At 42.5% G+C, this 57,681-nt stretch overlaps 2 protein-coding genes across 4 annotated transcripts in view; both read right to left on the reverse strand.

Annotated features, from left to right (window-relative positions):
- Nucleotides 1-2,799, reverse strand: part of ZNF16 (zinc finger protein 16) — a 14,401-nt gene extending 11,602 nt beyond the window's left edge. Inside the window, exons 1-2 of one of the 3 annotated variants that reach the window (XM_023188264.2) lie at nt 2,703-2,794; nt 787-871 (exon numbers count right to left, since the gene is read on the reverse strand). Coding sequence is in view for 1 of the 3 variants with exons in the window: in XM_023188262.1 (XP_023044030.1) it covers nt 2,117-2,221 (105 nt within the window). In the remaining 2 variants the exon portion in view is untranslated. Of the gene's footprint in view, nt 1-786; nt 872-2,116; nt 2,490-2,702 lie in introns of those variants that run through there. The other 2 variants (XM_023188263.1, XM_023188262.1) reach the window with 2 other exon arrangements.
- A 19,052-nt stretch (nt 2,800-21,851) lies between these two features.
- On the reverse strand, nt 21,852-35,354 carry LOC111523556 (zinc finger protein 252-like). Its single transcript, XM_026449704.2, has 5 exons — nt 35,330-35,354; nt 30,646-32,574; nt 29,118-29,197; nt 26,146-26,182; nt 21,852-24,134 (listed from the first exon to the last, which is right to left on the reverse strand). Exons 1-5 carry the CDS (start codon nt 35,352-35,354, stop codon nt 23,947-23,949), a joined length of 2,259 nt encoding a protein of 752 aa, XP_026305489.2. The 3' UTR covers nt 21,852-23,946.
- Nucleotides 35,355-57,681: the final 22,327 nt, after the last annotated feature.

Genomic DNA, 57,681 nt, shown 5'->3' on the forward strand with positions numbered 1-57,681 from the left:
TCCTGCTGTGGGCCTGTGTCCTGCTGTGGGCCGTACCCTGCTATGGGCCTGTGTCCTGCTGTGGGCCGTACTCTGCTATGGGCCTGTGTCCTGCTGTGGGCCGTACTCTGCTATGGGCCTGTGTCCTGCTGTGGGCCGTACCCTGCTATGGGTCTGTGTCCTGCTGTGGGCCTGTGTCCTGCTATGGGCCTGTGTCCTGCTGTGGGCCGTACCCTGCTGTGGGCCTGTGTCCTTCTGTGGCCACTCTTATCACTCCTTGTTGCTGACATTCAAAATGCTCTGAAGCTGGGCACGCTAGACCCACCTAGAGTGGGAGAACAGCAGCTCCAAAGGTTGAGCAGCCAGGGGCAGCCTGTGCTGCAGCCCCACATGTCACCATTATGTGTCAACGCCTACCAATCCTAGTGGTCAATTCTGTCTGAGTTGCACCATCCTGGAAGCATCCACACCAGGTGTTCCCATCTTTACTTGCCTGGGATGTTCTCCCACTGCACCACCTACTCCCTTCTAGTCTCTCATTCCCCATTTCATGTTGGAACCCCAGTGTGCACTTCTGCACTGACACCAACTTCCCTGGTGATTACGTCCAGTTTTGAGGCATCAACATCCCTGTTAATAACGACTCACAAACTTGGGCTCATCTCCAGTCCTAACTACTCTCCGTGAGCAGAAGATAGGACACTCCCATGTGGAGGCATGATGGGCTCCTCACATGGACCAGGTTACTGAATCTCCCTACCCCCTCACCATACCCTGCCCGGGTGCCCACTGGGAGCACTGACATACCTCAGCCCTTCACTCACAAGTACTGACACTGACTCCTCTGTTCTTTATGAGCACCAGCTGAGAGTGAGGGTGTCATCAAGGGGATCTGCAAAGGGGATGTGAAGAAAGGAGGCAGAAGGATGGTGCAGGGAGTCGAGGTGATGGTAGGTGTCACCCATAAGCTATGTGGGGAAGAAAGAAGGGCTGGGTGATGCTCCTGGACTCAGATCACCATCAAGGAGGAATGCACAACTAGCAGTCTGGGTGAAAAGGTCAGAGGATAAGTGTAGGGAAAAACTTGAGGGAGAAGGCAAGGAGATACGAACAGAGCTCACAGGGATGGTCACTATGGACAGACGATAAGGGAGCTTGGCTGCCAGATGAAGGTGAAGCACTGGCCACATTTCCATGTCGGGAGAGACAAAACTAACACCTCAAGATTAACTTGGCAGGGTGCTCAGAGGAATGGTGGGAGATGAGATTCAAAGCAGTTACAGCACTAAGGTGCCTACCATGTGGCAGCAGAAACAGAGGAGACACAGGCGATGGGGGTGACGAGGCCCTCAGCGACGGCATCTGCCTGCCCTTACAGTGCCTATGCCCAGTTTTCTCGAGGGAAACCTCTCCCAATCCAAAGGGAGATGTAATAATCTGCAATATTTATTTAGTTCATTTTATTTAAAAATACTTTAAAGTCTCATTTTTTTCTGAATAGGGGCATAGTCACCTCAAAATTTGAAAGGTAAAAAGAATTTATAGTGAAAAATCCCCCAAAGATCCACTCAGTTTCCCTCGTTTCTAGTGTACCGTTTCAGATTAATCTAGGTTTACACAGCAAATATATAAACATACGTTTGCCTTTTAATGATAAACTACACCCAACTATGCTATTGCTTCACCTTATTTTTCTCACTTCATTATGCGTGGGATCTTGCTTACCCGGACGCAGAATAAACGCCCCCCTCTCCCCCAGGTCCATATTCTAATCCCTGGAACTTGTGCTTACGTTACACTACATACCAAAAGGGACTTTGCAGAGGGAATTAAGGTTATGGACATGAATTACCCTGGTGGACCCAATCTAATCAAATGAACCCTTAAAAGCCTGAGAAGGATCTGAGGGCCACGTGGAAGGACCTCGGAGAGCTAAGGGCCACTCAGGCCGGCAGCCAGCACTTCTGAGGACCAACCCCAAGAAACACAGATTCGGCCAACAGCCTGAACAAGCTTGGAAGTGGAGTCTCCTGGCTAAAGGCTAAGACCGCTCGAGCAGTCAGACAACTGGAAGAGCCAGCGGCCACCCTCCCACAGCAAGCGGCCACGGGATGGGCCCTGGCCGAGCCCTCAGCACCTTGCCCCTTGGGGGAGAACTGGCCCAAACTCTCCTCCCTTGCCAGAGTATCTCCTCCACACGCAGAGCGACTCCACTACTGACTGGGCCTCCCAGGCAGGACATCTGAGGCCGAAACCCCGTTTTTCCCCCAGCTCTGCTCTGTGCATCTCCGACTTCGCATCGAACACCAGGAACCGCGAGCCCACGATGTCTCCCACGCGCAGGGAACCACCGTATCGCACGGCTGCCCCGTCGCTCCGCCCGAGCTCGAACGGCGGCATCGATACGCAGGAACGCTATCAGCCTGCGGGCAGAGTCCTAGCTCGGCCCCCCCGCCGCGACCTTACCGCGGGCTTTCCCTGAAGACCCCCCTCCCGGAGGCCGCCCCAAGAGGCTCCGACCTCCAGCCGAGGCCAAGCGGCCCCCGCCCCGCCCTCCCCGGCGCTCCCACAACCCCCCGCGCCGCTCCGCCCCCGCCCGGGGGTCCCCGTCTCGCCCCCCGCCCCGTCTGAGCCCTGAGAGGCCCCTGGGCCCCCCAACCACTGGGGCATCAGGGACAACCGGTGCGGGGTCCGACGCGTGGAGCTTCGCGGAACTAACTCACCTCAACAGGTCGCGCTTGGAAGGGAGGCAGCACCGCGGCACGAACGCCTCTCAGTCAACGCCGGCTGACCCCCGGAAGTCCCGCCCCGATTTCCGGCCCGCCGCTCGTTTTGTCTCGGACAGCGTAGCCACTCTAGACGGCGGGAGGCCGGGGCGACTCTGTGGTTCAGCCCCGTTCCTGGTCCCGCTAACTCTGAGCCAGGGACCCGTCTGTTCCCCCTTTTTTCAGGGTGAACCCGTGCACTGAACAAGGCGGCAACTGAAGAAAAGGGGACACTATTAGAAATGCAGAGATAATGAGATATACTGTTTAGTGGGAGATTTTAATACACAGGCCCCCAGAATCGAAACAGATTGTAGTTTGAGAAAAACCTAAGGATACATTTTTTGGAAGAAATGAATCATTCAATTAGTAAGTGATTAGAAAGATAAATGGAAGAATTCAAATTCCTTCAGTAGATAATGTTTTCGTGAGATTGTGCATGGATTATTTATAATACGGAAATCAATTGTACACTTGGACATAAAGAATACAAATAAGGCTGGGTGTGGTGGCCCACGCCTGTAATTCCAGCACTTGGGAGGCCGAGGCGGGCAGATGGCTTGAGGCCAGGAGTTTGAGACCAGCCTGGGCAATATAGGGAGACTCCATCTCTACAAAAAAATACAAAAGTTAGCCAGGTGTGATGGTGTGCGCCTGTAGTCCCAGCTACTCAGGAGGCTGAGGTGGGCGGATTGCTTGAGCCGGGGACTGTGCAGCTGCAGTGAGCAGGGATCACACCATTGCACTGGTGAGACAGTGAGACCCTGTCTCAAGAAAAAAAAAAAAAAAGAAAAGCAACAACCAAAAAACCCCACAAATATTTTAACTTTCATTTTGCAGGCAAATTAAACTATTAAAATCAAGAATACATAATAAAAAATACACGACAAACTCTATTGGAATTTAAGAAACACTGTGTAGATAACCTTTTTTTTTTTTAAAGTTCAGGCGGAGGTGCTCTCAGTTGGAGAGGAAGAACTTATTGGAAGCTGGATAAAGGTCATTCTTGCTATGATTTAGCAAAGAGATTGGTGGCATTTTGGCCCTGCCCTAAAGATCTGTGGAACTTTGAGCTTGAGAGAGATGATTTAGGGCATCTGGCAGAAGAAATTTCTAAGCAGCAAAGCATTCAAGATGTGACATACCTTTTTCTGAAACTGTACAGTCATATGCATTCACAAAGAGATGGCCTGAAATGGGAACTTATGTTTATTTTTATTTTTTATTTCCATAGGTTTTTACATTTTTTATTTCCATAGGTGGTGGTGGTTGGTTACATGAGTAAGTTCTTCAGTGGTGATTTGTGAGTGGTGATTTGGTGCACCCATCACCTGGGCAGTATACATTGAACCCAATTTGTAGTCTTTTGTCCCTCACGCCCTTCCCACCCTTTCCCCCGCGAGTTCCCAAAGTCCACTGTATCCTTCTTGTGCCTTTGCATCCTCATAGCTTAGCGACCTCTCATAAGTGAGGACATACGATGTTTGGTTTTCCATTCCTGAGTTACTTCACTTAGAATAATAGTCTCCAATCCTATCCAGGTTGCTGTGAATGCCATTAATTTACTCCTTTTTATAACTGAGTAGTATTCCATCATCATATATATGATATATTCCATCACACCTATGTCATATATATGATGGAATACTACTCTCTCTCTCTCTCTCTCTATATATATATATATGCCACAATTTGTTTATCCACTCGTTGATTGATGGGCATTTGGGCTGCTTCCATATTTTTGCAATTGTGAATTGTGCTGCCATAAACATGCATATACAAGTATCTTTTTCGTATGATGACTTCTTTTCCTCTGGGTAGATACCCAGGAGTGGGATTGCTGGATGAAATGGTAGTTCTTGGTAGTTCTACTTTTAGTTCTTCAAGGATTCTCCGTACTGTTTTCCGTAGTGGTTGTACTAGTTTACATTCCCACCAGCAGCGTGGAAGGGTTCCCTTTTCACTGCATCCATGCCAACATCTATTATTTTTTGATTTTTGATTGTGGCCATTCTTGCGGGAGTAAGGTGGTATTATTTTGTGGTTTTGGTTTGCATTTCCCTGATCATTAGTGATGTTGAGCATTTTTTCATACGTTTGTTGGCCATTTGTATATCTTGTTTTGAGAATTGTCTGTTCATGTCCATAGTCCTCTTTTTGATGTGATTATTTTTTTCTTGCTAATTTGTTTGAGTTCCTTGTAGATTCTGCATATTAGTCCTTTGTTGGATGTATAGATTGTGAAGATTTTCTCCCACTCTGTGGGTTGTCTGTTTACTCTGCTGACTGTTCTTTTTGCCGTGCAAAAGGTCTTTAGTTAAATTAAGTCCCACCTATTTATCTTTGTTTTTGTTGCATTTGCTTTTGGGTTCTTGGTCATGAAATCTTTGCCTAGGCCAATGTCTAGAAGGGTTTTTTCTGATGTTATCTTGTAGAATCTTTATGTTTTCAGGTCTTAGATTTAAGTCCTTGATCCATCTTGAGTTTATTTTTTTAAGGTGAAAGATGAGGATCTAGGTTTATTCTCCTATATGTGGCTTGCCAACTATCCCAGCACTATTTGTGAATAGGTTGTTTTTTCCCCACTTTATGTTTTTGTCTGCTTTGTTGAAGGTCAGTTGGCTGTAAGTATTTGAGTTTATTTCTGGGTTCTCTAGTCTATTCCATTGGTCTATATGCCTATCTTTTTTTTTTTTAGCAGTACCATGCTGTTCTGGTGACTATGGCCTTATAGTATAGTTTGAAATCAGCTACCGTGATGCCTCCAGGTTTGTTCTTTTTGCTTAGTTTTGTTTTGGCTATGCATGCTCATTTTTGGTTCCATATGAATTTTAGGATTGTTTTTTCTAGTTCTGTGAAGAATGATAGTGGTATTTTTATGGGAATTGTATTGAATTTGTAGACTGCTTTTGGCAGTATGGTATTTTCTCAATATTAATTCTACCCATCCATGAGCATGGGATGTGTTTCAATATGTTTGTGTTGTCTATGATTTCTTTTAGCAGTGTTTTGTAGTTTTCCTTGTAGAGGTCTTTCACCTCCTTGGTTAGGAATATTCTGAAGTATTTCATTTTTTTGCAACTATTTTAAAAGGGGTTGAGTTCTTGATTTGATTCTCAGCTTGATTGCTGTTAGTGTATAGCAGAGCTACTGATTTGTGTACTTTAATTTTGTATCCTGAAACTTTGCTAATCATTTATCATTTCTAGGAGCTTTTTGGAGGCATCTTTGGGGTTTTCTAGGTATATGATCCTATCATCAGCAAACAGCAACAGTTTGACTTCCTCTTTACCAGTTTGGATGCTGTTTATGTTTTTCTCTTTTCTAATTGTTCTGGCTAGGACTTCCAGTACTATGTTGAATAGAAGTGGTGAGAATGGGCATCTTTGTCTTGTTCCAGTTCTCAGAGGGAATGCTTTCAACTTTTACTCATTCAGTATTATGTTGGCTGTGCGTTTATCATAGATGGCTTTTGTTACATTGAGGTATGTCCCTTGTATGCTGATTTTGCTGAAGGTTTTAATCATAAAGGGATACTGGATTTTGTAGGGTGCAGCCCTTCGGGGCTTAGCTGGTGTTCTCCCCATGTGCGGAGATGAGAGATTGTAATAAATACACAAGACAGAGAGATAAAGAGAAAGCAACTGGGCCCGGGGGGCCACTACCATCAAGATGTGGAGACTGGTAGTGGCCCCGAATGGCTGGGTGCGCTGATATTTATTGCATACAAGACAACGGGGCAGGGTAGGGAGGGTGAATCTTCTAAGTGATTGATAAGGTGAAGCAAGTCAGTGATCATAGGACAGGGGGCCCTGCCCTCTTAGGTAGCCCAAGCAGAGAGAGAAGACAGCATACGTCAGCGTTTTCTTCTATGCACTTATAAGGAAGATCAAAGACTTTAAGACTTTCACTATTTCTTCTACTGCTATCTGCTATGAATTTCAAAGAGGAACCAGGAGTACGGGAGGAACATGAAAGTGGACGAGGAGAGTAACCACTGAAGCACAGCAGCAGGGAGGGGTTTAGGCCTCCGGATGACTGCACGCGGGCCTGGATGATATCCAGCCTCCCACAAGAAGCTGGTGGAGCAGAGTGTTCCCTGACTCCTCCAAGGAAAGGAGACTCCCTTTTGCAGTCTGCTAAGTGTTGGGTGTCTTCCCAGACACTGGCATTATTGCTTGATGAAGGAGCCCTCAAGTGGCCCTTATGTGGGCATGACAGAAGATTCACCTCTTGCCTTCTAGGTCACTTCTCATAATGTCCCTTCAGCACCTGACCCTATACCCGCCGGTTATTCCTAGGTTATATTAGTAATGCAACAAAGAGTAATATTAAAAGCTAATGATTAAATAATGTTTATAATGATTGATAATTGTCCATGATCATCTCTATATCTAGTTTGTATTATGACTATTCTTATTCTATTTTCTTTATTATACTGAAACAGTTTGTGCCTTCAGTCTCTTGCCTCGGCACCTAGGTAATCTTTCACCCACAGGATTTTGCCCAATGCTTTTTCTGTGTCTGTTGAGATGATCATGTGATTTTTGTTTTTAATTCTGTTTATGTGGTGTGTCACATTTATTGACTTGCATACGGTAAACCATCCCTGCATCCCTGGTATGAAACCCAATTGATCATGGTGGATTATATTTTTGATATGTGTTGGATTCAGTTAGCTAGCATTTTGTTAAGGATTTTTGCGTCTATGTTCATCAGGGATATTGATCTGTAGTTTTTTTGTTATGTTCTTTACTGGTTTTGGTATTAGGGTGATACTGGCTTCATAGAGTGATTTAGGGAAGATTTCCTCTTTCTCTATCTTGTGGAATAGTGTCAATAGGATTGGTACCAATTCTTCTTTGTTTTTTTTTTTTTTGAGACGGAGTCTCGCTCTGTCGCCCAGGCTGGAGTGCAGTGGCCCGATCTCGGCTCACTGCAAGCTCCGCCTCCCGGGTTCACGCCATTCTCCTGCCTCAGCCTCCCGAGTAGCTGGGACTACAGGCGCCCGCCATCTCGCCCGGCTAGTTTTTTTTTTGTATTTTTAGTAGAGACGGGGTTTCACCGTGTAGACCAGGATGGTCTCGATCTCCTGACCTCGTGATCCACCCGTCTCGGCCTCCCAAAGTGCTGGGATTACAGGCTTGAGCCACCGCGCCCGGCCACCAATTCTTCTTTGAATGTTTGGTAGAATTCAGCTGTGAATCTGTCTGGTCCTGGACTTTTTTTTTGTTGGTAATTTTTAAAATTACCATTTCAATCTTGCTGCTTATTATTGGTCTGCTTAGGGTTTCTAATTCTTCCCGATTTAAGCTAGGAGGGTTGCATCTTTCCAGGAATTTATCCATCTCCTCTAGGTTTTCTACTTTATGCACATGAAGGTGTTCACAGTAGCCTTGAATGATCTTTTGTATTTCTGTGGTGTTAGTTGTAATATCTCCTGTTTCTTTTCTAATTCAGCTTATTTGGAGCTTCTTTTTTTTCTTTTCTTTTCTGAAACGGAGTTTCACTCTTTTTTGCTCAGGCTGGAGTGCAATGGTGTGATCTCGGCTTACTGCAACCTCCGCCTCCTGGGTTCAAGCAATTCTCCTGCCTCAGCCTCCCAAATAGCTGGGATTACAGGCACCTGCCACCAAACCTGGCTACTTTTTTTGTATTTTTAGTAGAGATGGGATTTCACCATGTTGGCCAGAATGGTCTCAATCTCTTGACCTTGTGATCTGCCCTCCTCAGCCTCCCAAAGTGCTGGGATTACTGGAGCTTCTTTCTTGTTTTCTTGGTTTATCTTCCTAATGGTCTATCAATTTTATTTATCTTTTCAAAGAGGCAGCTTTTTGTTTCATTTATCTTTTGTATTTTTTTGTTGTTGTTTCAATTTCATTTCTGCTCTGATCTTGGTTATTTCCTTTCTTCTGCTGGACTTGGGTTTGGTTTGTTCTTGTTTCTCTAGTTCCTTGAGTGTGACCTTAGATTGTCTATTTGTGCTCTTTCAGACTTTTTGATGTAGATATTTAAGGCTATGAACTTTCCTCTTAACTACCTTTGTTATGTCCCAGAGGTTTTGATAGGTTGTGTCACTATTGTCACTCAGTTCAAAGAATTTTTCAATTTCCATCTTGATTTGTTGACCCAGTGATAATTTAGGAGCAGGTTATTTAATTTCTGTATATTTGCATGGTTTTGAAGGTTTCTTTTGGAGTTGATTTGCAGTTTATTCCACTGTGGTCTAAGAGAGTACTTGATATAATTTCAATTTTCTTAAATTTATTGAGACTTGTTTTGTGACCTATTGTATGTTCTATCTTGGAGAAAGTTCCATGCATTGATGAATAGAATGTATACTCTGCAGTTGTTGGATAGAATGTTCAGTAAATATCTATTAAGTCTATTTATTCCAGAGTATAGTGTAAATCCATTGTTTCTTTATTAACTTTCTGTCTTGATGACCTATCTAGTGCTGTTGGTGGAGTATTGAAGTCCCCCACTGTTGTTGTGTTACTGTCTATCTCACTACTTAGGTCTAGTGGTAATTGTTTTATAAGTTTGGGAGCTCCAGTGTTAGGTGCATATATATTTAGGACTGTGATATTTTCCTGTTGGACAAGGCCCTTTATCATTATATGTTTCTCTTTGTCTTTTTAAACTGCTGCTGTTGCTTTAAGTCTGTTTTGTCTGATATAAGAATAGCTACTCCTGCTTGCTTTTGGTGTCCATTTGCATGGAATGTCTTTTTCCTTAAGATGTTAAGTTTATGTGAGTCCTTATGTGTTTACCTTAAGTTTATGTGAGTCCTTATGGGTTAAGTGAGTCTCTTGAAGGCAGCAGATACTTGGTTGGTGAATTCTTACCCTTTCTGCAATTCTGTATCTTTAAAGTGGAACATTTAGGCCATTTACATCCAATATTAGTATTGAGATGTGAGGTACTCTTCCATTCATCATGGTATTTGTTGCATATATACTTTTTTTTTTTTCTTGAGACAGAGTCTTGCTTTGTTGCCCCGCCTGGAGTGCAGTGGTGTGATCTCAGCTCACTGCAACCTCTGCCTCCTGGGTTCACACCATTCTCCTGCCTCAGCCTCCTGAGTAGCTGGGACTACAGGCACCCGCCACCCTGCCCAATTTTTTTTGTGTTTTTAGTAGAGATGGGGTTTCACTGTGTTAGCCAGGATGGTCTTGATCTCCTGACCTTGTGATCTGCCCACCTTGGCCTCCCAAAGTGCTGGGATTACAGGTGTGAGCGACCACGCCTGGCCACCTTGGTTTTTTTAAACTGTATTTTTGTTTTATAGGTACTGTGAGATTTATGCGTTAAGGAGGTTCTGGTTTGATGTGTTTCCAGGATTTGTTTCAAGATTTAGAGCTCTTTTAGCAGTTTTGTAGTGCTGGCTTGGTAGTGGTGAATTATCTCAGCATTTGTTTGTCTGAAAAAGACTGTGTCTTTCCTTCATTTATGAAGCTTAGTTTCACTGGATACAAAATTTTTGGCTGATAATTGTTTTGTTAAAGGAGGCTGAAAATAGTACCCTAATCCCTTCTAGCTTGTAGGATTTCTGGTGAGAAATCTGTTGTTAATCTGATAGGTTTATCTTTATAGATTACCTGATGCTTTTGCCTCACAGCTCTTAAGATTCTTTCCTTCAACTTGACTTTAGATAACCTGATGACAATGTGCCTAGGTGGTGATGTATTTGTGATGAATTTCCCAGGTGTTTTTTCAGCTTCTTGTGTTTGGATGTCTAGGTCTCTAGCAAGGCTGGGCAAGTTTTCCTTGATTATTCCCCCAGATATGTTTCCCAAACTTTTAGATTTCTCTTCTTCCTCAGGAATGCCAATTATTCTTAGGTTTGGTTGTTTAATATAATTCCAAACTTCTTGGAGGTTATGTTCATTTTGTTAATTCTTTTTTCTTTGTTGGTTTGGGTTAATTCAAAAACCTTGTCTTCGAGCTCTGAAGTTCTTTCTTCTGTTTGTTTGATTCTGTTGCTGAGACTTTCCAGGAAATTTTGCATTTCTCTAAGTGTGTCCATTATTTCTTGAAGTTGTGATTGTTTTTAATTTATGCTCTCTATTTTACTGAAGATTCCCCTCATTTCTTGTATCATTTTTTGAATTTCCTTAAATTGGACTTCACTTTTTTTGGGTGCCTCCTTAATTAGCTTAATAAATGACCTTCTGAATTCTTTATCAGGTAAGTCAGGGATTTCTTCTTGGTTTGGATCCATTGCTGGTGCACTAGTGTGATTTTTGGGGGGTGTTAAATAACCTCATTTTGTCATGTTACTGGAATTGTTTTTCTGGTTCCTTCTCATTTGGGTGGGCTATATCAGGGGGAAGATCTGCTGCTCAAGGCTGCCATCCAGACTCTTTTGTCCCATGTGGTATTCTTTTGATGTAGTACTCTCCCCACTTTCCTAGGGATGTGGCTTCCTGGGATCCAAGCTGTAGTGATTGTTATTTTTCTCCTGGATCTAACCACCCAGCAGGGCTACCAGGCTCTGGGCTGGTATTGGGGGTTGTCTGCACAGACTCATGTGATGTGGATCATCTTTAGGTCTCACAGCCATGGATACCAGCACCAGCTCCAGTGGAGGTGGCAGGGGAGTGAAATGGACTCTGTGAAGGTCCTTAGTTGTGGTTGTTTAATGCACTGTTTTTGTGCTGGTTGGCCTCCTACCATGAGGTGGTGCTTCCAAGAGAGCATCAGCTTTGGTAGTATAGGAAGGATCAGGCAGTGGGCAGGGCCCTAGAACTCCCAAGAGAATATGACTTTTGTCTTTGGCTACCAGGGTGGGTAGGGAAGGACCATCATGTGGGGGGAGGGTTAGGTGTGTCTGAGCTCAGACTCTCCTTGGGCAGGGCTTGCTGCTGCTGCTGTGGGGTTGGGAGTATGGTTCCCAGGTCAATGGAGTTGTTCCCAGGAGGATTATGGCTGTTTCTGCTGCCTCATGCAGGTTGTCAGGGAAGTGGGGGAAAGCTGGCAATTACAGGCCTCACCCAGCTCCCATGCAACCCTAAAGGCCAGTCTCACTTTCACTGTGTACCCCACCCCCCAAGAGCACTGAGTTTGTTTCTAAGCAGTGGGTGAGCAGGGCTGGCAACTTTCCGCAGGCTCCCAACCTCCCAGCTAAGCAAGCAAGGAGGGCGTTTGTGCCTCCCCACCTGCCAAATCTGCACACTGAAATCATACACTCCTGTGAGTTCTGGCCAGGAGACTTCATATTTGGTTGGAATTGTTACAAAGTTCAGCTGGAGGTTTCCTTCTCCCTTTGGTCTTTTCCCAGTTCCTCTGGCAGCCCTCCCCGAGGACTCCTGTGAGACAAGGTAGAAATGGCTTCCCAGGGCTTTTCCCACTGCTTCCTCTAACCATGTATTTTGCTTGGCAGTCAAATTTGATGCAGCTCCAGGTAAGGCCAGATCCTTCTCCTGTGATCTAGACCTTCAGGTTCCTCAGTGGGGATGTGTGTTTGGGGGCAAATGATCCCCATTTCCCATGTTCACAGCTTGGGCACTCACAGTATTTTAGGTGTCTCCTGGGCCCTGCAGGAGCAATCCACTCCCTCTGCTTTTTGTATGAGAAAAAAATCTGTATGGTGAATTTTGTCTTAAAGTAATAGTCCCAGCCAGCTACGAAGGAAGCTGAGGCGAGAGAATGGCATGAATCCGGGAGGCAGAGCTTACAGTGAGCCGAGATGGCGCCACTGCACTCCAGCCTGGATGACAGAGTGAGACTCTGTCTCAGAAAAAGAAAAAAAGGAATATCACTGGTTGGGCTGGGCATGGTGGCTCAGGCCTGTAATCCCAGCACTTTGGGGGGCTGAGGCGGGCAGATCATGAGGTCAGGAGATTGGACCATCCTGGCCAACATGGTGAAACCCTGTCTCTACTAAAAATACAAAAAAGTAGCTGGGTGTGGTGGCGGGTGCCTGTAGTCCCAGCTACTCTGGAGGCTGAGGAAGGAGAATGGCGTGAACCCGGGAGGCAGAGTTTGCAGTGAGCTGGGATTGCACCACTGCACTCCAGCCTAGGCAATAGAGCTAAGGGAGGAGACCACCCCTCATATTGTCTTATGCCCAATTTCTGCTTCCAAAGAAAGAAGAAGTAAAAACTAAAAGGCAGAAATGAAATTCACAGGCAGACAGCCCGGTGCCACACCCTGGACCTGGTTAAAGATTGACCCCTGACCTAACCAGTTATCTATAGATTTCAGACATTGTATGGAAAAGCATTGTGAAAATCCCTGTCCTATTCTGTTCCATTCTGATCGTTGGTGCATGCAGCCCCCAGTCACATACCCCCTGCTTGCTCAATCGACCACAACCCTCTCACATAGACCCCCTTAGAGTTGTGAGCCCTTAAAAGGGACAGGAATTGCTCACTTGGGGAGGTCGGTTTTTGGAGACATGAGTCTTGCTGAAGCTCCTGGCCAAATAAAGCCCTTCCTTCTTTAACTCGGTGTCTGAGGGGTTTTGTCTGTGGCTTGTCCTGATACAGAGTGAGACTCTGTCTCAAAAAACAAAACAAAACAATGACAACAAAAAAACCCCGCAGACTTGAGAGAAAAAAAATTCAGAAAAAAACTATAGTATACCTGTTATGGGATTCTACCCCAACCACTGTTTTTGAGCTCTTATTATTTTCCTACAACTTGGACTAAATCCTAAATCATGTCCTTGCTACAAGTCTCTAAAAATAGACTGGGTTTTAATTTTCATGTTTTTAGTTGACCTCTCAATGGAATAGAGTTTTAAAAAAATTCTGTCACATAAATTTTTTAAAATTTTAATTTAAAAAATGTACATTAAATTTAAATTTTAATGTACATTATATTTCTACTACATATCTCTCATTGTTATACTTCTTCTGAGAAAACTAATTCCATGGTACTCCAAAGGCTAGAGATGATTCCACAAATAATAACAGCTACAGATCAATGTCTTCAACAGGACTATTGGAAATGAACCTTCCCAGTGACAAGGGACACCTTGACACTTATATTTTGATCATCAAAGCTTTCTAGAAGAAAGACTTTTTAACAAGATGGGGAGATGAGAGAAAACTTTTATCTGAGAAATGTGAGGTTTTTATTAGGCCCAGAGCAGCATTAAAATAAGACAGTAATCACATGCTACTCCCCGACTTTTTAGCTATGTATTTGTCTCCTGAAACTGCTTGTTATCACCATAAGTAGCTACAAATTAACCTAAAAGTGCCATGCTGAGCACTAAAACCCACACCCCATAGTTTAACAACATAAAGCCAATCAATAGCTTATTTTAATGTAAATTCTTGGTAAATAATTCAGGAACAGCCTCTTTTTTCCCTTTAAAAATCAATTTACAGGCTGGAAATGGTGGCTTATGCCTGTACTCCCAGTGCTTTGGGAGGCTGAGGTGGGAGGATCCCTTGAGGCCAGGAGTTTGAGACCAGCCTAAGCAACATAGCAAGACCCTGTCTCTACAAGACTTTTAAAAAATGAGCTGTGCATGGTATGTCTGTAGTCCTAGCTACTGAGGGGTCCAAGGTGGGAGGATTGCTTGAGCCCAGGAATTCAAGGTTACAGAGAGCTATGATTGTGCCACTGCACTCCAGCCTGGACAACAGAGCAAGACCTTGTCTCTATTAAAAAATGAAAAAACAATCCACTATAACTGCTGATAACTGGAATGTATTTTCAGGGCAAATTAAATGTTTGATCTTGGGTTACAATCGTTAAGTTTGGCCTAAACTGTCTACTTACATTAATTTTGACCCAGCTTCTTCCTTTTAGGTCATGTGGAATAAGGACAGTGAGAAATGGGTCTGATATCTCTTTCCTTGATTGTCTTTCTCTTTCAGCTGAATGCCAAGGCAGGAAGAAATGAAGAGTGGGAGCTTTTGAGGGTAAGGCTTTGCTATTCAAGCCTGGGCTGTCACGGGTGTAAATGTCACCTCTCCTGCCCACAGGTCTTGCGTGCACAACCATTGAGGTCCTTGGTTCCTAGAGCCAGGTCTTCTCAGAAATGGGGTTCTGAGAAAGAACTTGTGTGAGGGAATGAAAATGTGGACCCTCCTTCTCATTCTGCTCTGCTCTCTGGGGGATGACCCATGGATGGAGCTGGGTAGGGGTTATAAGCCAAAATTAAAATTCTAAGCCCACTACAACCAATGGACCCCTCCTCTCAGACAAGGGCATTCCAAAGTTAACCTGAAAAACTAGTTCAGGCCATAACAGGAAGAGGGGGCCAGGCATGCTTCATTGTACTCCCCTCCCTTTGGAACTCAGGTACAAATGACCAGCATTAACATTAAAACACAGATCTTAAGACTTTTTATAACAATAAGATACCAAATTCCAGCCTGACTCGAATATAGCATTGTATGTCAGCGTGCAGGCCCTGAATGAATTCAAAGCATTTTATCCTAAAATGTATTTCTTTGACATATTTTGAAATGGCCCTGCAAAGCTGTTGTGGAGAAAATCTGCATTCTGCAGAGAATCCCTTTTCCTTTTCAGGTCTTTTCCCTGATCCAGGAGAGAATTACCTGAGTCTGGCACCTTTTAAAGTCAGATAAGAAACGTTTACAATCTGTTTTCTCTGAAGCCTGCTACCTGGAGGCTTCATCTACATAAGAAGAACTTTTGTCTCAACAACCCTTTATCTTAACCCATACAATCCCTTCTACTGACTCCAGGTCTTTAGATAAACTCTTTAAACCAAATACCAATCAGAAAATCTTTGAATCTGCCTAAAAACTGGAAACCCCTGCTTCCAGTTTTCCCGTCCTTCTGGATCAAACCAATGTACATCTTATATGTCTTATGTCTCCCTAAAATGTGTAAAACCAAGCTGTAGCCTGACCACCTTGGGCTCATGTTCTCACAATCTTCTGGGGCTTGTCATGGGCCATTGGTCACTTGTATTTGGCCCAGAATAAATCTCTTAAGATATTTTACAGTTTCACTCTTTGTCGACAAGGTCCTACTCACTTATGATAGAGACATGATGGGAGAATCACTGGATCTTGGAGGAAAAATGTTGAGGTCCTGACTTTGGACACACTGCTATCATCTCTAAATATCAGGCCCCTCCTGTGGGAGCGTATGTGGCCTCCCAGCAGGACCTGGTGCTATGACAGCCACCTGGACAGGTACAACAGCTCTGTGTAAAGGACACAGCACTGCACATGTTCAGCTTTGCTGTTATGGTCACTGACCTCACAGCTTGAAAATGAATTCCTGGAACTCTAAGGATCAATTTTAAAGTAGTCAGTGCCCAAAGAAAGATTCAACTCAGCCTCCAACCAGGACCCTTTGCTCCTACCTTCAACTACTATATGCCAGGCTCTTGTTCCCAGCTCACAGAATCACCTGAGAGGCCTCACAGTGATAACGGGCCAACTCTTACCTGAGGAAAGTGGTTCATCTCTTCCCTTATTCCAGATACCCCTTCCTCATTTCCCATGGAATTTCAGGGCCCCAGGGAGCATGGGATTGAGTTGGGAAGGAGAAACTTAGGGAATGAATCGACAGGACGTGTTGGTAAGAGGGATGAAAGCAGCATCAGAACCCAGGATTGGGGTCCTTGTCAGGATACTTGGCTGTCTGTCCTTTCTTTTCCTGGATGCACAGTTTGCTTCTTGCTCTTACAGGCACCTGCACAAGCTCCAATTTGAGGACAGGAAAGGATATTTTGTATTCTAGGTCTGGTAAATAACCATGGGGTAGGTTCAGGGATGCTCTTGACTCTACTGTGAGAAGGCCAGGGTCCAACTTCATTACCTGGCTCCATAAGCTCCTACCCTGGAGAACAACAGTAATATATTGGTTCCCAAGTTTTAACATCAATTCATAGCCAAAGTCCAGTAATCTCTGTCCTAGCCCAATTAGCCTCAGACTACAAGGAAAAAACCTGCACTCCAACAAAATCAGTTACTGACCCATTACAATGAGGGTGATAACACCCCAGAACCGTGGGATGTCTCACCAAACTAAAGAAAACATAATTTATTATAAGACTTTGGGGAAGGGTGGAGTTTAAGTGAAATTTAAATAAAGCAGTGTTTTAATGGGTATGCAGCAAAGCAGGCTTGTGAGTAATGGGTTGTCAGGTTTGGACTGTGAAGTACACCCAGGCTCATTTCCTTGGGAACCACAAAATTAAGATAGGTGTAGAATATGGTGTCCAAAAACTTCTTATATGAATTGGGTTGTAAATTGAGGTTGCTTCTCTATGTCAAAGTGACAGTTCTGCCAGGAAAGAGTAGTGTTTCATTCTTACTGATATAATTTCTAACATAATTCTGTTAGTCTATAAGAGAACAAAGTTTCTCAGTAAGAAAGTAGAGGTTAAATTTTATCACATTCTACAGCTGCATACATCTCTGGCAGAAATAGTTTCTTATTAACTTTACAGTTGGTTTTATCTGTTATTCCAGTTTGATTAATAGCTTAACAGATTTTTCTTTCTCCATCCAAGGTGTTACTCCCTTACCCCTAAAAAAGTGGGTATTCTTGTCCTCTGATATATAGTTACCCTGGTAAATGGTCACATTCCCTTTGGCAAAGGGAATAAGATTTATAGCGTAAAATTCGGAAGTGTAGCAAGATCTTTCAAGGGAAATCTGGCCTCTTTTTGTTTCATGAGGTTCTGGGTCAGAACTGGCTCAAGCCTAGGAAGTAAGTGAAGGTCGATGACTGTTGTGCTGAACCAAGTCGGGTGTCTGTAAAGGCTTAATGACTCACTGATACTGATAAAGACTTTAGTAGGTGGTCTACCTATTTCAGTCCATAGTCACCATCATCATTACTCAGGGTCAAAACCTCTATGGTCAAACCATTCTCATTACTATTGTGGCCCTGGGCCTGTTACAGTGACAACTTCCCTGTCTACAACTGGGTTACATGCTGCCATCTTGTCCTAACCATTCCCATTGAGTTAAATCCCCTTTTATTTCTTTCCTTCCTTCCTTTTTCCTTCTTTTATTTCTTTTTCTTTTTCCTTTTTCTTTCTTTCCCTCTCTTCCTTTCGTTTTTTTTGAGGGGAATCTTGCTCTGTCACCCAGGCTGGAGTGCAGTGGCGTGATGTTGGTTCACTACAACCTCCATCTCCTGGGTTCAAGTGATTCTCCTGCTTGAGCTTCCCGAGTAGCTGGGATTACACGCACCTGCCACCATGTCTGGCTAATTTTTGTATTTTTAGTAGAGATGGGGTTTCACCATGTTGTCCAGGCTGGTTTCAAATTCCTGAACTCAAGTGATCCACCTGCCTTGGCCTCTAAATTGCTGGGATTATAGACGTGAGCCACTGTGCCCAGCCTAAATCCATTTTCATAACAGCTTCTCCTACTCTCTTTGATAGACTATATAAAACAGCCACTACAGAGTCTTTCCTGGATATTACTATTCCCTCACCAATGCACTTCTCTAAGCCTGGGTGAAAGGAGTGCCCTCTTGTATCTCCTGAGCCTTTGAATCCATTGTCTGTTGTAAAATCAGGCAATTCTGCATGTCAGCCTCACTCAGTGTAGGCCATGACCAAATATAGTCTTCCATTAACAAGCTGCTACTAGTATAGTGAATCCACAGCCCGCCATGTGTGCACTCATATAACAAATCCAGTCCAATCTAACATTACATTATCTCTAGTCGAACAGCCTTAGAATCCGCTCCCTTTCATATCACCCACAATTCTGCCAACAGTAAGCTGGAAAAATCTTCCAATTATTTGGCACTCCCTCTCAGGTCACACTTTTCTCTCATGCCCCAGGTCTCCTGGAGTTTCGTTACAGGAAGCAATCAAAATTGGTCGGTATTGAGAACAATCCACATGCCTGTGCAAAGTGACAGCTTTAAGAATAATATGTGTAGCTGAAGGTAATTCATTTTGACCTAGTTTTCTGCTATGTTATACTTATAATCAAACTTCTTTTCTCCCCCTCTCCATGAACACTGGACTTGTTTTTCCTTTTCTTTTTTATGCTATTACAGGAACAGCTGCTATTAAACATTTTGGGACACATCTTCTAGTTCTCATGCAAGCACATCCCCAACACATATGTGCAGGAGTGGAACTGGGTTGTGGGCTACATAATTTTGTTTTTTTTGAGACGAAGTCTCACTTTGTTGCCCAGGCTGAAGTGCAGGGGTGCTGCCTTGGCTCACTACAACCTCTGCCTCCCAGGTTCAAGTGATCCTCCTGCCTCAGCCTCCTGAGTAGCTGGGATTACAGGTTCCCGCCACTACACGTGGCTAATTATTTTAGCAGAGACAGGGTTTTGCCATGTTGGCCATGCTGGTCTCAAACCCCTGACCTCAGGTGATCCACCTGCTTTGGCCTCCCAAAATGCTGGGATTACAGGTGTGAGCCAGTGCATCTGGCCAGGGCTAATTTTTAACTGTATTAATAATGCCAAAATATTTTCCAATGTGTCATACCAATTTCCACTCCTATCAGCAGAGTATGAGAGTAACTGTTGCTAAATACTTTTGGTGTCATTCTCTGTCACATTTTTAATGTTTGCCAACCTAGTGAGGGTAAAATGACATCTTGCAATATCATTTTGCATGTCTGTGATTAATAATGACCTTTGCCCCTCTTTTCATACAAGTTGGTCATGGGAGTGTTTTGGGTGATGAAGAAGCCTTGGCAGGTTTTATGGCAGAGACAAATCCAACTCAGTCATGCTGCCTGGAGAGTCAGGGCCTCAGAAATTGGGATTAGAGGCAGGACTTTTAGTCCTAAAGATCTTACAGATTCCCAACAATACAAAGTGCCTCCCACTCTACATGAAAATGGGCAATAATAGAATTCACCGATTACATTCTAATGTGTGTGAATACACGTATAAAACAAAAATTAACCTTAACAATTGGTGGGGAAGATTGACAGCACAGGACTATGCACAACAAATTAGCAGGCACTAAGGCAGAATACTTTTCACAGCAGAAAGACCAAATCTGTCCCTTTCTGATGCACATCTTCAGTTTTGAGTTAAAAGCTAGTGGTGGAGGTCAAGGCCAAGGTCAACCTAAGGAGTCCACAATAGCATGCGTCAGTGGAAATGTTGCAGGACAGACAGACATGGAGGAAAAAGTAAAAACGCTCTTGTGACCATCAGCACCTGCCTTCACTGCCTAGGGAGTCCCTTCTCCTTGTAGCAAAGGCTGAGCAAATTCTCTGGGGTTTTCACTTAGTAACCTGATATTCTGGCAAGTCAGACAACTGAATTAACTACGTTGAATATTCCACTCCAACGCCCATACGTGAACCTGGTTGTGCTCATAGCCTACTGCCTCACTGCTGTGATGTCTTGGGCAGATCCTGGAGCATGATTTTGAAGACAAACCAGGGCCCTTCTCTACATCCCCCATCTCTGCCTCTCAAGTCCAGTCAGGCTATAAACATATGACAGGGAGTAGACCATCAACTACTGTGAACTATACCAGTTCAATGAGTAGCAAATAATGTCAACAAAGTATGGCCACCAAAGTTCTCTTCTGTCACAACCGACATAGCCTGTGGTGAAAATTGCTGATGCATAGAGATATGAGGGGTAGGAGACACCATCTATTTACTACATAGCACAAGTGGGAGAGAACTATAACGAAATACCTTTCCCTCACTACATCCCAGGGTGACCTGCAAATATGCCACTTATTCTTTTCTCTTGTGAGTATAGTGAGCATGATTAAACACAGTAGCTCTCTGGGAAGAGCAAGAATAAAGGAGTCTTCAGAATGAGTTGTAAGATATGTATGATGCTTACTAAGTGGAACTCACAATTGTCCTGTTTAATGTTAGTCTCCTTGTTTTGAGAATGCTTCAGGTGACAAAGGCCTGTGCCAGCAGTACGGATCATGATGAGATTCCTGGAAGGCTGAACCTCTGCTGGTACAGGCATAAAACTCCTCCAGAAATGGCTTCTTTTTATTAACTAAAGAAACTGAAAATGCCTTTCTCCTCTCAATTTTAATGTAATTGGTTAAGCAGCCAGGAGAGGCGAGTGTGGTGGTACACACCTGTGGTCCCTGCTACTGATGAAGTTGAGGCAGGGGAATCGCTTGAGCCCAGGAGTTCAAGGTTACAGTGAACTATGATTGCACCACTGCACTCCACCCTGGGCAACACAGCATGATACTGTCTCAAAAAAAGCCATGATAAATAAAATTCAGTATAATTTGGATGAAATATTTAATGGAAAATAAAAACTTATTCCAAACGGATAAGGTTAATCTGGAGAAATGTTTTAGCCATAAAACCTAAAACTGGATTTGAGTAAACACTGAGGTTCTTAGTTAAGTAAACACCTCCATTGTATGTAAACAGGTTTAAAACAAAACAAATTATTTTCTGATTTGGTTCTGTAATCATGGGCCTCAGAGAAAGACACTGCCACAGCTTCCTAACCCTTTCGGCATTTTTTTTTTTCCTGGAGTCTTGCTTTGTGGCCAGGCTGGAGTGCAGTCGTGTAATCTTGGGTCACTGCAACCTCCACCTCCTGGGTTCAAGCGATTCTCCTGCCTCAGCATCCCAAGTAGCTGGGACTGCAGGCATCCACCACCACGCCCAGCTAATTTTTGTATTTTGTAGAAATGGGGTTTCCCCATGTTGGCCAGGATGGTCTTGATCTCTTGACCTCGTGACCTGTCTGCCTCAGCCTCCCAAAGTGCTGGGATTACAGGCATGAACCAACGTGTCCAGCTCCCTTTTGCCATCTCTTGATGGAACCTCAAAGAAGAGATCCTTGGGGGAAACTGAATTTCTTTTTGCTTCCTTCTTGAAAGTTCTCTAGAAGAAGTTGTAACTAGGTAACAAGCTCTAAGTCCCTGGCTCAGCCTGCAGGCAAGAGAGTGGGGTGAGTTGACATTGAGTTTTCACTTAACTTCAGGAGATTAAGGTTTCCAGTCACCTCAGGAAAAGACAAGAACTCTGTTCTTGCAGTGGAACATAGCTATCTGTGATGGGTAAGTGAAGACATAACCCACAGGCTCCCATTCTTGGACATTTTCCTGATTTTTCTTCATGACAACACTTCTAGAAAACCCATCTACCAAATCCTATTTAGGCAAAATGTTGGGGTCCACGTGTTTCCTAAACAAAGGAATGAACACACAAGACAACACAGGATGAGACAAACATGGCGGCTACCCGGAACGACACGCTCTGCTTTATTTTATACAGTCATTTGTGGAATGTTGCCAAGTCACAAGACACATTGTTGTTTTTCTGACCTTCCCTGACTTTCTGGATTTTCAAGATGTTTACACATAAACCAGCCCCCAGGGTCTGCTGTTTGCAGCTGGCTCCTTTGTCCTCCCTGTTTGCAGGGAAGGAATGCCCTGCTTCGTTTGCAAGAGCAGGACTTATCGGGAACGTCTCATTTGTGAGCATGTAGTCCTCTACATTTCCCCTTTTTTAATTTACAAGTTTGAATTTCTTTCAAAACCATCATTACATGTTGGGCTTGCTGGGATTCGGTGTTTGCCCTTTGGCACCGTCTCCAGCAGACTGTGAAAATGACAAAGGCAAGAACAACAATCAATATATTACTAGAAACAGAGGTCAGCAAAGTTTTTACAGGGTTCATAGGGTTCAAAGATGTCAAACTTTGTGCAATACCAGTCATCAAATCTGCACCAGTCAGAAACGGTAACTGATTGCAAAATGTTTCAGAAATGTTCTGTGTTAATTCTTGTATTTCTAGGGAAAGATTATTATGACCAATTAAAAGTCTCTTTATCTCAGTCCAATTATTTACAGTGCTGTTAAAAGGAACAGGAGTAATACAAAATTGGGTAGTATTCCAATCACATTTCAACAAAGCTCGGGTATTCAACACTGTTAGCTGATCTCCCAACCAAGAAACCACTTGCTCCAGATTATCCACTCATTCAGTCAAATGAACATCTATGTCTCGTTGCTGCTGCCACAACAAATGTGATTGTTCATGCCATTGTTGCACAAATTCTGCATTTTGTATACTCTGGTTTAGAGCTAATCCAGCAACAGCGGCGGTGGAAGCAATGGCTACAAGTCCCACCACTGCTGCTATGACGACCCCAACAATTCTCCGACTGCGGTGGACAAGATCTTGCATTACTTTTGTGAATCTGAGTAACCCCAGCAGATTCACTCCAGGCACGTGTTAAGTTCATGGGTAGCCAGGTTTCTTTTCTGGCTCTTAGTATATATATAAATCAGAATGAGACTCATTCCAATTATTATTCCACCAAGTAGTATTTATACAACTTAAGAATGTACAACTGTTTGCACAGCTAACTACCCCTGTATTATTATCCCATTTAAAAATTCCTGCCAACAACAAGTAAGGCTTTCTTACACATGCAATAACATATCTAGAACTGTTTCAATGCAAAGATATATGGAAAGTGTTAGCAATATTAGTAAGATTTAAGGACATGTTTACCGTGAAAGTGAACATTGGTTTACCAGCAGCTAGCAACTTCCAAATATGACTTTGTATTTGTGAGGTATTAGCCAAATGTGGCATAGGGGGTGATAGACCATCATCATGCCAAATAATAGTTTCATTGCCATCCGCAGAAATGCTGTGATGACCTTTATGCCAATGCAGGTTGACATGGCTGAATTTAGTCTGAAAATCTCCATGTACACTCCAATCTGTAACAAGGTATTTATGACTCTTCCCTTTTACTTCTAACAACAATCGTGGCCCACTACCTCTACATCTAGTCCACTCTACATCTAGTCCACTCTAGTTGGGAAACACCTCCGGACACATCAGGGATAGGGCATAAAGATAATGTACTTGGCAGAGTTTCATTAAGTACTGCAGTATGATTATACTTAAAACTTTGAGCCACAATAATCATAGTAAAGGCAGAGATATGACTATGGTTATAGCGAACAGCCCAAGCCTCATGAGAAAGATGCAGACAATGTGGACTACTCCCAAGACATATAGGTAACCCTTCAACCCCAAATTGATATGAACTATTTACTGTGCCAGTGTCTAATTCAGGATCCTGGTTTAAAAAAGGCAATGGCATCCAAGCAGTATCATTAGTAAATACTGGGACTTCTCTGTCTCTCCAGGCCACACACTGATATAAGGGTGGAAAAGGAATATAAGCTCAGTATGTAAATTCTCCAGCCATTACCTGATAATTTACTACGGCCAGCATAGCCAGGAATAAAGTCAGTGTGGTTCTGGGCTGCCCAGCTTGTTGAACAACCCCTTCAGCTTCTTGAGTAAGCTTTTTCAGTTGACTCCATGTCGGGGTCTCCGCACGTCGAGTCCTGAAGGTGAATGTTCTCTGAGTGATCAGATTCAGCTCCTGAAATTCCTTGAGGAACTCTTCGGATCGGCTCCTCTTCGCCATGGCACTGCTTCAGCTGTCGAGATGGAAACCACTCGCCTCCAGCACCTGTACGGACAAGAGCATAGCCTCGGCCCCACTGTAAAACTTTTCCTTTTAAATGTTGCCTTTGTAATGAAGGATAATACATCCACAGATTACTGTTTTGTGGCTTTTCTACAGGCTGTTGAAAATGCTTCACCGCTGCAGACTGCTGTAATTGGTGCCAATGGTTGAGAAAATGTAAAGTAAAAAGGGCTTTCAGAATTTGATGTTTTGGGGAATCCCTTTTTGTTTTAAAAGTTGTAATTTTAAGGTAGCATTGGCTCTTTCAATAATTGCTTGACCTTGACTGTTAAATGAAATGCCAGTGGAATGACAAATATGGTAAAAAGAAAGGAAGGCAGCCAATTTATGAGAGCAATAAGCAGGGGCATTATCAGTTTTTAGTTCAGCAGGAACTCCCCTAACCGCAAAGCAAGTAAGTAAATGAGTAATAACAGAGTCAGCCTTTTCAGAAGGCAATGGTGTAGCCCACTGGAAATGTGACCAGGTATCAATTGTATGATGAACATATTTTAAATGACCAAAAGAAGGAACATAAGTTACATCCATTTGCCAAATGTGATTTTGTTGAATGCCTCGAAGATTAATACCTGGACTTAAAAAAGGTGCAATAATAGGAGCACAAGATGGGCAGGCTCTGACAATAGCTCAGGCTTGACGGCGTGTTATAGAAAATCGCCGTTGTAATCCTAAACTGTTAGTATGATGTAGTTGGTGCTCATCCTGAGCCTGTTGGACACGTCCAATAAGTAAGGAATCAATCTGGTTATTCCCAAAAGTTAAAGGTCCTGGCAACATCAAATGGGAGCAAATATGAGTGATGAAAAGGGGGGGGCAGTGCGAGAAGTAAGAGCTATAAATAATAAAGAAAATAATTTTTGTAAACGAGTTTGAGGAAATAACGGTAAAGAAGTTTGAGATATATATTTAGTTACGTATACAGCGTATTGGGAATCACTAACTATATTACAAGGGGTTTGAGGCCAATCTTGTAGAACCGTAAGAATGGCAAAAAGTTCTCCTTGTTGTACTGACTCAAATGGGTAGTGAGAAATTTTTGAATTATCTGATGTCCAGTATCCAGCTTTTCCATTGCTGGAAGCATCAGTAAAAAAGGTAGGACCTTTAACTGAAATGTAAGAGATAGGATTATATGGCAATAAAGAATATTGTTGTAGAAAAGCAAATAATTTATTACTAGGATAATGCTGAGAAAAAGAACCAGTATACTCAGCGCAAGCCACTTGCCAACCCTCATGAGATTCCAACAGAGATTCAATGTATTGATTAGATAATCAGGTAAAAATATTTGTAGGGTCAGCACCAAGCAACTGACAAGCTCGATGTCATCATTTAATAATTAATTCAGCCAATTTATCAATATATAGGTGAATTTTCTTAATGGCTTTATTAGCCAAAAAGAGCCACTCCAGAATATTATCTTGGGGTAAAACGGCTGTTGGCGAATGGGGAGTATGAAAAAGACACAACGAAAGTGGAAGATTGGGTGCAATATAATCAAGGTGAGCTTCACTAATTCTATTTTCTACAAATGACAATTCTTCTTCTGCTACAGGGGATAATTGACGAGAACTATTTAAATCTGAATCTCCTTCCAAGGTAGCAAATAGATGTCGTAATTTGTAAGTAGGTATGCCTAAGATGGGGCGAAGCCAATTTATGTCTCCTAGCAATTTTTGAAAATCATTAAGAGTCAAAAGTTGATCTCTTCGAATTTGAACTTTTTGTGGCCGAATCTGCTTTTCTGCTAACAGGTATCCCAAATATTGAATAGGAAATTGAGTCTGTATTTTCTCAGAAAAAATATGTAAATTATATTGAGTGAATTGTTGTTGTAAGACCTGAAAAACTTGACCTTGTAGGACTTCGTCAGGAGTTGCTAATAGAATATCATCCATATAATGGTATATTAACACAGTAGGGAATTGACATCTAACAGGATTTAAGGCTCTATGAAGAAACTCTTGACATAAGGTAGGACTATTAAGCATACCTTGAGGAAGAACGTTCCATTGATATCTTTGAGTAGGCTGTCCATTATTATATTCAGGAACAGTAAAGGAAAAATTTTCACAATCTTGGGGTTGTAACGGGATAGTAAAAAAACAATCTTTAAGATCTATAACCATTAATTTCCAATTTTGTGGGATAAGAGCTGGATTAGGAAGCCCAGGTTGTAAAGTCCCCATACAGGTTGAATACAAGCATTTACAGCTCTAAGATCAGTTAATAAGTGCCATTTTCCATTTTTCTTCTTAATGACAAGCACAGGGGAATTCCATGCAGAAGTACTTGGTTCAATATGCCCCTCGGCCAATTGTTCCTTAACTAAATTCTTTAAAGCCTCAAGTTTTTCTTTAGACAATGGCCACTGTTCCACCCAAACAGGAGTTGTAGTTTTCCACTTCAATTGTAAAGCTTGAGGCCTGTGGACAGTGGCTAAGAGTTTAAAGGATTGTAGCCCATTTTGAACATCATATTTTTGGCAGCTGAAGAAATATGAGGAATGCTTAAAAAGGCACCAAATTGTTGTAAAAGATCACGGCCCCAAAGGTTAATATTAACGGGAACAATATAAAAGAACACTTTTCCTTGTTGTCCTTCAGGTCCTACACAGCTCAGGGGCTCGACACTTTGGTAGACTATAGAAGCAGTACCTAGGCCGGATAGAGTAACTGATACTTGTTTCTTTTTCCAATCATCAGGCCATTGAGCCAAACACATAATAGATACATCTGCTCCTGTGTCGACTAATCCCTCAAAAAGTATCCCACTAATTTGCAATGAACATAAAGGTTTTTGATCAGAAACTAAAGTTTCCCAGAAAACAGTTTTCCCAGTACTACTGAAACCTCCTTGACGAAACACATCTCTAGATAAGAAAGGAAAAAAAGGCAATAAAAGCAATTGTGCAATACATTCCCCTGCCTCTAGGCGCATAAATTGTAAGACTTGTACCATAATAAGCATTCCATCATTAAAATCAGGATCAATAATTCCTGGGACCACCATTAACCCCCGCATAGCGCTGCTTTGACCTAACAAAAGTCCTACATGTGCCTTTGGCAAAGGGCCACACACTCCAGTAGTTAACTTATATATTCCTTCATTAGGAGACAGAGTATAAGGTTGAGTAATAGCTAAGTCAGCAGCAGCACTCTGCTTAGTTGCACCAAAAAGCTGGGAAACAGGGGTAGGGGGTGACACGCTTAAGGATGACTCAAAATCATTCCTTGATGTTGTAAGCCATTGCTCACTGGGTATTGTGGTAGGCCTGCATTGTAATTGTTGGGGCCCCAAGCCTGTGGGCCCCGGTTCCCATTTCCCGGGAGGGGTGACAATAAATTTCCACTCTTATCAGTTTTTGAACGGCATTCATTTGTACAATGTCGACCTTTTCCACATCGTTTGCACTCCCCAGAGTGTAACTTTTTCTCTTTTGCAGTCGGGAAGCCCAGTTTTTTCTGACATTCTTTCTTAAAATGACCGGGTTTCCCACAATGAAAACATACACCTTGTTTAGAATTATTCTTTAAGGCCTTAGAATGTGCTCCAGCAAACACACGAGCATTGTAAATAGCTCCTCCAACACCTGCACAAGCCCGGATATACTCATCTAAATTAGCTCCACTGGCCTTTAAAGGTCTTAATAATTTTTGACACTCAGGATTAGCATTTTCAAAGGCCAGCACATCCAGAAGAATTTTAGAAGCAGGGCCCACACCTACTGTCTTCAATACAGCATCTTGAAGACGGGCTACAAAATCTGGATACGGCTCATTGGCTCCTTGTAAGATTTTTACAAATGATAAAGAAGTTTTACCTGCTATCTCAACTTTAGTCCATGCTTTTAGGAACAGAGTTTTAATCTGAGTGAAGGCAATATCATCTAGGCCTGCTTGAGCATTAAGAGTGGCGTATTGTCCAGAACCCATAAGCTGTTCTTCAGTAGGTCCTAGGGGATTTCGGCTAGCATTTTTCTAGCTTGTACTCTTGCTTTCTCCCACCACCAACTTTTTAATTGAAGCCATTGCGAACGATCAAGGACAGCCTGTCCCAACGTTTCCCAGTCAATCGGAATCATCATATGGTCTGAAGAGAAGGAATCGAGAAGGCCAAGAACAAACGGTGACTGAGGTCCATAATTAGAAATTGCAGCTTTCATTTCTTTCAAAAATTTAAATTGTAGGGCTGTAAAAGTCACATTCTGGCCACCGTTTGGGAAGTGAGCATTGAGGCCGAAAGCAGCCCGTGTTATGGGGAATAAATCTAATTCCTCGAAATCATCCTTTTCCTTCGATTCCTTCTTTTCTCCTACAGGAGTAAAAGGCACAGAGAAAACCTGACCTGACATAGGCAAAGAGGTTGGAGGTGGAGGCAAAGGGAAATCTTTTTCCAAAGGAGCAGAAGAGAAGGCTCGTGGCAGAGAGATAGGAGAAACAGGAGCGGCTGTACCTTGCAATTTTAACAACTGTTGTAACATCTCTAAAATATGCTGCAAATCAGAATTTCCTTCAGATGGAGGCATTAGCTCTTCTTCCAATTCCTTGTCCTCAACAACCAGGGCATAAATATGTTCCTCTCTAGGATCATTCCTCTCTAAAGCTTCAGATGCCTCACCTCCTGTGGCAGTATCACCATGCTCTGAGTCAGTTTCAAGTAACTCTAATGCCTGAGTAATGGAACTACACAAAGTCCACAAAGTCAGAGGCATCGTTTGCCCTCGCTGATGAGCTCGACGCAGGACTTTAACCACTTGTAACCATTCCTTTCGATTTAACTGTACTTTGGTTTCATATTGAAACCAGTAACAATGTTGTTGAACATGGACAATCACTTCAAAGTCTTTTCTTTTACTTCTACTCCTATAGACATCAACAGTCTCTGGAGTAACCACAAATATTCAGAGGCCAGAGAGGTGGAATTCCCCATAATTTTCCTGTGGGTCCCCCTTCATTTATTTACCTGCCCTGGGTGTTCCCCCTCCGGTTCCTTGCTCTCGTGGATCCTGCTCGCTGCACCAGATGTTGGGGTCCACGTGTTTCCTAAACAAAGGAATGAACACACAAGACAACACAGGACGAGACAAACATGGCGGCCACCCTGAACGACACACTCTGCTTTATTTTATACAGTCATTTGTGGAATGTTGCCAAGTCACAAGACACATTGTTGTTTTTCTGACCTTCCCTGACTTTCTGGATTTTCAAGATGTTTACACATAAACCAGCCCCCAGGGTCTGCTGTTTGCAGCTGGCTCCTTTGTCCTCCCTGTTTGCAGGGAAGGAACGTCCTGCTTCGTTTGCAAGAGCAGGACTTATCGGGAATGTCTCATTTGTGAGCATGTAGTCTTCTACAGTAAAATGTACAATTTCCCATTTTGAATTAATTGGATATATTGGGCCAACTACAAGACTGCAAGCTCCTTGCTGGCAGCATCTTAACTCTTGGAAACCTGGAGGTGGAGTACAGTGTTATTTGACTTTTTAGCAAGGTCTCAACTATTTTAATCTACACAAAGACTCACCTTATTTCTTAACAACTTTTGCTTATAATCATGTTTCTCTTCCCTGTGAATTATCTGATGTTGAAAAATAATACTTCTGAAGCTTAAGGTACCATACTCTTTATCACAAAATAAAAACATTTTGAAGGGGCCCAAACAAACAAAGAAAACCCCAGCCTGGTTCCATCACACTTGGAAGTGCAAGGATCTCAACTACTTTCTCTAAAGTTGAAATAAATGATACAAAAAAAAAAAAAAAAAAAAAAAAGAAAAGCTAAGCAAGTGGTCTCAAGTGAAATACCTAACTGTACCTTAAGGTCTGGTGCTATGAAATGCATCTAAATAATTAAGTTTCACATATCTACAGGGTTCAAGAAGGGGGCCCATCCTGTGAATCTGAAACAAGGTGTGCTATTGTGGGACTGTCTCTATATACTTCAGCAGCCTGACTTTAGTAAGCAGCTCACTGGGAGAGTGAAATCCCTTAAGAACTGAATCTCCAAAAGCAAAACAATAAAGTGACTCATTTCTCACCAGCATGACTCTCGTATAACTGTGAAGAATTTATAGACTAATCAGTTACTCTCCATTGTGAACCGTACAATGTTGAATGAAAGATGACTGTGCACTAGAGTTCCCCACACTTACTACATTCATAGGTTTGCTCTCTAATGTGAATTGTGTGGATTTTCTCATGACTACTAAGAGTTATTCTCTGACTGAAGGTTTTTCTCTGACAGAAGAGTTATTCTCTGACTTTAAGAGTTATTCTCTGACTGAAGGTTTTTCCACATTGATTACACGTATAAGGTCGCTCCCTACTGTGAATTCTCTGATGTCGAGTAAGGTGAGACCTTTGTCGGAAGGATTTTCCACATTCAGTGCATACATAGGGTTTCTCTCCAGTGTGAACTCTCTGATGTTGAGTAAATTGTGAATGCTGACTGAACGCCTTGCCACACTCACTACATTCATAAGGTTTCTCACCAGTATGAATTCTGTGATGCTGAATGAGAGAGGAGCGAATATTGAAGGCCTTCCCACAGTCACTGCACTCATAGGGATTCTCTCCAGTGTGAATTCTTCGATGGCGGATAAGGTGTGCACTCTGGCTGAAGGCCTTCCCACAGTCACTGCACTCATAGGGCTTCTCTCCATTGTGTGTTCTCTTATGATTAATTAGGGTGGATATCTGTGCAAAGGTTTTCCCACACTCATTACACTCATAGGGTTTCTCACCAGTATGACTCCTCTGATGTTGAATAAGGTGTGACCCCTGGCTAAAGGCCTTCCCACATTTGTGACATTCATAGGGTTTCTTTCCATTATGTATTCTCTGATGCTGAACAAGGGAAGAAAGCACACTGAAGGCTTTATCACATCCATTACATTCATAGGGCTTCTCGCCATTGTGTGTTCTTTGATGGTGAATAAGATTAAAACTCTGGCTGAAAGCTTTTTCACACTCACTACATTCATAGGGTTTCTCTCCTGTGTGAATTCGCTGATGCTGAGTAAGATGTCCCTTTTGACTAAAGGTTTTCCCACACACACTACAACCATAAGGTTTCTCTCCAGTGTGAACTATCTGATGCTGGATAAGGGGTAGACGAGCACCAAATGATTTTCCACAGTCATTGCAGATATAAGGTTTCTCTGCAGTGTGAATTCTCTTATGTTGAATAACTTGTGAGCGTTGACTAAAGGATTTCCCACATTCATTACAACTATAAGGTTTCTCTCCAGTGTGAATTCTCTGATGGACAGTAAGAGTTCGGTTCAGGCTAAAGGATTTTCCACACTCATTACATTCATAGGGCTTTTCTCCTGTATGGATTCTCTGATGCCGAATGAGAGATAATCGTGTACTGAAGGCTTTGCCACACTCCTCACAGTCATAAGGTTTCTCTCCAGAATGAATTCTCTGATGCTGAATAAGGTGTGATTGTCTGTTGAAGACTTTCCCGCATTCTCTGCACTTGTAAGGTTTCTCTCCACTATGAATTCTCTGATGATGAATTAGATTAGAGCTACGACTAAAGGCTTTTCCACACTGATTACACTCATGAGGTTTCTCTCCTGTATGAATTTTTAGATGTTGAATATAAGATGAATGTGTACTAAAAGCTTTCCCACATTTAATACACTCATAGGGTTTTTGTCCAGTGTGAATTTTACAGTGCTGAATAAAGTAAGAGTGAGCACTGAAAGATTTGCCACAATCCTCACATGTGTAGGGTTTCTTACCATTGTGGATTCTCTGATGTTTACTGAGGATAGAAGGCCGACTAAAAGCTTTTTCACATTCATTGCACTCATAGGGCTTCTCTCCACTATGAATTCTCTGGTGCTGGTTAAAAGCTGTGTTCTGATTGAAAGTTTTTCCATGCCCAGTACACTCAAATGGTCTGTCTGGATTGTTCATCCTCTGATTCTCACTAAGAACTGAAATCTGTGTGGGTACTTTCACTAACACATCTGTCTGACAGGCTCTTTCTCCTAATTGGAAACTCTGGAGGTTAGTGAGGTCCTCATGTTGTTTCAAGTTTTCTACATTTGACACACTTGGATCAAGACTCTTCTCTCTACACACTCTAACATGTTTGTCAAGATTTGAGTCTGTAATGCAGTTTTCTCCAACAGCATTTAATTTGTGGCCATTCTCTCTAGAGAGGGTTTTCACACATCTCATAGTAATTGCTCTGAAATTGTTCTTCTGGGAGAAGGATTTCTTAACTCCTTCTACTGCATATTTTCTCCAGCGATTCTCTAACTTTCCCTCAGTTTTGCTCATCTCTTCAGTTTCCTTAAATATATTCCTTACGTGATCTTCTGATTTTGCTCTCTGGGATTCCAATTCTTCAGAAATTTCCTGCTTTGGAATCAATTCCTCTTTTTCAATCATAGAATCATAGCCTGAAAGAATGAAAAAAAAAAAAAAAAGTGAAACACTTGCATTTTACTATGGGAGAAAGAATTAGAGAATAAGCAGGAATATTTACGTGAAACAAGTATCTTGTAGGATAATACTGATACTCAGAATGCAAATTTAAAAAAAGCAACAAATATGACCCCCTTGGGAAGAGGAAAAAGAGAAGCATGCTGGTAAAGCAATGAACACTGGTGTGGGAAGGAAGAAGGAAGGTAATATGCCCAAGGTCAAAGGCTTAAATCTGCAACTAGGCTGACCAGGAGGAACACATGGAGTAGGAAAGGCAAGATCTGAGAAAGGATTTGAGGAGGGTTATCAGGAAGGAGGAATTGGAGGCTGCCTCCACTACTCATGTCATTGCTGCATGCTTTGTAAACAAGGTATCTTCTTATGGCTTACACATAGCATATTCAAATATTTGTTGAAAATAAATGATAAATGACTCATAATGAATGAGGTGTACATCAGTGCAATAGATGATGAAAAAAAACTATTTGATCTGGACAACTTGGTTTCACAGAAGCAAATCAGAAAAAACAGAGAAAAGCAGCAACCTACTCAGGCCAAGGATACACAACAGTCCCAAATCACACATTTCCAGTGAACAAAAGTGTCCAAAAATTTGTGAAAACTGTAAAACTGAATTCTGAGACCCAATGAAAGCAAGCTTATTAAAAATAAAAATCCAAAACCAACCAACTAAGCAAACAAAAAAAACAAGCACTAAGTCACATAGATACAAAGACTGTGGGAAGGATAACTGAGGTCAGAACAGTAAGATGACAGCCCTGTGTTGAGATACCACAAAATAACAATGGAATCTCCCTTTTGCAAATGGTGTTTATCATTAGTTATAACGGGATGCTCCTTGAGACTGCACTGCTTGAATAGGGAGACTGAGCTAAAAATACTAACTGGATGAGCTCTAAAATTGGGCTAAATATGGCTGGGTGCAGTGGATCATGCTTGTAATCCCAGCACTTTGGGAGGCCAAGGTGGGTGGATCACCTGAGGTCAGGAGTTCCAGACCAGCATGGCCAACATGGGAAAACCACATCTCTACTAAAAATCCAAAATTTAGCTGGGCATGGTGGTGGGTGCTTCTAATCCCAGCTACTTGGGAGGCTGAGGCAGGAGAATAGTGTGAACTCAGGAGGTGGAGGTTGCAGTCAGTCAAGATTATGCCACTGCACTCTAGCCTGGGTGACAGAGCAAGACTCTGTCTCAAAAAATAAAATAATAAAATACAATAAAAATAAAATAAAATAAAATAAAATAAAATAAAATAAAATAAAATAGGGCTAAGTCATCCTAATAGATTTCCATGAACTACTCACGGTACTACAGAGGGACTGATTTTGCCATTCAGAGTATGAAAGGAAAAAAACAAACTTCATAATTTACTCTAAAACCTACAAACAGTGTCCTAGAAGATAAACATCCTGAATTTAGGAAGAAAAATTTCTGAGGTATCTGAGGAGTTGAGTCCTCAAGATACTCTCAGGACTAAAGTCTAAAAGATGATTCTATTAGGTGTTATTTTGCTGGGGAGGAGACAAAATAAATGTGAACAAAATGAGAAACCACAAGACAGAGTCATCCGTAAGACAAGAACCAACATCTCATACTAAAATTCATGTTGCCATTTCCCTCAGATATCTGGTGATCCTTGGTTGGCTGTGTGTATTTTCTTTCTCTTTTTTTTTTTTTTTTTTCCTGAGATGGAGTTTTTTTTTGCTCTTGTTGCCCAGGCTGGAGTGCAATGGCACTATCTTAGCTCACCACAACCTCTGCCTCCTGGGTTCAAGTGATCCTCCTGGGTTCAAGTGATCTTCCTGCCTCAGCCTCCCGAGTAGCTGGGATTACAGGCATACACCACCATGCCTGGCTAATTTTGTATTTTTAGTAGAGACAGGGTTTCTCCATGTTGGTCAGGCTGGTCTTGAACTCCTGACCACATGTGATTCGCCCACCTTGGCCTCCCAAAGTGCTGGGAGTACAGGTGTGAGCCACCACGCCTGGTTGGCTGTGTGTATTTTCAAATGAGACAATAAAAAGATGCTTGGGACCTCTGTGTATGAGTGTACTTGTTAACTGGAAAGGTACTTGAGTGAGGTGATTTATAAGGTCACAGCACCACTAAATACTAAAAACTGAGCTGTCTTTGCTCAGCTTTGGTTTCTTTTGAGGCAATTTCCTGGGTTTTGCCCTAAATATATGATGCCTTGCTGTTAGGTATTCTTAGTGCAGGGTAGGGAGAAGGATGTGGTGGTAGTGTCAATCATTTCTGTATTTAGATTATTTAGTTAATACCTTAGGTTCAAGTTTTTTAGGACAAAAACAAACAAACAAGAAACTTCATAAGTGGTATATTTTTCTATCAAGAGGTATAAAACATCTGGTTGTATTTTTTCATGTGATGTTAACATACTTAATGGTCATTATCTAGATTCACTTTCAAATTTGGGATTGTGAAATAGTGATGTTTCAGTTCTGTCATTCCTTGATTTTTTAGCCAAAATTTCCAAGAAGTTAAACTTCTTGTCATCAATTGGGTATCCTGCCTTTCTAGTATTGTACCTAATACTAGATGTATAATACATCTAGTAAAGGCAGAATGCTCAATTCTTTTATTTACCAGTTTTCAGAGTGATGAAACAGTTTCCTAGGTCTCCTCAAAGGTGACCAATGAGTAGGACTTTTTTTTTTCTACCAGCCTTAATAAAGCCTAGGACCAACCTTTGATAAGGTGATCCAATGACATGTTATCTTCCTGTCAAAAGGAGACTTAATCCTCTCAAGAGGATATCATACAGAGCCTCTATGCCTTTTTATCTATAATAATTAACACTCAAGAGCTGGCACAGTGGTGCATGCCTTTAATCCCAGAGACTTGGGAGGCTGAGGTGGGAGAACTGCTTGAGCCTGGACATTCCAGACCAGCCTGGTAAGCATAGAGAAATCCCATCTCAAACACACAACACACACACCACTCAAGTATCAGAAAGCATGTGGGGAAAAAAAAGAAAGAAAAAATAAGAGATCAAGAGAGAAAATACATGATAGAAACAAACCCACAGGGGTCCCAGTGGCGTGGGCAGTGTATGGAGCAACAGTAGGCAGCCCAGCTTCAGGAGGGCTCTTGGCAAACTGCATCCCACAGGTACCTGCCACATACCCTCCCTGCTACCAAGATGCCCAAGAGGAGGGTCAGCTCAGCTGAAAGGGCAGGGAAGGAAGAAGAGCCCAGGAGGAGACTGCTGAGGTTGTTAGCTAAACTGATTCTGCAAAAGTGGGAATGAAGCCCAAAAAAGGAGGAAGGAACAAATATTCAGACAAGAATGCAAATAAAAGAGAAAACGAGAACACAACAACAAAACTGGCCAAAGTGACTAATCAGGAAACTAAAAATGATTCACCTGCAGAAAATGAAAGCTATGGTGGCAGGCATCAGTAATCCCACTTACTTGGGAGGCTGAGGCAGGAGAATTGCTTGAATCTGGGAGGTGAAGGTTGCAGTAAGCCAAGACTGTGCCACTGCACTTCAGCTTGGGTGACAGAGCGAGAGTTCTCCAACAACAACAACAACAACAACAAAAAAGAGAAGGCAGGTGCAGTGGCTCACGCCTATGATCACAGCACTTTGGGAGGCTGAGGTGGGCGGATCACTAGGTCAGGAGATCAAGACCATCCTGGCTGACACGGTGAAACCCCGTCTCCACTAAAAAATACAAAAAAATTAGCCAGGCATGGTGGCAGACGCCTTTAGTCTCAGCTACTCGGGTGGCTGAGGCAGGAGAATGGCATGAACCTGGGAAGCCGAGCTTGCAGTGAGCTGAGATCGCGCCACTGCACTCCAGCCTGGGCGACAGAGCAAGACTCCATCTCAAAAAAAAAAAAAAAAAAAAAAGAAAGGAAAGAAGGAAAGAAAAGAAGAAAATAAAATAAAATTGAAACTAAAAATGAGAGCTGGGTGTAGTGGCCCACGTCTATAGCCCCAGCTACTCGAGAGACTCAGGCAACAGGATGGCTTGCAACCAGGAGTTAGAGGCCAGCCTGGGCAACATAGCAATACCCTATCTCTAAATACAAAAACAAAACAAGTCAGCCAGGCATGTGACTCAAGCCTGTAATCCCAGCAGTTTGGAAGGCTGAGGCAGGTGGATTGCCTGAGTCCAGGAGTTCGAGATCAGCCTTAGCAAAATGGCTGCGGAGGTCTCATAATTATGGCGGAAAGCGAAAGGCAGGTCTTACATTGCAGCAGACAAGAGACAGAATGAGAATTAAGTGAAATGAGCTTCCCCTTATCAAACCATCAGATCTTGTGAGATTTATTCACTACCACAAGAACAGTATGGGAGAAACCGCTCCATCTCCCACCCGGTCCCTCCCACAACACATGGGAATTATGAGAGTACAATTCAAGATGAGATTTGGGCAGGAACACAGAGTCATACTGTATCACCACATATTCAAGAAGCTCTGAGAATCCTAAGATACAAAGAAAACCACACCTGGGTATAACACAGTCAAAACTACTGAATACCTGAGGAAAAAAATATCAAAAAACAGCACGAGGAAAAAGACATGTTATCTTCAAGGTAACAATAAGACTGAAAGCTGACTTTGTGATTTTAGAGGTGGAAAACAGCAGACAAAAGAACATTTTTCAATTTTGAAGAAAACAACTGCCATGCTAGAATTCTACATACACCAGAAATATTATTGAGAAATAAAAGCTTGAAAATTCCACTTCCAGGATAACAGTATAAACTGGAATTCAGTGGATTCACTTCTTGCAAAACAAAGCAAGAACTATTTAAAAAGAAAAAAAAAAAACCAAACAACCACTGAAAGTCTCTAGCAATTGCCCTGAGGGAAAACAGCAGAGGAAGAAATATTTATGCAAGAAATTCTACTACAATTTGGTAAGAATAGGGAGAGTACATAGAATTCCTCGTTTTGTTCTCCCCCCTCTTCTCCTCCATCCTCTCTCTCACTTCCCTCTCTCTTCTCCCCACCAGCCTCCTTCCTGGAGAGTTTGTGGCATTTGAATCACAACCTGCTCCACCCCCTCCCTTACCTCCAGCTCAGTACAACAGATGGTCCACTCTAGGCAGATGTGGCCAAGAAGGGGCTCCCTCTCCCCTCAGTTTCCAATGAAAGCTTACCATATCTCACCAGAAGGATAGGCCTCCAGCAGTTTTCATCCCCTCCAACTCCAAGTTAAAGAGGCTAAATTCCAGTGAATGAGGCTGACAGGACAAGGGCTCCCTTCCTTCATTCAGCTTCTCTCCAAGGGCAGAGGCATAGCAGGCCAAGACTATTTGGGACCTGACTGCTCTGGCCCCAGCTTGCTCATAGGTATAGGTTCCACAATGTGAAGACCATAGACTACTGCCTCACTCACTGCCCAAGGAAGTGGCTCCGAGAGTCTGCCTAGGAGGAGAGGCAGCCCATCAGAGAATTCTCAAGCTCTTCCTTAAAGAACTGACTTTATTTGAAACAGAGCATAGGGGAGGTTCAAGTCTAGGGTAACTACCAAGAATAGCTCTTTAAATTAATAAGACACTAAACCACAGGTCAGCTGGTTTATCAGAGAGAACTAGGGAAAGAGACAGCTTCTGGAGTCAGAATAAACCTCAAAGATGGACTTTAAACAATACTCCTGCCCAAATTTAATTGGATCAGACTGCTGAGCAATTCCTGTCCTCGGGCAGGGGTCCCCAACCCCTAAGCCATGGACCGGTTTTGATCTGTGGCCTGTTAGGAACTGGGCTGCACAGCAGGAGGTGAGCAGTGGGTGAGTGAACGAGCATTACTCCCTGAGCTCTGCATCCTGGCCGATCAGCCACAGCACTGGATTCTCATAGGAGCATGAACCCTGTTGTCAACTGCAGATGCAAGGTGTTTGGACGAATGGAGGCAAGATGGTGCACTTCTGGGTTCTTCTTCACCACCAACTCTTCCCGCGCGCGCGAAAATGCAGCCGGCGACCTGGGAAGGTGCAGACCAACTGGGCATGCACCAGGTCACGTCAATCCGAAGAGACCAAGATTTACCTGGTCACACCTGCGGAATGCCCCCTGACATGCCCGTGCCCCGCCTATTGCCCTCCCACTCCTAGAAAAGCCACTCTTGACCAGAGTCCCACGCGGCCTTCTCACAGCCCCACTCCTGTCGGGATGTCGGGACTGTGGGAACTCCGTCTGAGAGCTTCACCGGGGGGACTCTGTTGGCCTCCTTTGCCGGAGGCCGATAGACTTCTCCCCCACACCTTAGGTTACCAAAATAAACTTGCAGCTTTGCTCCTACCCTTGCCTGGTCACTGGTTCTTTTGTGCCCGCTCGGCTGGTCTTAGAAAAACAAATCAGTTGGTGCCGAAGACCCGGGAGGAGACCCCTCCTCAGGCCTCTAAGGGTTGAGGAACCTCCTCCTGCTCCCACACCGCAGACGGACCAGGACCTCAGACCTGCTTCCCTCACTCTCACGGCCTCTCTGGGGTAAGTGCCCTTGTCTCCTCTTTACCTCCCTCGGCCAAAAATCCTGCACGGGTCCGAGGTCCATTTTGAGCCACCATGTGGCTCGGGAGACCCGTTCAGGACGGAGACGTCGGCCTGAAGGTAATCTCCACTTTGGCTCCATGAGCCTCCAGTCTGTCTCTGCTGGTTCCAAAGGACGCTTTGAAGCTAGGCAGAGATCCACTTCCATTTCCATTGTGTCCATTGTGTAGGGAAACCCCCAGTCCAAATTTCCAAAGAGCACTGGCCTCTCTGGGGTAAGTGCCCTTGTCTCCTCTTTACCTCCCTCAGCCAGAAATCCTGTGCAGGTCTGAGGCCCACTTTTGAGCCACCAAGTGGCTCGGGAGACCCGTTCAGGACGGAGACGTCCGCCTGAAGGTAATCTCCACTTTGGCTCCATGAGGCTCCAGTCTGTCTCTGCTGGTTCCAAAGGACGCTTTGAAGCCAGGCAGAGATCCACTTCCATTTCCATTGTGTCCATTGTGTAAGTAAAGAGGAAACAAACGGGAAACCCCCCAGTCCAAATTTCCAAAGAGCACCCCCTTAGGGTGCCTCCTAGCCATTTTAAAAACCTTACAGCTTGAATAAGACCTTAGGAGGAAGCGGTTAATTTTCCTTTCCACTGTGGCGTGATCGACCTGAGCAATTTCTGCCAGCGGCTAAGCAAGTGGTCCAAAATTAATTACATACAAGGCTTTTGGGCCCTACGTTCTCGAACCTACCTGCCCTACACTCCTCCTTCCACCCCCTCCCTTCCTGCCCAGACTCCTCCTCCTCCCCCCATCCAGACTCCTCCTTCCTCCTCCTTATCTACTAGTAATCCACTTGGTCCCATGCCTCCTTCGGGGCCCCCAACTGGCTGTCTTGAGTCCCCTATCTCTGCCCACACCCTCCTACAGTGTTAGCACCTTTGCGAGAGGTGGCTGGGGCGGAGGGGGTAGTCAGAGTACATGTCCCTTTTTCATTGGCCGATCTTTCCAAAATTGAGAAGCGTTTAGGTGATTTCTCAGCTAATCCTACCATATACATAAAGGAATTTAGACACCTTTGTCAGGCCTATAACTTAACTTGGCATGACCTCCAGGTTATCCTAACCTCTATCCTAAACTGACTGAGGTTCTAACCCAGTATACCCGGTTAGATCCGGCCTCCCCCACAGGGGCCACCATTTTGGCATCTTATTTCATTTCTCAATCAGCTCCTGACATTCGTAAACAACTTCAAAAGGTAGAGGATGGTCCTCAGACACCAATACAAGATCTAGTTAAATTAGCCTTTAAGGTCTATAACTCCAGAGAGTAGACGGCTGAGGCACAGCTCCTAGCAGCGGCTTTACAGCCCAGTCGTAACCCCAGACCAGAGAACACACACTCTGCAGACTCCAAGGCTACAAAAGGAGCCTGCCTGCTATAAGTGCGGCAAGGCAGGACACTATGCCAACAGGTGTCCGCAAGGTCCCCGAGCCCCAACGCAGCCTTGCTATAAGTGCAAGGCATCAGGACATTGGGCCAGTGAATGGCCTAACCCTCGTCCACCAGCAATCCCCTGCCCTGCTTGCCAGCAGGGAAGACACTGGAAGTCTGATTGCCCCACCCTGAGAACAGGTGCCGCGTCTCCACGTGACCCCCTTTCCAAGGATCCTGGGAGCTCCTTCCAGCTCCTACATCTGGACGACGACAATTGAAGGTGCTGAGACTCGGGGACCCCCATCACCCTCGCCGAGCCGCGGGTAACTCTCCTGGTAGCGGGTAAGACAATTAATTTTTTAATCGACAGAGAGGCTACCTATTCTGTTTTGCCGTCCTTCTCTGGACCTAGCCTTCCATCCAATATCTCTGTAGTAGGAGTAAGGGGAAAGCCATCCACTCCATGAAAAAACTCCACTCCTTAATTGCTGCATGGCCAACAACTACTTTGCGCACTCGTTCCTCATTCCCAGTTAAAAAGGGCCCCTACTGAAAGCAATCAGTGGAAATCAGTTTGGCTTTCCTCCACTCGCCTCAAACTTACTAAATTTTCTTAACTATCTCATACTCCCCAACCTTGCCGGGACCTTCCTTCTGGGTTTTGCCCATATTCCAACAAATGCTTCCATTCCTCATTCCTATACTAATACTGTGCCTTATTTTATTTTTCATCTGTGCGTCCAAATACCAACCATAGGCCTCGACCTTAATGACGCCCCTTAACAGCAGGAAGTAGCCAGACAGACCACGGCGCCCCTTTATCACTATTATCAATAAAAGGTTGGACTGTTTGGACGAACGGAGGCAAGATGGTGCACTTCCAGGTTCTTCATCCCCCCTCCCAACTTTTCCCGCACGCACGAATTACGCAGCCGGCGACCCGGGAAGGTGTAGACCAACTGGGCATGCGCCAGGTGACGTCAATCTGAAGAGACCAAGATTTACCTGGTCACACCTGCGGAATGCCCCCCGACACACCCGTGCCCCGCCTATTGCCCTCCCACTCCTAGAAAAGCCACTCTTGGCCAGGGTCCCGCGCGGCCTTCTCACAGCCCCACTCCTGTCGGGACTGTGGGAACTCCGTCCGAGAGCTTCACCGGGGGGTACTCTGCCAGCCTTCTTTGCCGGAGGCTGACAGACTTCTTCCCCACACCTTAGGTTACCAAAATAAATGTGCAGTTTTGCTCCTACCCTTTGCCTATTCGCTGGTTCTTTTGTGCCCGCTCGGCTGGGCTTAGAAAAACAAATCACAAGGGATCTAGGTTGCGTGCTACTTATGAGAAGCTATTGTTAGATAATCTGAGGTGAAACAGTTTCATCCCAGAACCATCCCTTCTCACTTAATCCATGGAAAAACTGACTTCCATAAAACTGGTCCCAGGTGCCAAAAAGGTTGGGAACCACTGCCCTAGGGCACTGTCAAAAACACCAGAGCAATCTGCTGCAATTAGTGGACCCTAATGGGAATGATGTAATACCATCTGAAGTAGATAGCTTCACAGGCAGATCAGGGAGAGAGACAGAGAGCTGTGCCAAAAAGGTTATCATTGCAGGATGACTCTGATTATGCTCTAGGCTCCAGATGGTGAAGAAAATGTATGCCACTGAAATAGTCTCACTAAGTCATAAAAACATAAACTAGCAAACAACAAAAACAAGCTCTAGAGAAGGGGTGGGGGAACCAGTAACCAGAATTCCTATATTACCTAAAATGTCTGTTTCCCAAAAAATCAGGAGACACGCAAATCAATCAATCAATCAATCAATCAATCAATCACAATAAAATGTGACCCATAACACAGGAAAAATGCAAGAAGACAAACTGCCTGTGAGAGGGGCCAGAAGTCAGATTTAACAGATTTCAAAGGAGCTATGATAAATATGTTCCAAAAACTCAATGAACCATGCTGACTGAAGTAAAATTAGGTATGAAGACAATGTCTCATCGAGTACAGAATATCAATAAAGACAAAAATTATTTAAAAAGCAACTAAATGGTAATTCTGAAGTTGAAAAGTACAATAATCTGAAATAAAAATTAATTTGTGGGGCCAACAATAGATTTCAATGGTCAGAAGAATCAATAAACTTGAAGATAAATTGTGAGAAAAAAGAATTTTAAAAAATGAATGGAGCCTCAGGCAAGTGTGGAATACCTTTAAGCACATCTATACACACACAATAGAGGAACCAGGAGAGAAGACAGAGAAGGTGCAGAAGAAAATATATGAACCACCAATGGTCAAAGAACTCTGAAAGGAAAATATCTTGGGCCCCCAAAATCACTAAGGAAAACTCAAGCTGGGAACTGCTTAGGGCAAACCTGCTTCCCATTCTATTCAAAATTATCCCTCTGCTCATTGAGGTAGATGCATATCTAATTGCCTCCTTTGGAAAGGCTAATCAGAAACTCAAAAGAAAGTAACTATTTGTGTCTCACCTATCTGTGATCTGGAAGCTCCCTCCCCACTTCAAGTCTTCCTGCCTTTGCTTCAAGTTGTCCCACCTTCCCAGGCCGAAAAGATGTACTTCTTACATATATTATTGATGTGTCATGTTTCCCTAAAATGCATAAAACCAAGCTGTGCCCCGAACACCGTGGGCAAATGTTGTCAGGACCTCCTCAGGCTGTGTCACAGCACATCCTCAACCTTGGCAAAATCAACTTTCTAAATTACCAGAGACCTATCTCAGGTTTTCTGGGTTCACAGAACTAATCAAAAGAGTTTAGAAAGTATCTCAAAATAAACACGGAAATGCTGTCAGGCCTCTGAGCCCAAGCTAAGCTATCATATCCCCTGTGACCTGCACGTACACATCCAGCTGGCCTGTTCCTGCCTTAACTGATGACATTCCACCACAAAAGAAGTGAAAATGGCCCGTTCCTGCCTTAACTGATGACATTATCTTGTGAAATTCCTTCTGGCTCATCCTGGCTCAAAAGCTCCCCCGCTGAGCACCCTGTGATCCCTGCCCCTGGCCACCAGAGAACAACCCCCTTTGACTGTAATTTTCCTTTACCTACTCAAATCCTATAAAACAGCCCACCCCTATCTCCCTTTGCTGACTTTCTTTTCGGACTCAGCCCGCCTGCACCCAGGTGAAATAAACAGCTTTGTTGCTGAAAAGACTAAAAAGGCAGAAATGAAATCGACAGGCAGACAGCCCGGGCGGCACCCTGAGCCTGGTTAAAGATCGACCCCTGACCTAACCGGTTATGTTATCTATAAATTCCAGATGTTGTATGAACAAGCGTTGTGAAAGTCCCTGTCCTGTTCTGTTCTGTTCTGATTACCAGTGCTTGCAGCCCCCAGTCACATACCCCCTGCTTGCTCAATCGAAACCACCCCCCTCCCACCCATGGTTAAGCTAGCAGTTTGTCTTAAAAAAAAAAAACCCCTAGACGTTTGTGGTTTAAAAAAGGGCGGGAGCCAACCAGAAACGGCCAAATGTTCAAACTTCAAAATGTCAACCAATCCCAATCTTGTAACTGCAAAAATGCTCTAATCTTCTGTAACCTGTTTGTGCCTTACTATAAAAAGTAGGCTTGAGCTGTGCTTGGGACCTCTCTCTTGCCCTCCTGACTACGCCTGTACGGAGAGAGGTCCGGGTTCGAACCTGCAATAAAGTGATCCCGGCCGCTTGGCTTTGACTTCGGTTTCTGGTGGTCGTCTTTGAGGGGCGTCTCGGAACTCAGGGCACAACAATGCTCACACAACGCTTGTTTGGTGGTCTCTTCACAGGGACGCGAGTGAAAAATGCAACATACCAAAACTTGTGGGATGAAGCAAAGGCAGTACTAAAAGGGAATTTTATGGCAATAAATGCCTCCATTTTAAAAGATCCAAAACAATCCCAATTTTATACTTCAAGGAAGTAGAGGTGAACAAACTCACCCCAAAGTGAGAAGGAAGGAAATAATTGAGATTAGAGTAGACATAAATACAATCTGTAGAAAGCAATAGAATAGAAAAACAATAGAAAAAACAACAAAACAGTTGGTTTTTTGAAAATAACAAAATGGATAAACTTTTAGCTAGATTAAGAATAAAAGAGAGAAAACTCAAAATCAGAAATGAAAGAGACATTACAACTGATGCCACAGAAATTAAAAGATTGTAAGATACTGCTGTGAACAATTACATGCCAACAAATTGGACAATGTAGAAGAAATGGATGAAATCTCAGAAATATACAACCTACCAAGACTGATTCATGAATAAATAGAAAGTCTGAGTAGACCTATACCTAAAACAAGGAGACTGAAGCAGTAATCAGAAACCTCCCAATAAACAAGGCCCAGGCCAGGTGTGGTGGCACATGCCTGTAGTCCCAGCTACCTGGGAGGCTGAGGAAGGAGGATTGCTTGAATTTGGGAGTTTGAGACTTCAGTGAGCTATGATCTCGCCACTGCACTCTAGCTTGGACAACAGTGAGATTCTCTCAAAACAGACAACAAAAATCATATGTTGAATCACAAGGTGATGGTGTTGGGAGGTGGGACCTTTGGGAGGTGATTATGCAGGCAGGTCCCTCATAATTGGGATTAGTGCTCTTATAAAAGAGACCCCAGAGACCTTTGCTCCCTTTGCCATGTGAGGACATAGCAAGAGGTTGCAATTCAGAAGGGGCTGTCATTAGAACCTGATCATGCTTGCACCCTAATCTTGGACTTCCAGTCTTAAGAACTGTGAGAAATAAAGATATTTATTGTGCAGAGGAGGTCAAGAATGCAGTGAGCTATGATGGCACCACTGTACTCTAGCTTGGGCAACAGAACAAGACCCTATTTAAAAAAAGATGGGCTAAGTTTTTTTCTCAAAGACGACACATAAATGGTCAACAGGTATTAATATATGAAAAGATGCTCAACATCATCAGGAAAATGCAAATGAAAACCACAAAGAGGTATCACTACACACATTAGAATGGCTATTACTTTTTAAAAGCCTGAAAAATAACAAGTGTTGATGATGTGTTGGTAGAAATGTAAAATGGTGCAGTCATGCAAAACAATATAGAGGTTTCTTTAAAAATCAAAAATAGAACCATCATATGATTCAGTAATCCCACTTCTGGGTAACTATCCAAAATAATTGATATCAGAAACCTTTTTCTTTTTTCTTTTGAGATGAAGTCTTGTTCTGTCACCAGGCTGGAGGGCAGTGGTGTGATCTTGGCTCACTGCAACCTCCACCTCCCAGGTTTAAGCAATTCTCCTGCCTCAGCCTCCTGGGTAGTTGGGATTACAGGCACCATGCCACCATGCCCAGCTAATTTTTGTATTTTTAGTAGAGACAGGGTTTCACCATGTTGGCCAGGATGGTCTCGATCTCTTGACCTTGTGCACCCACCTTGGCCTCCCAAAGTGTTGGGATTACAGGCATGACCCATCGCAGCTAGCCAATGTCAGAATCTTGAAGATAGGTTTGTGCTCCCATGTTCACTGCAGCATTATTCACAATAGCCAAGAGGTGGAAACAACCTAGATGTCCATCAACAGATGGAGGTATAAAGAAAATTTGGTATATCCATACAATGAAATATTCAGCCATAAAATATTGTAGAAAAAAATGTCATACGCAACTACATAAATGAACTTTGAGGACATTATGCTAAGTGAAATAAGACAGTCATAGAAGGATGAATACTGCATAGTTCCACTTATATGAGGTATCTAAAATAGTCAAACCCATAGAAACAAAAAGTGCAATGGTGGTTGCCAGGGGTTGGGGAGAGGGAGAAATGGGGAGTTGCTATTCAGTGGGTATAGGGTTTCAGTCATGCAAGGTTTTGAGAAAGTTCTAGAGATCTGCTATACAGCGTTTTGCTATTGTATTGTACACTTAAAAATGTTTTAGAATGTAGACTGATCCTCGTGTTATATAGTTTTACCACCATTTAAGAAATACTTGAATAATGGCTGAAAACTTCTGATATTTCCTGGAAAACATTAAACTGCACATCCAAGAGGCCCAAAGAACTCCAAGTAGGATAAACACAAAGATACCAACACTCAGAAACATCATGGTAAAAACATTAAATGTTAATGACAAGGAGAAAATCTTGAAAGCAAGAGAAAAACAACTGATCATGTACAAAAGAATCCCAATAAGATAAACAGTAGACTTCTCATCAGAAGTAATGGAGGTCAGAAGACAGTGGATAACATATTCAAAGTTCTGAAAGGAAAAGACTCTCAACCAGGAACTTTCTATCTTGGCCTGGTGTGGTGACTCACGCCTATAATCCCAGCAATTCTAGAGGCCGAGTTGGATGGATCACCTGAGGTCAGGAGTTTGAGACCAGCCTGGCCAACATGGTGAAACCCCATCTCTATTTATGGAAAAAAAAAAAAAGAAAGGTGGGTATGGTGGCGTGTGCCTGTAATCCCAGCTACTCAGGAGGCTGAGGCAGAAGAATCACTTAAACCCAGGAGATGGAGGCTGCAGTGAGCTGAGATCGCACCACTGTACTCCAGCCTGGGCAACAGAGCAAGACTGTCTCTAAAAAAGAAAAAAAAAAAAAAAAAAAAAAAAAAAAAAAGAAGAAGTAGTTTCTATCCAGCAAATTATCTTCCAAAAGTGAAGATGAAATACAAGCATTACCAGATAAATATAAACAGAAAATTTATTGCTACTAGACCCACCTTATAAAAAATACCAAAGAACATTCTTCAGGTTGAAAGCAAGTAAACCCAGATAGGAATGAGAACCCACCAAAAACACAAAGAACAAAGATAAAGGTAATTCTTTAATTATATAATACAGTATAAATGTATGTATTTAATCTAATTAATTTAAAAAGCAATGTTATAATCAATTTTATATAATTATATTGTTTAGGCTTTAAGATGTAAACATATATTATATATGACAACAGCACAAAGGAAGTGGATGAGAGCAGAGTTTTACTGGACAAAGGAGATGACAGCAGATGGTAACCTGAATGTACAGGAACAAATGAAGAAAACCATAAATGGTAAACAAGAAAGTAAACATTAAAAATTTTACCAATATATAATACTTTCTCGTTTCTTTTCTGTTTCCACAATTGACATAAAATTATATAAAGTAAAAATTAAAAAATGCATTTATGGGTTTATAACGAACATATAATTGTAAAACCACAGTACATAAAGGAGGAAGATTAAATAGAGCTATATCCAAGTAACAATTCTATATCTCATTGAATTTTGTTAGTATAAATCAGAAGTAAATTCTGATGAAATGTATGTGGTAAGCTCTAGAGTCGTCATTAAGAGAATAACTTTCAAAAAGTGAAAATATCAGTAAAGAAATTAAAATGTTATAATAGAAAAATTGTACTCAATGCAGCTGGGCATGGTGGTTCACATCTATAATCCCAGTCACTTGTGAGGCTGAGGCAGGAAGATCACTTGAGGCCAGGAGTTTGAGACCAGCCTAGGCAACATAAAAGCAAGACCTTGTTTCTAAAAATAAAATTGGAAAAAAAAAAAAGCAAAACAAAACAAAAAAAATCCCACACACTCAGCCAGGCATGGTGGCAGACACCTGTAGTCCCAGCTACTTGAGGCTTGAGGCCCAGGAGGAAGGATCCCTTCAGCCCAGGAGTTCAAGGCTACAGAGAGCCATGATCAGGCCACTGCACTCCAGCCTAGGAAACAGGGCAAGACCTGACTTTAAAAATAAAAATAAAGTAAAATCTACTCAATGCAAAAGAAAAAAATTAAGGAGGAATGGTGGAACAGAAAAGACACAAGATATACAAAATACAAAGAGCACAATGGCAGATGTAAACCCAACTACACAACAAACTACAATAAATGTGACTAAACAATTCAAAGAAAAGGCAGAAAGAAAAAAAGAAAGGAAAAAAAGGCAGAGTCACAGTTGGACTAAAAAACAATATCCAACTATATGCTATCTATAGGATATACACTTTAGATTCAAAGATATAAACAGATTGGAAGTAAAAGAATAGAAAAAGATAAACAGATGCTCCTCAACTTACAATGGTGTTATGTCCTGAAAAACCCATCATACGTTGAAAATATAGAAGTTGATATGCTTTGGATCTATGTCCCCATCCAAATCTCATACTGAAATGCAATCCCCAATGCTGGAGATAGAGCCTGGTAGGAAGTGATTGGATCATGGGGGCGGTTTCTCATGAATGGCTTAGCACATCCCCCTGGTGCTGTTTTTGTGATAGAGTTCTAGTGAGATCTGGTTGTTTAAGTGTGTGGCACCTCCTTCCTGTATCTCTTCCTCCTGCTCCAGCCATGTAAGATGTGCCTGCTTCCCCTTCACCTCCTGCTATAATTTTAAGTTTCCTGAGGCCTCCCTAGAAGCAGAAGCTGGTATGCTTCCTGTACAGCCTGCAGAACTCTGAGCCAATTAAACCTCTTTTCCTTACAAATTACCCAGTATCAGGTATTTGTTTATAGTAGTGTGAGAATGGACTAATAAGTAAAAAAATGCATTTAATACATCTAACCTATCAAACATCATAGCTTAGCCTAGCCTACCTTAAACATGCTCAGAACATTTACATTAGCCTACAGTTGGGCAAAATAATCTAATACCAAGCCTATTTTATAGTAAAGTGTTGAATATCATGCAACTTATTGACTACTGTACTGAAAGTGAAAAACAGAATGATTTTGTACCATTGTGAAGTTGAAAAATCATAAATCAAATAAGATACCCTGTGTTATGCAAATAGCAACCATAATAAAGCTAGAGTGGTAATACTAATAATGACAAAATAGACTTTAAAATGTAACATGCTACCAGAGATAAAGAGGGACATTTTACAATGATAAAAGGGTCAACTCATAAGTTATAGCACTTGTAAACATATACACAGCTAACTTGTAAATATATACACAGCTAACAACAGAGCTTCAAAGAATGTACGATGAAAGGTTGAAAGAATTGGGGTGTTGGGAGCAAGGCCCCCAAAACCTGGCCATAAACTGGCCCCAAAACTGGCCATAAACAAAATTTCTGCAGCACTGTGATATGTCCATAGTGGCCCTAATGCCCCATCTGGAAGGTTGTGGGTTTATGGGAATAAGGGCAAGGAACACCCGGCCCACCCAGGGCAGAAAACCACTTAAAGGCATTCTTAAGCCACAAACAATTAGCAAGAGCGAACTGTCTTAAGAGCGTGTTCCTGCTGCAGTTAACTAGCCCAACCTATTCATTTAATTTGGCCCATCCCTTTGTTTCCCACAAAGAATACTTTTAATATCTATAGAAACAATGCTAATGACTGGTTTGCTGTTAATAAATATGTGGGTAAGTCTCTGTTCAGGGCTCTCAGCTCTGAAGGCTGTGAGACCCCTGATTTCTCACTTCACACCTCTATATTTCAGTGTGTGTGTCTTTAATTCCTCTAGCGCTGCTGGGTTAGGGTATTCCCGACCGAGCTGGTCTCAGCAAGTGGAGTCCATTTGTGGGGGTTCGAATCCAGGTCAAAGGGTCGCCAGAGTGATGGCTGGAATGGAAAACTAGCTGGAGGACACCCAAGTACTCTTAAAGCAATCCCCATGGTGAGTAAGAAGGGGAGCTCGAAAGCATCAGGGTAACAATGGGGCAAGTTTGGGGGCTGGTTCTTTCTACCTTGGAACTTTTTCACACTGATGACGAGGAGGAACAAGAGTATAACGAAGTAACAGTAGAGGTTACAGAGCATGTTTATTTGCCAGCCAAAGCTAAACTGGCAAAGGAAGGAGAGGTTCATCCCTACTCTTCTGCCCCCCCTCATTATTATTTTGAAGAAAATGACCCCACAAATCTTTCTTTTCCAGAGGACACTGTGCAAAAAGTAGTTGACCCAGTGACTGTTCAAGCAGTGCCTCCAGTGACTGCTCTTAATTCTATTCAGGCAGGAGTTCAGCAAGCTAGATGAGAGGATGATTTAGAGGCTTGGCAGTTCCCGGTTAGAATACACACTCCAGTTCAAGAGGGAAATATTACAGCTACATTTGAGCCTTTTCCTTTTACATTACTCAAAGAATTAAAACAAGCTGTAAATCAGTATGGACCATGTTCTCCTTTTGTAATGGGACTGTTAAAGAATGTTGCTATTTCCAGTCGGATGATTCCTACTGACTGGGACACTCTTACTCGAGCTTGTCTAACTCCTGCTCAGTTCTTACAATTTAAAGCTTGGTGGGCAGATGAAGCTTCCATTCAGGCTGCTCACAAGGCCCTGGCCCAACCTCAGATTAATGTAACCACAGACCAACTTTTGGGGGTTGGCAGCTGGGCTGGTTTAGATGCACAACTGCTCATGAAGGATGATGCCAAAGGATAGCTTAGAGGAGTGTGTATTAGAACTTGGGGAAAAAAAAATCACTTCAGGTGGAGAACAACACCCTTCCTTTAGTGCTATAAAACAGGGACCAAGGGAACCATATGTTGATTTTATAACTCAGTTACAGGAGTCTCTTTAAAAGATGATTGCAGATTCGGCTGCTCAGGATATAGTACTGCAGTTATTAGCTTTTGACAATGCTAATTCCGATTGTCAGGCTGCTCTGTGACCTATCAAAGGGAAAGCACATTTAGTTGATTATATCAAGGCCTGTGATGGTATCGGAGGTAATCTGCATAAAGCTACCTTGTTGGCACAGGCAATGGAAGGACTGAGAGTGGATAAAGGAAACACTCCATTTCCTGGAGCTTGTTTTAACTGTGGGAAGCATGGTCATACTAAAATAGAGGGTAGAAAAAGTCAGCAAGTCAGGCTGCCAGATAGGGGAAAAAAGAAAACTGCTGAGGCTGAAATATGTCCAAAATGTAAAAAAGGAAAACACTGGGCTAGTCAGTGTCACTCTAAGTTTGATAAAGATGGGAACCCGATTTCGGGAAATGCCATGAGGGACCCGTCCCTGGCCCCATTCTAAACCAGAGCATTTCCGGTTCAGGCCATTCCCTCACCCCTGTACAATGTCTGTCCCCCGCCACAGCCGGTAGTGCCGCAGTAGATTTTTCTGCACAAAAGCTGTGAGCCTTCTGCCTGGGGAACCCCTGCAAAAGGTCCCAACAGGAGTCTGTGGACCCTTGACAGCAGGGACAATAGGATTACTTTTAAGAAGGTCTACTTTAAGTTTAAAAGGCATACAAATACATACAGAAGTCATTGATTCAGATTACAATGGGGAAATTCAGATTGTTATATCTGCTTCTGTTCCCTGGAAAGCAGAGCCAGGAGAGCGCATAGCACAGCTCCTGATTGTGCCGTATGTGGGAATGGGAAAAAGTGAAATTAAATGAACAGGAGGATTTGGAAGCACAAATAAACAAGGCAAAGCAGTTTATTGGGTAAATCAAATTACTGATAAACGTTCTACCTGTGAAACAACTATTCAAGGAAAGAAATTTAAAGTTTTGGCACATACAGGAGCGGACATTTCAATCATTTATCTACAGCACTGGCTGTCCATGTGACCAATTCCACCCACTCAATTTAACGTGGTTTGAGTTGGTAAAGTCGCTGAAGTTTATCAAAGCAGTTACATTTTGCATTGTGAGGGGCCTGATGGACAACCTGGGATTATTTAACCAATTATAACTTCTGTACCTACAAATTTATGGGGAAGAGATTTATTACAACAACGGGGAGCACAAGTTCTAATTCCAAAACAATTATATAGCACTCAAAGTCAACATACAGTGCCTGAAATGGGGTATGTCCCTGGTATGGGACTAGAAAAAAATTTGCCAGGTTTGAAAGAACCGCTTCAAGTGGAAAAACAGAGTTCCCACCAAAGATGAGGAAAACATTTTTGATGGCGGCCATTGTTAAGCCTCCAGAACATATACCTTTAAAATGGTTAACAGATAAGCCGATTTGGATAGAACAATGGCTGCTAAGTAAAGAGAAACTGGAAACTTTAGAGAAATTAGTTGCTGAACAACTAGAAAATGGGCACATAGCTCCAACATTTTCTCCTTGGAATTCTCCAGTTTTTGTAATTAAGAAAAAATCAGGTAAATGGAGAATCTTAACTGACTTAAGAGCCATCAATTCAGTTACACAACCTATGGGAGCATTACAGCCAGGATTGCCTTCTCCTGCTATAATTCCAAAAAACTGGCCTTTAATAGTCTGTTAAAAGACTGTTTAGAAGACTGTTTCTTTACTATGCCTTTAGCTGAGCAAGACTGTGAACGGTTTGCGTTTACAATTCCTGCAGTAAACAACCTGCAGCCTGCTAACCGTTATCATTGGAAAGTGTTGCCACAGGGTATGTTAAACAGTCTATTTGCCAGATGTATGTGGGGCAAGCAATGGAACCTACTTGTTAAATATTTTCACAGTGTTACATTATTCACTATACAGATGATATACTTTGTGCTGTCCCCACTCGAGAATTACTCCAATGTTATGATCACTTGCAAAATTCAATTTCTCGTGCTGGTTTAATTATAGCTCCTGAAAAAATTCAGACTACTGCTCCTTACTCCTACTTGAGAACTTTAGTAAATGACACTACCATTGTGCCACAGAAAGTAACCATATGTAGGGATAAATTAAAAACACTAAATGATTTTCAAAAATTACTAGGAGATATTAACTGGATATGACCTGCTCTAGGCATTCCTACCTATGCCATGAGTAATGTGTTTTCTATCCTTAGAGGAAATCCTAGTCTCACTAGCCCTCAGCAATTAACAAAGGAGGCTGAGGTCGAGTTACAACTGATTGAGAAGCAAGTCCATAAAGCTCAGATAAATAGAACAGATCCAGAGAAGACTCTAGATTTGTTAAATTTTCAGCTCAGCATTCATCTAATGGTGTTATTGTTCAAGAACAGGACTTAGTAGAGTGGCTTTTTCTTCCACATACTAATTCACGGACTCTAACTCCTTATTTAGATCAAATCGCTACTATGATAGGGATTGGGAGAACTCGGATTGTTAAATTACATGGATATGATCCTGGAAAAATTATTTTCCCTCTCACAAAGGCACAAATACAGCAAACTTTTTAAAATAGTCTTACTTGGCAAACCCATTTAGCTGACTTTGTGGGCATTCTCGATAATCATTTTCCTAAAACGAAGCTGTTTCAGTTTTTGAAATTAACTAATTGGATTTTCCCTAAAATAACTAAATTTAAACCAACTGAAGGTGCTGAGAATGTTTTTACAGATGGGTCTAGCAATGGCAAAGCTTCTTATTTTGGCTCAAAAAGTAAAGTTTTCCAGACGTCCTATACTTCAGCTCAAAAAGCAGAGCTTGTAGCTGTAACTGAGATATTGACTGCTTTTGATATGCCTATTAATGTGATTTCTGATTCCTCATACGTGGTTCACTCCACACAGTTAATTGAAAATGCTCAGTTATGATTTCATACAGAACAACAACTGATGACAAAAACAAAAAAGGAAGAGAAATACAGATTACAGGACAGCCCATATACAACTGAATCTAGCATCATTTGGCGAAGAGATCCAACAACAAAAAGTTAAGAAATAGGCAAAATAATAACTTGGGGTAGAGGTTATGCTTGTATTTCTCCAGGCCAAAATCAACAGTCAATTTGGATACCATCAAGTCACCTGAAACCTTATGAGCCAGATGTCAAGGAAGAGACTCTGGGAGGATCCCGAGGACCCCTCGGTTGCAGCCATGTCGAGGCTGACGCTGAGGAGGACCCCAACTGTCACAAGCAACAACCGTCAAACACAGCCACCCACCTGGGGACAGATCAAGAAGCTGTCACAGATGGCAGAAGAAAACCTGAGGAAAGCAGGGCAACTAGTCACAATGAGTAATTTAATTGTAGCTATGATAGCGGTTATCACCACAGCCATGAGTATTCCTTCAATAAGGGCTGGTAATGCCTGGATGCAATCACTCTGACACAGTTACACGTGCTTTCTGATCTCAGTATTTACCATAATAAATCTGCTCCTATAATTGAGGCATACCACCTTCAAAAACCTATTTGTAAACAGAATTGGACCCAGTCAGAAAAAATGAACGTACTTGTTTAGGAAGACTGCTTTGCAGAACAGGCAGAGAGGTGCTACACAATGATTCCTATGGAATCATTATTAATTGGTCCCCTAAGAGGATGTTTAGCTTGAACTGCACCTGAGTCTGCGTGGCACGGTCACACTATGTTCAGCTGATCTGAACAAAACAGTCAGATGGTAGAAATTATAAGAAGCATGGCAAAAGTTCCTATTATCTGGAACCACGGTGATATAGTGGCACCTCAACCTCAAATGATATGCCATATATCATTTGGCATATCAAATGGTAAACATAAGGATTTGTAGAAACTATTAAATGCTCTTAATAAGATCAAAATTTGGGAAAGAATAAAAAAGCATCTAGAAGGACACTCTACAAACTTGGTTTTGGATATAGCAAAATTAAAAGAACAAATATTTAAAGCATCTCAGGCACACCTGACCTTAATGCCAGAAATGGAGTGCTTAAAGGAGCTGCAGACAGATGAGCAGTTAGTAACCCATTTAAATGGATAAAAACACTTGGAAGCTCTGTGATTTCAATGATTGTGCTTTTAATCTGTGTTGTCTTTGTACAGTCTGCAGATGCGGATCCTGACTCCGGTGAGAAGTAGCTCACCGTGACAAAGCTGCCCTTGCTTTTATCTCTTTGCAAATCAAAGAAGGGAGATATATTGGGAGCAAGCCCCCCAAAATTTGGTCATAAACTGGCCCCAAACAAAATTTCTGCAGCACTGTGATATGTCCATAATGGCCCTAACGCCCAAGCTGGAAGGTTGTGGGTTTACGGGTATAAGGGCAAGGAACACCTGGGCCGGCCCAGGGCGGAAAACCACTTAAAGGCATTCTTAGGCCACAATTAGCATGAGTGAACTGTGTCTTAAGAGCGTGTTCCTGCTGCAGTTAACTAGCCCAACCTATTAATTTAATTCGGCCCATCCCTTCATTTCCCATAAGGGATACTTTTTGTTAATTTAATATCTATAGAAACAATGCTAATGACTGGTTTGCTGTTAATAAATATGTGAGTAAATCTCTGTTTGGGGCTCTCAGCTCTGAAGGCTGTGAGATCCCTGATTCCCCACTTCACACTGCTACATTTCTGTGTGTGTGTCTTTAATTTCTCTAGTGCCCCTGGGTTAGGGTCTCCCCGACCGCGCCGGTCTCTGCATTGGGGGGAAATACATAGTTCAACAACAGTTGTCAGAGACTTCAAACCCCACTTTCAATTTGGATAGAACATCTAACCAGAAGATCAACAAGGAAATACAGATGGCCCTCTGTATCTAGGTGATACAGTTTGGCTCTGTGTCCCCATCTAAATCTCTTCTCAAATTGTAATCCCAACATGTTGAGGGAGAGACCTGGTGGGAGGTGATTGGATCATGAGGGTGGTTTCCCCCAGGCTGTTCTCATGATAGTGAGTTCTCATAAGACCTGATGGTTTAAAAGTGCTTGGCAGTCGACCCTCCCTGTCCACTGCTGCTGCTATGTAAGATGTGCCTTGCTTCCCCTTTACTTTCTGCCATGACTGTAAGTTTCCTGAGGCCTCCCCAGCTATGTGGAACTATGAGTCAATTAAACCTCTTTCCTTTATAAATTACTCAGTCTCAGGTAGTTCTTCATAGCAGTGTGAAAACAGACTAATACACTAGGGATTCTGCATCAATGGATTCAAGTGACCACAAATACAAAAAAATTTGGAAATTAAACAAAAAGCATGGTTGCATCTGTACTGAACATACACAGATTTGTCATTATTCCCTAGACAGTAAAGTTTAACAACTATTTACATAGCATTTACATTGTATTAAAGTATACAGGAGGAGGATGTACATAGGTGATATGAAAATATTACACCATTTTATATAAGGGACTTGAGCATCTGTGGAGTTTAGTATTTGAAGGGGTTCCTGGAACCAATCCCCCATGGATACTGAGGGACAAGGGTAGAAGATTTAGAACACTATATACAAACTAGACTTAACAAACATATAAGTTGTTAGAGAATACTCCACCCAACAACAGCAGAATATACATTTTTCTCAAGTACACATGGAATATTTTCCAGGACAGATCATAGGTGAGGCCATAAAACAAGCCTCGGTAAGTTTAAAAAGACTGAAATTCTACACGTTTCCTTGTCATTATATTTTTTAAACATAATGGAATGAAACTGAAACTAATAACAGAAAACAATTTGCTAAATTCACAAATATGTAAAAAGTAAGCAACACAGTACTAAATAACCAATGGGTCAAACAAGAAGTACAAAGCAAAATTAGAAAATACTTCAAGATGAATGAAAAGGAAGACACAACATATCAAAACCTGTGGGATGCAGCTAAATCAGTGCTTAAAGGGAAATTTGTAGCTGTCAATGCCTACATTTTTTAAAGTTAAAAAAAATTTTTTTTTCTTTTTTAGAAATTTTACTTTAAGTTCTGGGATATATGTGCAGAACCTGCAGATTTGTTACATAGGTATACATGTGCCATGGTGCTCTGCTGCACCTATCAACCTGTCATCTAGGTTTTTAGCCCACATGCATTAGGTATTTGTCCTAATGCTTTCCCTCCCCTTGCCCCTCACCCCGTGATGGGCCCTGGTGTGTGATGTTCCCCTCCCTGTGTCCATGTGTTCTCACTGTTCAACTCCCACTTACGAGTGAGAACATATCGTTTTTGGTTTTCTGTTCCTGTGTTAGTTTGCTAAGAATTATGGCTTCCAGTTTTATCCATGTCCCTGCAAAGGACATGAACTTATTCTTCTTTATGGCTGCGTAGTATTCCATGGTGTATATATGCCACATTTTCTTTATCCAGTCTATCGGTGATGGGCATTTTGGTTGGTTCCAAGTCTTTGCTATTGTAAATAGTGCTACAAGAAACGTATCTGTGCATGTATCTTTACAGCAGAATGATTTACAATCCTTTGGGTATATACCCGGTAATGGGATTGCTGGGTCAACTGGTATTTCCGGTTCTAGATCCTTGAAAAATCACCACACTGTCTTCCACAATGACTGAACTCATTCGCACTCCAACAGTGTAAAAGCATTCCTATTTCTCCACACCCTCGCCAGCATCTGTTGTTTCCTGACTTTTTTTTTTTTTTTTTTTT

The sequence above is a fragment of the Piliocolobus tephrosceles genome, chromosome 7, assembly GCF_002776525.5.
Source record: "Piliocolobus tephrosceles isolate RC106 chromosome 7, ASM277652v3, whole genome shotgun sequence".
Lineage (NCBI taxonomy): Eukaryota > Metazoa > Chordata > Mammalia > Primates > Cercopithecidae > Piliocolobus > Piliocolobus tephrosceles.

What these genes read in the sequence shown, in the direction of transcription:
- LOC111523556 (XM_026449704.2), bottom strand. Translation starts at nt 35,354, where the DNA reads ATGTCATTGGATCACCTTATCAAAG. An exon ending in ATTGGATCACCTTATCAAAG is followed by an intron (nt 32,575 to 35,329) that starts GTTGGTCCTAGG and finishes TCATTCTTTCAG; the next exon opens with GCTATGATTCTATGATTGAA. An exon ending in GCATCACAGAATTCATACTG is followed by an intron (nt 29,198 to 30,645) that starts GTGAGAAACCTT and finishes TCCTTTGTTTAG; the next exon opens with GAAACACGTGGACCCCAACA.